Source organism: Sprattus sprattus (assembly GCF_963457725.1).
Source record: "Sprattus sprattus genome assembly, chromosome: 4".
In the NCBI taxonomy this organism is placed as follows: domain Eukaryota; kingdom Metazoa; phylum Chordata; class Actinopteri; order Clupeiformes; family Clupeidae; genus Sprattus; species Sprattus sprattus.
The window spans coordinates 25,512,595-25,576,919 of NC_137923.1; the positions used below are offsets into that span (position 1 = coordinate 25,512,595).

General features: G+C 42.8%; 3 protein-coding genes across 5 annotated transcripts in view; all 3 read right to left on the reverse strand.

Annotated features, from left to right (window-relative positions):
• pi4k2b (phosphatidylinositol 4-kinase type 2 beta) overlaps positions 1–6,667 on the reverse strand; it is a 14,816-nt gene extending 8,149 nt beyond the window's left edge. For both annotated transcript variants that reach the window (XM_080838117.1, XM_080838118.1), the window contains exon 1: positions 6,173–6,667. In XM_080838117.1, coding sequence (XP_080694243.1) covers positions 6,173–6,512 — 340 coding nt within the window. In that variant the 5' untranslated portion in view covers positions 6,513–6,667. The remainder of the gene's footprint in view (positions 1–6,172) is intronic.
• Positions 6,668–7,587: 920 nt separating this feature from the next.
• hgsnat (heparan-alpha-glucosaminide N-acetyltransferase) lies at positions 7,588–16,121 on the reverse strand. Its single transcript, XM_080836841.1, has 18 exons — positions 15,881–16,121; positions 14,936–15,051; positions 14,597–14,733; positions 13,685–13,803; positions 13,456–13,525; positions 13,260–13,329; positions 12,958–13,055; positions 12,721–12,797; positions 12,594–12,624; positions 12,227–12,387; positions 11,776–11,891; positions 11,537–11,658; positions 10,783–10,909; positions 10,539–10,625; positions 10,157–10,234; positions 9,242–9,312; positions 8,793–8,905; positions 7,588–8,469 (listed from the first exon to the last, which is right to left on the reverse strand). Exons 1-18 carry the CDS (start codon positions 16,104–16,106, stop codon positions 8,288–8,290), a joined length of 2,001 nt encoding a protein of 666 aa, XP_080692967.1. The 5' UTR covers positions 16,107–16,121; the 3' UTR covers positions 7,588–8,287.
• Positions 16,122–29,728: 13,607 nt separating this feature from the next.
• On the reverse strand, positions 29,729–55,099 carry pcdh7a (protocadherin 7a). Of its 2 annotated transcripts, none has more exons than XM_080836708.1 (4): positions 52,380–55,099; positions 49,835–50,584; positions 32,073–32,271; positions 29,729–30,563 (listed from the first exon to the last, which is right to left on the reverse strand). In XM_080836708.1, exons 1-4 carry the CDS (start codon positions 55,002–55,004, stop codon positions 30,019–30,021), a joined length of 4,119 nt encoding a protein of 1,372 aa, XP_080692834.1. In that variant the 5' UTR covers positions 55,005–55,099; the 3' UTR covers positions 29,729–30,018. The 2 variants fall into 2 exon arrangements, with proteins under 2 accessions (XP_080692834.1, XP_080692833.1); XM_080836707.1 differs by having other exon boundaries at positions 32,073–32,274.
• Between the last annotated feature and the right edge of the window lie 9,226 nt (positions 55,100–64,325).

The following is a 64,325-nucleotide window of genomic DNA, read 5'->3' on the forward strand; positions in this document are numbered from 1 at the left end:
CCCATGGGTCATCAATGTTGCACAGGGAGATTCTGTCCCCTCAGGTTCCCTCTCTTCCTTTCTTGCATGTTCAAAATCGCAAAACAAGACCTTGGGAGGGGGGTTGACCAAGGTTACTCAATGCTCCTGTTACCAATACATAACGTTACTCCATCACCTAGGCATAGAGTTCTCAACTAGCCTCCTCATATCCAATGACCTTGTTATTCTTCTCTCCACCGGAGGAGTATTAGAGTGTGTTCATAGGTGCCTGGTAGGCATTCATGGTTAGGCGTTTTAGAGACAACTAATGTGACCAATAACAAATAGCCTATGTGAAAAATACATGCCAAGGGAAATACAGAGGGCATGACAAACAAGCCATGATGCTCTCTCACATACACAGTCCAACTGGCCAGTCTGTCCACTGCCCCTTGTGAGCTGCAGTAAGTCCATTAGTCAAACAGAGAGCTGCTCAAATGGGTATTAAATATTCATTAGTGGGCTTATTTAGGCCAAGGCCACACTTTCTTTCTAATCCTCAGCACAGCACTGACTAGGCCTCAGTGATTTCCAGTTTATCTAGGCTTTCTGTAAAATGCCTACATCAACACCACCAGAGGCTGCAAGGTCTAGGCTATACGAGTAGCCTACTGTTGCCCAGACAACATCAGTGACATTCACTGTGCACATACGTATGCAGTGTTTATATTGTACCTGCCATAAATGCCCTGTGACCCTACAAAAAGCTAAGTATTACACTTCAACATTAACAAACAAAAAAGTCAGGCCCAAGTGGTAGAGTTCAACAAAGAACTCCCATCAGGGCTCTAATTCGAAGCACAAAAGTCTCAAGGGCACAATTTCCCCATGTGCTTAGGTTTAAAAAAAAGAAGAAAACACGTCTGATTTGCGCCTCATAAAGACAGTAGGCTATTGCCCTTCAGGTAGAGCTTACCCTAACCCTATACAGGATTTAAACACGTTTTGGTATGGCAACTACTCTTGGCCATCATTTTCAAAATGTAGGGTAGGCTACTTGGTCACGTGAAAGGGTCTGGGGAAGCCCTTAAATTGTGACTTCTGATTTTTTGGGGGAAACAAATGGACATATTGCATAGGTTTTGTTTTATATGTAATATACACAAATGGACATATTAACACTTAAAAATGACATGAGACTAACCTTCCACAAAATCAAGGCATCACATATTACTGCATTCGAGCATTAGCCTACATGCTCTTACGGATAAATGTCAAATGGCTGTAAAAAAATTAACTAAAGGACAGCGCAAATAAGCAATAGGTAATAACAGAAAATAGGCCTATATGTTTTGGGTGGAATAAATCTGACCTGTCGCAAAGCAAAGAAATACCAGAAAACAATCTCATCCTACAAAATAGGTCAAACAGTAGTCTCCCACACTCACTACAAGCTTCAAATTCAACTTTCAATTATATATAGACAATTAAACAAGCAAGATAAGTAGGTATATTATTGCTGAAGGTTAAAACAATCCCACACCTTGCTTTGCAAATACCCAACAGCTCAAAAGCAAAAACATGTTTAAATACTGCCAGAGGGCCTCAAAGACCAACTGACTCCGGGAGCAGAGGGAAATGTCAGGGGGCAGGGCTTTTGTACATTACACGAATTCTCTCCTGTTTTTTTGCAAATTGCTAAATAACGGTCAGACGTATATTATTGTTTTCTTTTGACACATCATATTTTAGTGCACGTTCCATGACCTTGATCATGTAATTAAGCTGGAGTGCTTTGATATCAAACATCAACTCATCTTCAATGCACTCCAAATGATCTTTTCTGAAGTTGCCCAGCATGTTGAAATAAACTGCTCGTTCCTACTGGTGCTCCATTACCGCAGCACAGAATTACCGCAGTACAATAATTATTGCAGTACAGTGTTATCAAACACTGTAATTTGCAGAAGCACCTTTAGCTGAAACTGGTCATACTTAAGGGTGGGGTAAGAATAACGTAGAGGTCGCTGCTAGGCTTACAAAGGTCATGGTTGATGTGTTTGACTGGTTAAACAAATGTTGTCTTCAGCTTTACAATTCCAAAACCGTTGCTATGTTTTTTTCCTAAAACCAGCAAGTCTCACACTGAACCCGATGTGTTTATTTCTGATCAAAGAATCAAGATTGTGAAGGAATACAAATATCTTGGTATCTTGATTGATAATCAGATTACTTTTAAGAAACGTGTAAGAAAAATATGCAAAAATTAAAAATTCACGTTGGCCACCTTTAGGCATCTTAGAAATCACATGTCCACTGAGGCTGCTAAAATGTTCTCATTGATTTTATCTCAGATTAACTACTGCTTACCCACCTGGTCTACTGCAAACTCCACTACTCTTAAACCAGTCATGTCTCTTTACAAGCAGGCTCTAAAAATACTTGATAAAAAACCTAATTCACACCATCACTGTCCAGTCCTCCATAAATACAGACTTTTAAGTTGGGACAATCTAATCACATTTAAGAACTGCTGTTTAATGTTTAAAATCCGGTTTAACCTGGCCACCCCACCACTATGCAGCCTAGTCAAGTTTAGAACAGCAGCAACCAGTGCTACTCGAGGGGCAGCAAGAGGAGACTGTGATATTTCTTTAAAAAAAAAAAGTGTATTTGGACAGTCGGTTTTCTCAGTTAGGTCAGCCTAAGAATGGAACCATCTCCCACAGAACATTTGAGAATCAACCTAATTTAACAGATTTAAAATATATCTTTAACCATGGTTAATAAATAACCAAAAATGTGAGCATTAGTGGGTCAGTAGGACTTATATATTGGGATTTTATTTTATTTTATGATGTTAATGCCTTTTTTAAGTTGTTTAGCCATTATCACTCTGGCAGGGGGACTGCCAATGGAAACTAGCCTTTTGGCTACAATTGGGTACATTTACATTCTAATGTTTATTAATGTACACTGTCCCTCTTCAACAAATAAACAAACTGAAACTTGTGAGTACTGGCACCTTACTTAACAGTGGTTGGTACCACGAAGGGGAGCTCCAGAGTCCATTGCGTGACTGATTGACAATCAGTCACAGAACAAATTCTGGGGTTCCTTATTTTAGTTACACTTATTTCAGAGGTGCAACTGATGACTTTTGTCAGGTATGCAGACGAGGGAAAGGTGGAAAACATGGTTTCTGGAAATGAAAATCACCACTACATTTCAATGCTTGGCCTGAGGCTACAACTGAATATTGCTCATATTTTGGAGAAATGTACTGTGTACACGACACACAGTCCGTGAAGGCTCTGTTAATTCAATATTTTATAGAGATTATTAAAGTTATTAATGAATCTACTTTTCTTATCAGTGTTTTGAGAAAGAGGCCATTGAATCCATCTGAAGCTCTCCACAGTAATATAGAGAGCATTAATCATCTACATGATTAAAAGGTTCAGTATCACTGCTTTGTGGGAATATTTCCATTTAGCCTATTTACATTCACATTTAGTCATTTAGAAGACGCTTTTGTCCAAAACGACGTACAAGGGAGAGAACAATCAAGCTAAGAGCATTAAAAACCTGGTGTAACAATAAATACTGTATATACAGTACTGTGCAAAAGTTTTAGGCATGTGTGAAAAAATGCTATGAACTAAGAATGCTTTGAAAAATGTAAACAATAAATGTTTATTTTTTATCCATTTACATGGTAAGACTGAGCACAGCAACAAGACACAACGTAGTTATACTGCATCAGCAGGGTCTCTCCCAGACAAAGATTTCAAAGCAGACAGGGGTTTCAAAATGTGCAGTTCAAGCTCTTTTGAAGAAGATGTTGAGGATCGTAGACGCAGTGGTCAGCCAAGGAAACTTAATGCAGCTGATGAAAAACCCATCAAGCTTATTTACCTTCGAAATCGGAAGATTTCAAGCAGTGGCATCAGCTCAGAACTGGCAGAAACCAGTGGTACCCAGGTACAGACATTTACTGTCCGGGGAAGTCTGGCCAGAAGCGGTCTTCATGGAAGAGTTGCAGCCAAAAAGCTCTACCCCGACAAGGAAACAAGGCCAAGTGACTGAACTAAGCACGAAAACATAGAAACTGGGGTGCAGAAACATGGCAGAAGGTGCTCTGGACTGATGAGTCAAAATTAGAAATATTTGGCTGTAGAAGAAGACAGTTTGTTCGCCGAAGGGCTGGAGAGAGGTACAATAATGAGAGTCTGCAGGCAACAATTAAGCATGGTAGAGGTTCCTTTCCAGTTTGGGGCTGCATTTCTGCAAGTGGAGTTGGAAATTTGGTCAGGATGAATGGAGTCTTCAATGCTGAGAAATACAGGCAGATACTAATCCATCATGCAATACCATCAGGGAGGCGTATGATTGGCACCAAATGTATTCTGCAGCAGGAACATAACCCCAAACATACAGCCAATGTCATTAACAACTATCTCCAGCTTAAAGAAGAACAGAAAGTCCTGCAAGTGATGGTATGACCCCCACAGAGCCCTGATCTCTACATCATCGAGTCTGTCTGGGTTTACATGAAGAGACAGAAGAATTTTAGGAAGCCTACATCCACAGAAGATCTGTGGTTAGTTCTCCAAGATGTTTGGAACAATTTACCAGCCGCGTTCCTTCAAAAACTGTGCGCAAGTGTATCTGGAAAATTGATGCTATTTTGAAGGCAAAGGGTGGTCACACCAAATTTTGATTTAATTTAGAATTTTCTTCTGTTCCTTCACTGCATTTTGTTAATTTATGAAGAATTGATGAAAATAAACTGTTAACACTTCCATTTTTGAAAGCATTCTTAGTTTACAGCATTTTTTCACACCTGCCTAAAACTTTTGAAAACGACATAGAAAGAATAAAAAGAAGTGCGGGCCTGTTACTGCTTAAGTGCAGGTTAAGCCAAGGTGCCAGTTAGGAAGGGAGGTGCTCTCTGAAGAGTTGGGTCTTCAAGAGCTTCTTAAAGGTAGAGAGGGACGCCCCTGCTCTGGTAGTGCTAGGCAGGTCGTTCCACCAACGTGGAACTACAACTGAGAATAGTCTAGATTGCCTTGCTTGCACCGGGGGCAGTGCCAGACGACGCTCACTGGATGAGCGCAGCGTCCTGGGTGTAACATTTGCCCTTACAAGAGCATTTAGGTAGGTGGGAGCAGACCCAGTAAGATGCGGTCATCCAAACAAACTGCAAATCAAACAGCCTGAAAAAAGAACATGTATTACTATGATGGCTAAAAATCTGGCTTGACAAGATTATAGACCTACTTCATCATCTGGTGGAATGATGCCTAATCAGAGTTTGACTCATTGCAAAGTCAAAGCTGAAATACCAATCACCACTCTTGATAGCCTATCGCCACAGAAACAAGTAAGCAGAACAGTTGAGCATCCGATGTACACCTATCTATTACAAGTCCAAAGACCAATTCTGTTGACATATCAAGGCATGTTTGCCTCTCTGGACCATGTTAATTTGGGCTGCACTTTCAACCTCAAGCAGGCTAGAACAAACATATAGGCCTAGCTTCTAGAAAGAGTTAATCTTTCTGCTTTGCCCACAGTGGGTTGTCGGAGGCTTGTTTGCTCTGGTTGAGTGAGTGAGTGAGTGCGTGCGCGCGCGCGCGCGCGAGAGTGTGTGTGTGAGTTTGTGTGTGTGTGTGTGTGGATAAGCTTATTGAAGATACATTTTGATTTCTGATCAAAACAGCTAATATACAAATATAAATAACATAAACCACTGTTAAGTGTTACAGGGATGGTCTTCCCCACACACAGCTCATTTTATAAGGTCAGACTATTTGCGGTTTCCATGGAAACGGCTCTATCTAACGTTACAAGATAGCAGGCTCTTCTTATTCCTATTAGCTAACGTGGCTCATTTACCATACCCCACAATCATTCTCCTAACGCCAACTTAAAACGGTAGGGGCGTCTCCGACAACCACCGCCATAGCATGGACGCAAACTAATATTTTAAAAGGGAGATATGACACAATTTGCCAATGCATGACTACGACATTACTGAGAAGACAACCTAAAATTCCACTGAGAAACAGGCTAGCGTTACTAGCTTCAAGACCAACCACAAGAATTGAACACACCTGGTGCTCATCGGCAAGTTAACCAATCAGCTGATCACTCCGGTTTTTAGTCTTGGAGGTTTAGATTTTATATTTCTCACGATTGACGTTACCTGGTGAAGCCAAATTTTCTTTATCAGAAGATGAGCTGTTCCTCTTCCGTCTTGTGCGTTTGTCTTTACCTCCTCGAGGTGATAGATTTCCGGCCGGACTGGGTAACAAAAGTGCCTCTTCGCCAGAGCCATCCGCCTCAAGCTCAGTTAAAACACTTTCACACGAGTCCGAAATCCGAACTGCGCCTCCTGGATTTAAAGTCAACCCCAGCGTTGATTCAGTCCGGTTCCTGTCAAACAATACCGACGACACCTCGGGCAAAGGAAAGTTGGGCTTTGGCTCTGATGCCTCCGCGCCGTCTAGCTCTTCGTTCTCATTTGGATCACATTCTGCCATCATTGTTGCTGACGATTTGGTTATAACCCAGTACCGTTACTACCTACGTTAACTTCTAATAAGAATATAATGCCCTTTTATCGCTCCATTGTCTGTAGCCTTGGGGTTACTTTGTTACCTGAACATTACACGCTCAGCTGCTTGGGTAGGTTTGCACCCGTTTCATGTCCACATCATCTGTCACCGAGCTAGCTTCCTCTATTTACTGCGTCTGCGCAGTTCTTTAGGCAGAATACCTGATAACATTTTAAAGAGACAGTCACTTCTCACAAAAGGCGTAGCCCTGCCACTGTCCCTTCTGAACGCTAGCGATTTCCAACGATCAGCGGTTAGACCTGTTTGTTCTAGTGTAACCTTTATGTTCTCGCCAAGGAAAATATACATAAGGGGGAAAACCTTATGCATTTCTAAGTTCCTCGAGGCAATATTAACACTGCCATACAGTGTTATTGTGCATGCCATACTTAAACAGATGGGTCGAAAAGGTTGTATGGAGTAGAAAAGTATTTTAATCCAGATATAAAATCATAGCCTAAGCGTGCCGAGCCAAACATTTGAAAAAAAAGTGGTCTGAGGGTATTAAGGGAAAAATTTAACGAAAATGCTACACGAGCAGATTCCTTCAATAGGCATATTGGTTGCACAATAACTAGATTTGTCCAAGTAATTACTGGTTTCCTAATTAGTCAAATAATACATGGTTTAAATAATTTTGGTATTTCAAGCTCCCCATAAATGTTCTATGAAGTTATTGCAGGACGTGGTCAACATAAACTGTTGTGCAGTGCATTCAGAAAGTATTAAGACCCCTTAACTTTTTCACATTTCGTTATGTTGCAGCATGAGCTCATGCCAAAATCGTTTAAATCATTTTTTCCCCTCTTCAATTGAAATAAACTGGAACTGAAGGAAAACATTCTACTTTCAAACTTTCTTTCACTAATGAAAAACAGATATAAAAAATGAGTATCATTTAAGATATTATTTCAACCATTTATTTTTTTATCTAAAAGTCTGAAAAGTATAAAAAAGTAGAAAGAAAAAAGTTTCTACTTGAATTGTGCCTTGTTGTCTGAGCTCTGTCGCACAAATATCCAGTCTTTATTTACAACCATGATACAGTACATCAAAACATGTAAAAAATAACAAATAAAAATATCCCCAGCACCCAACATTTTTTACTATTAATGATTGTGGAAAATAGAACACCTTAGTACATTTGGCACAATTGTGTGAGCAAGAAGTTTGTTCGAAGGCTGCTTCAACCTGACATCCCTTAACAGCAAACTTTTAAATTATTGATAATCCTCCATAGCAATAAAATACAACATTTAAAAGTCCTTCACTAACATAACAGGATTGTTATGCCACATAGCAGACAGGTCACTTTAATGTATTAGTTACATAGGTGAGTTAACTGTCTGCTATCTTGTTTATATTCATCTAGTCGTTTTTGGATCAGTAACAAAATAACAAAACCACAGGACAAAGCCCTTTGAAAATGTTTCCATGGAGATGTAGTGCTGACCAATACTCCACCCTACCACACAAAGACAAATGCTCATGTGAAATGAACCCAACGCAAGCTCCCTGTGCCTTTACGTAGTATTGGAAATAGAAAGCTAGGGGTTTGCTTTAATCCATGGTCTCTGTAGTATCCTCAGGGAACCAATGTAACACATACTGTGACAGTTCCCCTGAAAAGGCCCAAATAAGTGTTTCTCACTTTAAGTCTCCCTTCATTCAGGAACAAACCTGTTCCCTCACCCCGGATGCATTTAAATCTTCCAGAAAATCTTCTTCCTGTAGAGTACAAAGGAGATGAACACCCATATAGATGTGGCCACTAGGTTCTGGGCCAGGTGCTCTTCGTGCAACTGGCTGTTGGCCATCCGCCAGCGGAAGGGGAAGTACTCCTCAAAGACCTCATGTCCCACATACACCAAGATGGAGTTCATGCCTGATGGAATGGGATGGATATTCACAATCAGTGACGGAAATACAAGAATTGGAACAATTCCATATAGTGCCCTTGCTTATCACGCACACATGCACACACACAAGAACAAGGCCTGCTTGAGTTTGATTTCACAGAAGCAGGTGAATATATCATAACAGCAGAACACACACACACACACACACACACACACACACACACACACACACACACACTTTGGCCATTTCCTGCAAAGGCCAAATTGAGAAGTGGCTTAATGTGCTGATGTCTTTGAACATAGATGCACTACAAAGTGATAAAGACTTTAGAATAACCATGGTAATCACCTGGGTAGTAGAAAGGAGCACCTGACCACCATCTCTTGACATCAACTATGTAGTACACCACCCCCAGCAGAACAAAGGCAAAACAGCTGAGAGTGGTCACATAAGACAGAGACCTGCAATAGAGAGGAGGAGAGTATGTTCACTCTATGGTGCATGGAAATAAACCCATCTGTGATTTAAACACACACACACACACACACACACACACACACACACACACAAAGTACATTGGGCCGTACTGACTCAAAAATGTTTTGTTATATTTCACAAAGGTCTGACTTTTAAGCAACTATAAATATTGTGTAAAGCAATCAAGACGTGTTCAACCTTTCAATAAGGCCAAATGTCCATGAAAAGCTAAGTAAGGGGATATATTTGTTTGGCTGGCGGGTTTTAAAATACCCAACTTCATTAGACACCACTGACTTTACCTTCACATGGTTACTCACCATAGGTTTTTATTGATGGGGATGAAACCATGGTCTTTGGAACACTTGGTCAGGATAGCAGATAGTGCCCCCTGTAAGAGAAGAGCACAGAGTGAAGAAAGGCAAGGTAATGCTCAGAGGCACAGTATGTAGATTTATGGGGGGAAATAGAACTGCTCCTATATCACTAACTACAGCCGCGGACAAAATTAAGAGACCACTTTAAAAAAATCATCAGTTTTTCTTTTTTTTTTTTACTATTTATTGGTATGTGTTTGAGTAAACTACTGACAACATTTCTACTGAATTTCAAATAAAAATACTGTCATTTAGAGCATTATTTGCAGAAAAATGACAATTGGTCAAAATAACAAAAAAGATGCGGTGTTTCCAGATATTGATTTCTGATCTCTTCCTAAGTTAAAGCATTAGTATTGTGAAGTTTAAGAATGAATATGAACTTGTTTTCTTTGCATTATTCGAGATCTGAAAACATTCCATTTATTTTGCTATTTTGACCAATTGTCATTTTTCTGCAAATAAATGCTCTAAATGACAATATTTGTATTTGAAATTTGGTAGAAATGTTGTCAGTAATTTATAGAATAAAACTAAAATGTTAACTTTACTTTAACTCATACCAATAAATAGTAAAACCAGAGAAACTGATAATTTTGAAGTGGTCTCTTATTTTTTTCCGCGGCTGTATAATGCTGAAAATGTAGTATAAAAAGGTATATATATATATTTCAATATTCAGCAATTTTTTTTAACAACATCCAACTTTTTAGGGTATCAAATACAAACATTTCATCATAACCTTTAGATTTAAAGCATTATACATGAACGAACATCTTACTGACAGGGTAAGGTACACAAAACCTGTAAAACATTACTTTATGAATAAACTACCACCATTCGGAGAGTGAGACTTACCAGGATAAACCCCCATATGAGAAATCTGGAAATAATTTTTGAGTGAAGATCACTGTAGTGAAGAAGAATCTTTCCAGCCTAGAAAACGCAAACAAAGTAAAGGCCCAAATTGACCCACACAGCTTTTTTATTAGATCATTTAGCCTCTACAGAGGCCACAGTACAGAAATAGTCCACATAAGGTTAGTAATTAGACAAGCAGCGCAAACATACTAACTGACTGCATATAAAATGACCATTTTAATAATTCCTTTTATATTGGTTAATCATCTGAATTTAATGACAACTAATCAGGCTCAATGATAAGCTTGTGAGTGTTACTGTTAGGCAATATAGTTCAGCTGATTGAGGAGGAAGGCAAGATTTAAAAAATCTTCCTAACCTGAACACCAAGAAAAGCCATCAGAATGGAGTTGATGCTGCCCAACGTTCCCTCAGGGTCAAATGGAACTTTGGTCTGGAAAACAACCTGCGGAAAGGAGCATCCACACAAACACATGCACATATAAGGGACTTTAGACCTCACCTAAATATTGTGGTTGCTTAACTTAAGGCCATTCATTTATCTGGCTTGCCATATTAACCAGAACGTTTGGGACAGTTGTGTTTAGTGCTAATATGGTTACCCTTGATGATGGCGTCTGGTAAATGTGAGACTCTCCCAGAAGCCAACGGTCAATGAAACCTGCTGCTCCCCCTGTGCAGTTTGGGTACTGCCCAAAGTCCCCTATTCCACCAGGCCCCAAATACCCACTGTTAGAGATTGAGGCGAGAGAGGAGAGGAAGAAGTTAGGGACAGAGACACCGTGTGAAGGATACACAGCTAGTAGTATTAGTAGTAGTATACAGGTGGTACAGTAAAATAAGCTAATGAAAATGTACACTTTATTTGAGGGACTGATTAAAGCTCTTTGTACTCAAACAGTTTTAGCATGTAAACAAACAAAAGAAAAAGTAATCTGGCTGTTTTTCTAGCAGACAGGCTAGACCATCAACATAGGGCACAGAATGTAATTGAGGGACAGGGTGGTCACAAGTTCTCAGTGGATGCTGAAACAGCTTATTATTATTCAAATGTATTAATTTGCTTGGAGAACGCTAATAAATTCAATCTCCTAAAGTGAGAGTGACATGTGTGCTTTTGACAGCTAAGTTGAACAATACGTTTTTATGTAACTTTTTAGATGTGGTTGATTTGTTGTTAAACACTTTAAAAACCTTCATAATGAATAATGGCCACTAAAGAACATAATCTTACAATAGCTCAATCTTTAACTGGCAATGAGACGATTGCAATAATGTAAAGTGAAGTGAATTTGAAACTGCCCTTTGCAGCTCTTTTTGACAACACAAGTAATTAAAGAGGAGCTATGAACTTACTTTGGGCAGTCAGGGACTGGAAGGAGGAAGGTCAGATACAACCACAGCGCTTCCAGGAAAACCACACACAGCCAGGCAGGCCAGTAAAGGAGGCACTCACAAACTGGGTACCACCAGGCATCCTGGAACACAGGAAGTATCAGGCTACAAATCAGGCTACAAATGAACAACCAAGTGCAGTCAATGCAACTATAATGGAGAATGTATCAAAAGGACACTAGTTCAGGCAAACCTCTTACCATGGGCAAGTTATCAAGTCGAGCTCTGGCCACCAGAAGATCCAGAGAAGAAACAACTAGGTAGGAAAACGCCAGCCGCTGTAACACTCCAGGAATACGCAAGGAGCCCCAGGACACTGGAATAAATCAAACCCAGCCACACATCTGCACAATGCTGGAGCAAGCACTGGGACACCACAACAACAATTTGTTGGTTTCAGTTTGGAACCAGGTTCCAGGTCAAGAACCTGGTTCCAAACTGAAACCAACAAAATTGTACATTATATACACACACACACACAGATTTTGATTAAACACGTAGAAGTAAAAAAAAAATAAATAGGTAAAATAGATGACAGCAGGCTGTATGCTTGATTACTTGTTCAAATAATTTGCTCTTTTAATCTTAACAAATAATGCACAAGGAGCCTGAGGCCCATTAGTGCCAGGTCTTGCGGCTCATCCTACTTACGAGGCCCTTGACAGTAGTTTGGATTGATGACGATGAGGCCGATGAGGAAAAGCTGGATGCTCCTCCACAGGACCTTGCCCAGTAAGTGGGAGCGGAGGGCCCCTCTACGCAGTGAGCCGCTGATAGACAGAGCAATGGAGGTCCCCATGATGAAGACAAACCTAAAGGGACAGAGGAAGAGTTAGGGCCATGGGAGAGGTCTGCTACAAACATAACTTTTTGATCACTGTCAGATGCATGAACATCAGGCTCATGAAGTTGGCATGAGGTGTAGACATAGAGACAAAGACGGAATAGGCTCCAAGATATAGTGGCACGTGTAAACAGGTTCCTTGTGTATTGGGCATAATTTCATGATCACACTTACCATGGAAATACTAAATCTGCCACAGTGAGGCCTGTGTGGAGGGAGGAGAATAATCATAGTGAATAAACATTTCGGACGGAACAGAAAATACCAAATCAAGGTTTATCCCCCGCAATAAACTACTGACCATTCCAGCTCTCGTGCCTGAAGAACCAGTATCTCCCACCTCCGTAGTTTACAAAGACCATTATGACTAGGGAGAACCTGTAAGACACAAAGAAAAACAGAGTGTCAAAGGCTCGAAAACCAGGATAAAATAAAATAAACAAACAGCAGGCTTAACAACAAATGGTATCCATCTTTGTAAAAAAAAAACTTCACAGACACAGGAGAGGACACTCCTAAGCACACAGAGCAAGCCCACCCTCGGAATGTGTCCAGAGACCGAAGCCTCCTGCCAGCAGTGGCGGGCATGGCCGCTTCCACAGACGACTCCACCAAGCGACTAGATGGGCCAAGCTCCTATGGAAGACGGGGAAAGTGTGTGTGTTTTTAAGCTAGAGGGCGGTAATCAAAAGAAAACTGTCCCTGTCACGAACATTAGTAGGGTGTGACACACATACATACAGGAGCATATCAGTAATATTACACTGTAATACACTCATTCTTGAACAGTACCAACAGTGCATTCACAGGGCCATTTGCAGAAAGAAGGAAAGTCCTTACTGAGTTTATGAGTCTGTCTGTCTCCATAGCATTGCCCCAATGCAGAAGAAGATTCTTTACCACTTCCAGTCTGTAATGAACGGCAAAAGACGGATCAGAGAAGGGCAAGAAAAGTCTCAATCATAGGTCCACTGCTAGCAAAAGGTTATGTGATGTAATATGATGACATATTGTAAAACAGACATGTATTACCTACCGCATTATTGTACTCCCAATGGCAGCCAAGACAGCCAAGCCAGTGAAGCCGAGGAATGCAAACAAAATAGCTGGAGAGGCAGGAAGAGATTATGAAAATTAAAGTATACTAAAAAAATCTATACCCAAACTATTTAGCTGCTCAACTCTCACTACATACTAAACAGATGTAAAGCCACTGACCCAAACACATCCCGTACTTTAAGGCAAAGTGTCAAGACAACACTCACGCAAGTAGCTGTTGACAGGTTCTGTTTCAGTAACTAAGGAGCAGTTGACCTCTGACGGATCGTTGAGATTCTTGACCCACAGTGAGTATTTTCCATGCTCACCGAAATGAAAATGAAGCCTGAGGAAAGAAGATTGTGAGGGTAATGTCAGGTGGGTATCTCCACTCAAACTCCATCCCCACCAAAACATACAATAAAGAAATCAGACAACAAGCTAAAATATAAAGTTGAAGCAGCTATAAACTGGCATTGGTACATTTGAAATATCTAGAAATCAGTTTTGTGTCACTGCTTTGTGTTCAATGCTGACAATAAATCAGGGATATTTGTGCTTCTACATTGCCAGCTAAAACAGCTCTACCAAACAGCTAGCCTATATGACTTAACACCAACATGACAAATGGCCCAGAAAACAACTGTTAGACTACTGTATTTTCATCAAACTTGAAAACAGGAGAGACAGAAGTGGAAAGGAGCAGGAAGAGGAAATATATTGTTATTAATAAGAACATCTTCAAGGTCACAACTGTTGTCAAAACTCTGATAGCGGGTTAAGAAGTGGAGTCTAGAATAATTTATTTAAATCCAACAAACATATGAACAGCTACACAAACAAGAGCATAAGAAATATAAGTCCATGCTGTACTTGCACAAGGCAACCTCTCAAACAAAATCAATAACATCCGTCTCACCAACAGTAAATAGTCCTGCTAATTGGTACGCTCTCCAGTGAAATTCAATGACTTGCCACGTGTACACTACATGTCTTAGTAGATGAGCCGTCTACAATAATTGTTTTGCATTATGAACCTCACATGCTACAGCAGACCACCAAAGCCTTGTGACAGCAGTCCACCACGCTGCACCTCTGCTGTGTCTCATTACTTATCAACTTAAAGCTTAATAGCTGACCTGCACTGCTCTAGGTTGACAGGCGAGCTGTTGAGCTGAAGGGTGAGAGGGTGCTGTGTGCCTACTGTGAAGTCCACCACGCTGGGGATCCCAGGCTCCAGCGCTGCTGGTACTTCACCTAAGGGCTGGAACAAACACTGAGAAACACACACAGACACAGACACACACACACACACACACACACACACACACACACACACACACAGACACACATGTAGGATGAGAGTCACACAATTTCACATTATTATGGAACTGCTGGAAACCGGAACCTTTATAGATGTCAAAGGATTCCATTTCCCATGATAAATTAAAATATACTGGATGTTTTATCATTAGTACCTGGTAGCAATGGTCTGACAGCCAAGAGACAACCATGTCACTCTGTAGTTCATTGCTGACAGTTAGAATTGCTTCGTCCATCTTAAGCACGGAAGATTTGCGATGTGGATGTGAGGCTGGAACACGTACAACAAATTTGACATAAAATCCAGGGCAACAATATATATAATTGAAGCTTTACAGAACATACTTTGTACAAGACGGTCAGAATGAGTTCCTGCTCTCACGACAAGAAACGTTAACAGATGAAATGCACCCCGTCTGCATTTCATCCCAATTTAATGTTCCACTCACCACACGCAAGACTTGTGTTTTGAAGACAAGGCTGAGGTTGTAAAAGACTTGCTGCTCTCACTGTCAAGCTACCGTTAACTACTGTACAGACGAGTCAGCTGCTCTGTCACGACCGAGTCACACTAGCTGAATTTGCCCTATGCCTAAACTCGGCTAGGGAACTCTTGCCTTCATCATCCACCCATGTCACATGCCGTTCTAATCCGACTTGCCACAAGTCGTAAGTGTTTGTGGCTAAACCATACTAGTCGCGGATCTTTCAACGGGGGGAAGTTCAATTTGTGTAAACAGTAAACACTGGGTGCGTGAGGCCAGTGGCCTAACCATTTTACATCACTGTTTTGGTGATGTCAGGTTAATTCATTATTCAAATGTTGAGATGGTGTAGCAAGCTACCTAGGTAGCCTGTGGTAACCAAAATTAGAGGTTGGTTAACGTACACAAACGTGCACCTTCGAAACGGTACATAGAAGTAATGTTAATGCTAAAATGCTAACTGGTTAAGTTACTTCTGTCTTATTTGAACCCATGTTCAACCTTTCGGATTCACTTATCTTACTCTCAATTCAGCAGGGTGTTAAGGTAAATACTGCAAAATACCTCCGTGGCGAGCTGACGTTCACTTTAGATAAGTTTGTTTACGGTACTTACAAGGGGGCACTGCAGAAAGTGGCACCACGCGTATGGCACATATGAGCACAATCATTGCCAAGAGATATAATCCCTTGTCTCCCACTGTTTGTGCCATTTTAGGCCGTTTTTCTCCTGTCTCCCTCTTCCCTTCTCCCTGATACCCCGTATTTTTCTTAATGTTTTTTCTCCGTTCCATACCACTTCCGATACCCATGTAGTGGTAGTGCCGAGGGTCAAAGTACATTCCCAGAACGGGTCATTTCAACGTCAAAGACCATCTTAATTTAAGTAAGTAAATTGCCAATTCCTCTTGGAAATGCCAGGAACACTGCGTAAAATAACGTTAAAATAGAGTATCTATGGCAAGATCGTGAAATTAGGCTATGCTGCTTAAGGTTTCTTTCCGTTGCGGTAACCTACCGTGAAGGCACTATTTGTATCTCGTGACTAGCCGTAGCTGATGCAAGGAGAACTCCGCAGGGATTTCGTTGAAAACGATGCAGACGGACCGACAGGCAACCTTACGGTTTAAGATCATGTGTAATGTGTTGTTATTCTATTCATATTTGATTTCCTCCGCAGACCCCAAAAATCACATGTATAAGAATCATCTTTCGTATGTGTTATTAATTAATAAATCAATCGGGAGCACGGGGGAGGTGTGTAAATCAGAGACGTAAGGACTGTGTAGCCTACATGGTTTGAAAATTGATTGTAAGGCTATGTCAGTTTCCTTCTCATGAACCTAAAGAAACAGAAAACAATTAAAGTAAACTGTGTCGCATGTGTCCATGCCTAAACTTTTGAATAAACTATGATGTTGCCTACAGATAAAGTGCCAAATAAAGTACTACAAAAATGTTGTTTCAGTTTTTTTTTTAGAGGTAACCTAAACTGAAACCATGCTTCAGGATGTGACAGTAGCCTACTTTTAATTCTATATCTTTATGAATTCTCAACGTGGCTACCACATCACTTTGATTCTGGAATTGCTGCTGTGGTCATATCACAGAAGGTCTGGTACCCCCGTTTCCAGTAATGAGATAATATACAGAGCATCTGGATGACAGTGATATTTATGAGGACATTTATCAGAAAAAACACAATTCCGTAACACTTTCACTGTTGAAGATGTTGGTCAGTTTCAACATCTTCAACAGTGAAAGTGTTACGGAATGGCGAAACGCAGGCCATAAATACTGATCAAGCCTTAAGGCATTTGAATATTAGGCCTACTTGAATTCTCACTACACTGCACAGTCCATATAGCCTGTTTCAGCTTACCAGGCAAGACACATTTTCCAAGTCATCGTACCTCCATATTTCTCCTTATGTCCTTACAATTAAATTTGTTTTATATACATTTGCCTCAGTGGGGTCCAAATCAGAATTGATGTTTATGCTGAGTACAACAATTCACTCCACGGTCCGTTAGCCTACATGAGGAAAAGGACAAAAGCCATCGATGTCTTAAAGGTTGCCATACCGTATGTAGGCTATAGAGAGTTTCTTACCTATTTGGAGTGATATCCCAACAACAAGATAGCAAAGCTGATCATATCTGTGCAATAAAATGACCACGACACCCGTATAGGATTTTTTTCTAATTATTGTCAATAAGGTATTCTTGTTTTTTTAAGGACAAATAGGCTAGTCTCCCTAGTTTCCTGTGGTATTTATATGAATACCACAGGAAAATAAGCAAGGACGCCAGGAGCATGTGGAGAGGCATCAAAACCCTAACTGACTACAAACACAAGAACACACTGGTTAGCAAGGACAAGGACCTCCCAGACACCCTAAACCGCTTTTTTGCCCGCTTTGACAAGCAGCACAGTGGGGTAACAGTGGAGCATCAGATGTCAGGGTCAGAGGAGGAGCAGACTCTCACTCTTCAACACCACCAAGTGAGGTCCACCTTGAGTAGAATTGACACCAGCAAGGCCATTGGCCCTGATGGGGTGTCGGGACGTATACTTAGATCATGTGCCGACCAGTTAGCAGGAGTTTTTACAGACATTTTTAACCTCTCCCTGCAACAAGCCGTAGTCCCCACCTGCCTCAAGACCACTACCATCGTCCCTATCCCCAAAAAATCTGCCATTACCTGCCTCAATGACTACCGCCCAGTCGCCCTCACCCCAGTAATCATGAAGTGTTTTGAGCGGATGATACTGGCGCACATCAGACACCACATCCCTGTGGACCTGGACAGCCACCAGTTTGCCTATAAGGCAAACAGATCCACAGAGGACGCTGTCTCCATCGCACTCCACACAGCCCTTTCCCACCTGGAACACCCAAACACATATGTAAGAATGCTCTTTGTGGACTTCAGCTCTGCGTTTAATACAATAATCCCCCATAAGCTGGTACTCAAACTCATTAATCTTGGTCTCCCTACCTCACTGTGCTCATGGATCCTGGACTTTCTCTCAAACAGACCACAGAATGTCAGAATAGGGCATATGACATCCTCAACTGTAACCTTGAACACAGGTGCGCCCCAGGTAGGCCGTAAGGTGAACACGGTTTTCGTTTCAGCCCGTTCCACTCACTGGCATCTACACAATCTTTAGCTTATAAAAAAGAACGAGTCGTGGTTAGTTACCAAAAAAAAGTTCGTCGCTGATTTTCCAGTCGATTGTCTATATGGCTTTGTTTCATGCAGAACTAGAGACTTCAGAGCGTAATAAGATTTTTGTCGGGAGCCGTGCCACGGTTCGACACGTGATCATGCTACACCAATGAGAAGGCTGCATTTGTCAACAGAATGGAAAAATGGCGGCTCCCGTGTGGTTAGAAACATCGTTAAAGATAGAGGAAAACATCCGAACATCCTCAAAAGTGGGCTAAATTAATTATAATTAGTGCTGTATAGATAGCCGCGTCCAAGAATAACAATGAGGCAAATATAAGTCATTGACATCAAGTTTAACATACATGGGAATGCCCATTACTGTGGATCTTACATGGACTGTGAACACCCACCGAAGAAATCAAGGCAAAGACTGTACTTCCTACATCAGCTGAGGAAGTTCAGCACCATCAGCTGTGTGTCCTGACAGCATCACTTGGTATGGGAACTGTACAGCCTGTGACTGCAGCACCGAATCATCAGAGCATCTCTCCATATTCTGCAGGAGACCTACAAGAAAAGACCTACCTACCAGCGCCCAAGGTATTGTAAAGGATTCCTAACATCCTGACCATGGACTTTTCAAAACACTGAGGTCAGGCAAACGTCTCTGCTGCTACAAGACCAGAACAGAGAGACTGAGGAGGAGCTTCTTTCCTCAAGCATTCCTTATCCTGAACACACACAATGACTATAAAACATCAATTACACCTTTTTTCACACACTGCTCTTTAAACTCCCTCTTGCTATTTATGAAAAATATTTCTTGATCTTTCTTTCTTCACACTCGCACAGAAAAAACAGTAGTATTTTTATGTATGTGACAAATAAACCTCCATGTATCAATAAAAGGCAGTAATTGTAAATACCAATGACCATCTGTTTGTTCATTCATTCATTCATTCTTCCACAAATGAAAACAACACTAATGAACCATAAAAACACTCTTTATGAAACATGAAATATGATATATAAAACTGTACAAAACTGAATAAGAAATAACAGACTAGAAAATGCATTTCCTGAAGGAAATACCAGTGCATGAAATGCAAAGGTTAAGAAAGGAAGAAGAAAAGAAAGAAGAGTGAAAGAAGGAAAGAAGAGTGAAAGAAGGAAAGAAGAGTGTAAGAAGGAAAGAAGAGTGAAGAAAGGAAAGAAAAGTGGAAGAAGGAAAGAAGAGTGGATGAAGGAAAAAAGAAAGGCAAGAAGAGTGGAAGAAGGAAAGACAAAAGGAAAGAAGAGTGAAGAAAGGAGAGAAGAGTGGAAGAGGGAAAGAAGAAAGGAAAGAAGAGTGAAAGAAGGAAAGAAGAAAAGAAAGAAGAGTGAAGAAAGGAAAGAAGAGTGGAAGAAGGAAAGAAGAAAAGAAAGAAGAGTGAAATAATGAAAGAAGAAAGGAAAGAAGAGTGAAGGAAGGAAAGAAGAGTGGAAGAAGGAAATAAGGAAAGAAAGAAGAGTGAAAGAAGGAAAGAAGAGTGTAAGAAGGAAAGAAGAGTGAAGAAAGGAAAGAAAAGTGGAAGAAGGAAAGAAGAGTGGATGAAGGAAAAAAGAAAGGCAAGAAGAGTGGAAGAAGGAAAGAAAAATGGAAGAAGAAAATAAGAAAGGAAAGAAGAGTGGAAGAAGGAAAGAAGAGTGAACAAGAGTGGCTCTGGATGAAGAGATAAAGAGAGAGTGAAAATATTGAAAAAAGGAGATAAAAATGGAGTGAAGAAGAGAGATTGAGTGTGAGAGAAAGTTGACAGAGAGAAAGATGGAGAGATGGAGAGAAAAAAAATAGAGAATGGATGGTGTCTTAATGTTCCTAGTTACAGTTAAATTGAGAGGGACAGAGAGAGAAGAGGTTCTTTGGATTTGGCACAGGTGTCAGTGAAGCATACTAAGGCAGAAGGCAGTAACTTCTATGTTAAAGCTCAGTGGTATGATAACAATGGAATAATGACCCTATTAATTAATCAGTAGTAATACTATTTCATTTATCACAATTACCAATACAATGATTATCACACACACACACACACACACACACACACACACACACACACACCATTGAATTATCACATTAAGCACATAAAACAATGAACTTGAATTGTCACATGAAACACATAAAACATCTATGTCAGTCCATTGGGGTGTGTGTGTGTGTGTGTGTGTGTGTGTGTGTGTGTGTGTGTGTGTGTGTGTGAGAGAGAGAGAGAGAGAGAGAGAGAGAGAGAGAGAGAGAACGATAGAGAATGAGGCCCATTTTCCCCCTCCACATGCCCCCGCTCGCCAAGCGAAGTTACCCGATTTAGATGCACCTTTTTCGGACTAGCCACAGGCACTGGGTGGGGGAATAGCCCGATAGCTTAGCATATCTGCCATGCAATTCTAATGGTAATGCTACCTAGCTTGGTATGCTAACTGTCGGTAGCCTATACATCGTGAAATCAACCAAAATACTGATGTCACTGGCTTTAATTTGATAATGGCATGTTAGTAGTACATTTAATATCAGTACATTTGTTTAATTACTGCTGATATTTTACAAATACGTCAAAAACTCATTTTTGACCAAACTTGAAGTTACGGTCTTTTGCCTTAGCACGGCAGAGTAAAGCACAGGTGCAAGCCAGTTTAAAGACCCTATTATGATGTCATAATGGCCCAATGTAAGTCAATGGGAGAAATTTATATTCGTTTTTCTTTAATATCTTAAAAAGTATAAAGTTTAGAAAAGTGAAAAATACATAGCATAAGTGTCGTTTACAAGACCTACGCGACACAGTTTGAATGAAGTTTCTACGTTAAGTGGTTCGGGCTGAATTAATCGCAGAAAAAGGTAACAAGAATAAGAAGAAGAAGAAGAAGAAGAAGAAGAAGCCTAGGAATAACAATACAGGGCATTTCATGCACTGTAATTAGGGACACTCAGTCCTCACTGTTAGTGTCAGTGTCAGGACAGTTATCTTCCAGTTCCTACAGCAACGACATAGGTCAACTATGCAACACAATCCTGCAGAAAAACATCTGTCTGTCTCACAGGCACCTTTGCAGCCACAGTGTATCACATGCAAAACACTGTCAGGGGCCGGATTTCTAGTCATCCAGGTGACGTGCAAGTTCCCATTCTCTATTTGCCAACCATATCCAGCAGGTGATGGAGCACTTATATTATGTTTGAGACAGGACCTCATTATTGCAGCCTGGTAGTTTGCCCTTTTGCAGTGCTGATGGAGGGCATCAGTGGTAGGGGGAATGGATAATTCTGGCAAGGCTGATGATGTCATACAGAAAGCCTTGAACCTAGCTTTATTTACATTATCAGCTGCCGACTGATCATATAAGTGGCATACATACTGGCAAAGAAATGCAAATGTTGACTGCTCCAAGTTTAAGTTAGTACCTAAACTTTTAAAAGCCTTTAGGTACTCATCTTTCTCACATGCAACAGAAAATGTCTTTTTTTTCTCCTTTGCCATTAAAGGCACTTGTGGAGTCACACCCAGAAAATGTTTGAATTCCGATCAAGGCTGAAAACACACTGGTTCCAAGAGCTGATGACACCTTGGTAATGTCAATGATACATGTCCTGTTGCCAGTCCCTGTAATAAAACATATAAAGTGCATGGCAAATCTGTCTGCACACTTACAGCAATGACTGAAACGGAAACAGGGTTCACCTTACAGCCTATATGAGGATGTGCATGTGTGTGAGTGTGAGTGTGCACACACTGGGCACCTTCACGAGGCTTCTCTCCAGTCTTCTCTTCCACACACACACACACACACAAACAGAGTTGAAGACCTTGTAAATGTTTTCCCACATAGTATGTTTTTGCATATGAAAATGCCAGTGAAAATGCCTTTACATATTGTAAACATATAAAAGGTCAGGCACATTTATGTGGACCTTCCCTGCCATGTACTATCAGGTGATGTTTTAAAGACCCAGCTTGTTTAGAAGTTTTTCCACATTGGCATGAGTATCAACATATGCATTTGAGAAGGGCAAACTTCAAACTTCAGAATTCAAGCATTTACATGGCTTTTCTTCACTGTGCAACCGCTGATGGCATTTCAGACTTGATGTCCTAGTGTAGTGTTTCTCAACCACTGGGCCGTTGCACTTATCCTTATTACTACTGTATTTTGTGCTGTGTCTTACTGATATAATGTATTTAACCCTTATTTAATGTTAATCACAATTACAAACGAGGGTCTGACAGGGCTTACAATTAGGTGTGAGTGCTCCAGATCAATGAGGAAAAGTCAACCCCCTCCCTGGATTTCTAAAGTTGGGATGATTATTGTATTTCTGTGATGACTTCTTACAATGTTGCATGGAATTGTTTGTGTATCATCTAAGCCTATGATTTCTCATAGTTAAGATCACCTTAGCTGACGTAGGAAGTACAGTCTTTGCCTTGATTTCTTCGGTGTGCTGGGTGTTCACAGTCCATGTAAGATCGTCAGTAATGTGTATGCCCATGTATGTCAAACTTGATCTAAATGACTTAACATAAAAATAACATCATCGTATATTTGCCTCATTGTTCTTCTTGGACGCGGCTATGTATACAGCACTAATTAGAATTCATTTAGCCCAATTTTGAGGATGTTCAAGTGTTTTCCTCTATCTTTAACGATGTTTCTAACCGCACGGGAGCCGCCATTTTTCCATTCTGTTGTCAAAAAGCAGCCTTCTCATTGGTGTAGCATGATCACGTGTCGAACCGTGGCACGGCTCCCGACAAAAATCTTATTACGCTCTGAAGTCTCTAGTTCTGCATAAAACAAAGCCATATAGACAATCGACTGGAAAATCAGCGACGAACTTTTTTTTGGTAACTAACCACGACTCGTTCTTTTTTATAAGCTAAAGATTGTGTAGATGCCAGTGAGTGGAACGGGATTCATTTTCTAAAGCACTTTTCGTGCTTCACCTTGCGGCCTAAGGGGTGTGTACTCAGCCCAGCCCTCTACACGCTCTTCACCCATGACTGCGTGCCTATACACTCATCCAACACCATAATCAAGTTCGCCGATGACACCACTGTGGTGGGGCTCATTAGTAACAACAACGAGTGCCATTATAGGCAGGAGATCGAACACATGGCAGAGTGGTGTGTGGACAACAATCTGGTCCTAAACACAGAAAAAACAAATGAGCTCATTGTGGACTTTAGGAGGCCCAAGAGGACCACGCAGACCCCACTTACCATCAACGGGGAAGAAGTGGAGAGGGTGGACTCTGTTAAATTCCTAGGGACGTACATCACCAAGGACCTAACATGGGCAACTAACGTCTCCAATCTGGTAAAGAGGCTCTTCTTTCTACGGAAGTTGAAACGGGCTGGCTTATCCACACACCTGCTCACACACTTTTATAGGAGCACAATTGAGAGCATCCTCTGCCAGGGCTGCAGTGTGTGGTATTCAGGCTGCACAGTGGAGAGCAGGAGGGACCTGGCCAGGGTGATTAGGTCAGCAAAAAAGATCATAGGAGCTGAGCTCCCAGATCTGGAATCTGTGTGTAATGACTGCCTGAAGAGGAAGGCAAGGTCAATAAGTACGGACAAAACACACCCTGGACACACCTTGTTTGTTTCCCTACCATCAGGGAAAAGGTACCGCACACTGCGGGCCCGCACCACAAGACTGAGGAACAGTTTTTTCCCAAGAGCTGTAGCCTCCATCACCCCCTCAACCCTCGCCCCTACCTGACCCCCTAACAAAGCACTAAAGACTTGATGGGCACAATATGTACATGGTGATGTGTGTGGGTGTGTGAGTGAGCGAGTGAGTGAATGTGTTTCTGTGCATGGTGTGTAATGATATCTTTGCACTTCACAACTGCCTTCCATTTTTTTAAGTATTTATATATATTTTAATAATTTCTGTAATTTGGTCTTTGTCCTTGAATTGTCATATTTGTCATGCTCTTATTGTGTCTTTGTGTGTTGATGTCAATTTTATATATCTAAACAAACTGCTGCTGGAGAGCGCCAAACTGTTTTTCCTTTGTGTACTACAATGACAATTAAACTCCTTGAATCCTTGAATTCTTGAATTTCAATAAAAACGTTCACAAATTAGTTTTTTAGACAGTTTCTCAAAAAAAACCGAAATCTTAAATAAACATCCAAGTGTTTTGGTTCACTTGATTTTTTAATGAGGGCTGGCTAATCAATATAAATTCCGTTGTGGTCTGATTTCACTCTTTGTGTCAACTGGTAGGAATTAGAGAAATAAGATGTCCTTCATGACGTCTTGATGGTGATTTCTGGGCCACGAGCTGGAGCGTGCAAATGACGTCATGAAATGTAGGCTACCATTAGTCAGTGTAACATCAACATGTTTTTCAAGCTGAAATTTGAAGGCAAAATTACTACATACTGGTATTTTTAGAGTTAGACTTAGTAGAGCGTCTTTCCCTGATAACAAAAACAAGAATGTTTACAAACTGTTCAAATAATGATTTTAATTTTAATATTGATCTTAACTAATACATTTTTTTTAAATCTCTTAAAACCCAGCCTGCATACATGCAGCTCCACTAAACCTACCAGTTTTTTTCCAACAGTGTAAAAAAAAAAATACCCTTAATCTATGTATTTCCTAGAACAAGACCATTATCTCTTGAAGCAAATGTTTTTCACCTTGTCATAGTCACATACATAACCACATTCCTTAACGCCAAGCTCCAAGTACCTTAAAGCCAAATTTAGATTTAGAAAAAGTTGTCAAGTAGGAAACTCACACTCTCTTTATTTCTAGCAACTTCCTGGTCCAGAGGTTTAACATAACAAGGATATCAGACAGTGACAGTATCAAACACATTGTAGATATGCAATTTGATTCAATTTGATTCAGGAAGGAAGACGACACAGTATATCAGCCTGATGTTAAGCATTAAAAGTACTGGCTGGCAACTATCCTCCATTCTCCAGAGGATGAACCCAAGGGAATAAGGAGTCAGAGTTCCTTTAGCATGAGTATAGCACATATAACATGCAAGCTACCCAGAAAAGTAATAGCCTGTATCATCTCGCTTTTTGGAAATTTTGGAAAAGCAGTGAAATTCCCATTTGTAATCATAATATGTAACTATATGATGAGTGCTGAACTGAAACGGCATACAGCTATTGGACTGGTTGATGGGGACAATCTGACTATAGTAAAGGGAGACGGTGGTCATTTCACCCGGACTCAAACACAGGTTTTTAGAGTGCCAAACATGTGCTTTGACCGCCACACCAAAGAGCCCGGCTCGAAGGCATGGCAGCCAGAGCACATATTCATCTATAGTGCCCTCACCTTTGGGAAGCGCACCGATGCACTTCACGCACACAGGCATCCCTCACACATACACCAACCATGCTTCTCCCATCCAGAGCACCCTCTCACACAAGTGCTTCACCTAACCATGTCCTTCACACAGGGTCCAAATTGCTGGGGGTCCCTCAGACTATGTTCACGGGTGCGCCTCCAAAGACCTCACAGCAGGGCATCCCACTTCTGACACCATGTGTAGCGGAGGGAGAGTGTGGTCACTCCACTCTGACTCGAACCCAGGTTTTTAGAGTGCCAAACATGTGCTCTGACGCAACACCAAAGAGCCCAGCTCGATGGCATGGCAGCCAGAGCACATATTCACATCGTCACACAGACAGTTAGCAAAAAGAACAATATAAACACAGCAACAGAATACAGAATACAGAAATGTAACCAGTCAGTACCTACTGTATGAAGAACTGTTTCAATGAAATATAAATGCCTATGCAGTATATCTTTACATTGAAAAATCTCGGTTATAAGTGGGTAGTATAATGGTAATGAGTGGATAGTGTCATCTAAAGTCATTGGAACAACGCATAACAACCCACATATCACTCAATAGAAGTTGTTTCTAAACAATCAAACCAAATGTGTTAACAAGTCCGTTACAAAATGGCAATATTGTGTAGTTAACATCTAATTATTTAACAATTACTTATCCACTTGGTTTTTAAATCATACTACCCACTGCCTGTAATTAGTCTGTAAAGTACTTCCAATAATTCTCACATTATGCAACACCTAATTTCACACTAAAACAATATGCTTGACTGCTAAAAGGATTTTCAATGTAACACCTGGTTTTAGTCAATTAGCTGTCTGCCAAATGACAATCAGGAAATATTCAAGAAATATAAATGAATAAGGAAGTAAGCAGATCAAGTTGATCAGGACAGGGGAGGCTCTATGGACATCAGCAGCACACAACTAAAAGGCCCTACAGTGCATAACAACCACAACTCTAAACTCAACATGCCTATGTGTTTAAACGATCAATGTTATAGAATAAATTATTCCATTCAAGCACAAAATTGATGAGGTTATTTATAACATAAAGAACATGTAGTGAGGCAACATGTTCAGTGAATGCATACAATAACTGAATGTGACCCATCTTCCGAGAAAGAAATCGGTAGCTTTCATGTTGTGACTCAAGTACAATAGACTATAGACAATAGACTATAGACAGTTCGTGCTTGGGTAACATTTTTTAGAAATTGTTGTGCTTAGTGTATATTTCATAATATAAAACCCCAGATGTGGAAGATGTTAAACATGAAGAGCTCTGACCTGATAAAGTGAGAGGAAAGAAACTGAAAGCCAAAGAGGTTTGCAGGAGTTTTAATGTCAAAGTCAAACTTGTACAGGTAACATACCAAACCTTTCATTACCCTCTTCTTTCCCTCATATCAAATGCGATTTGTCTCATAATTACACTAAGAGAGTAACAAAGTCTCTCACATGAGCATAAAAACTGAAAAAAGGAAAAAAAAATATTAATTATTATAAGTGCAGGACTGAAGACCTTTTTAGCATGCCTTTCTGGTTAAAGTTTTCATCTCTCTACAAGGTAGTTCTAATATGGCAGGTGAGGATAAATGGGAGGAGTGGGCAGAAAAAGGTATGACTTTGCCGTACAAAAATGTGTGATTGTGTGTGCGTCTGTGTGTGTGTGTGTGTGTATGTGTGTGTGTGTGTGTGTGTGTGTGTGTGTGTGTGTGTGTGTGTGTGTGTGTGTGTGAAGAGAGAGAGTTTGTGTGTATGTGTGTGTGTGTGTGTGTAAATGAAAATTGGTTGTCAGCCCTTTTCTAACCCTCCTCCAAACATCGGAATGGGAACTGGTATATGTGTGGAAATTGTTGGTATAGCATGCAGTAGAAAAAAAGTAGAGTCTCGTGTTCATTCGCACACATAAGCACACATTGATGCCTCCTTGTGTTCACAGTTCAGAGCCTCCCTCCCTCGCAAAATGTACAGTAATACTTACAGACTGCATTAAAACAGCAGTTATTATATAGCCAAAGAATCTGCTGTTTACCAAAAACAGACAAAATATGCAGGGCAGAACGGGAGCAGGTCTCTCCACGGAAAAAAATGTCAGGTTCAGTTCATGCGGAATTTAATTCCTATCGAGACTGCATCATTATTAGAGCGGTGTTCTTTTTTTTTTTAAAAAGAATACTACATCAATCAGTTTTTCTTGTTTTGTTCTTATTGTTGTTGTTGTTGTTGTTGTTGTTGTTGTTGATGTGTCCAGGCACTGAAGCACCAGAGCTCCTGAATGAGTCTGTGGGTCCTTAAGTTTGCAGGGGAGCTGGAAGAGCCGGTGGGGGTTTGGCATGGCTGGACTGGAGTCCCCAGCCTCAGGAAGGAAGGCTGCTCCGTGAAGACAGTACGATGGTGCAGGTTTCGATTCACAAAGGGTTTTAGCATGGATTTCAATAAAAAAGAAAAAAACAAACAGAGACTCTCTTCTCCATGTAAGAACTGTACAACAAAGAGTCAAGATAGTGTGCAAGTATTGGTGTTTAGGTAGATGAAAAGGAAATGAACAAAAACTGAAAAGAAAACAAAAACATGCTAAAATCTTTGGTGAATCTGGATCCGATTTCATTCACATTACAGCGCGGGAGGGTTTAAAGATCTGGCTAGCTAGAGGGGGAGGACGAGGAAGAGGGGAAGCTTGGGTGAGAGTGGGGAAGAGTGAGGAAAAGAGTGTCAGAAAGGGCACCCTCTGCTGGCCAGGAAGTTACCCATGGACAGGGAGGGAGAGCAACCTCCCTTGTGGCATTAAGAGCACATGGGAGAAGTGGGTCACCACTGACAAAACTCACAAACAGACTCGTGATACCTGAGAGTTGTAGATAAGGTCTGAGCAGTGTCGGCCATTTAAACCATTGTCGTGCGTTGAATGCAGCAATTTAATCCTTGAAAGCTGCCTAGGCTCTTTACATGGGTTGATCCAGCATTCGCCTCAAGATCAAAGGTTGCTCTCCGCCACTCTCTGTCCAGTTTGTGAAGGAGATTTTACACGCCACCATCCCTTGGCTCATAATTCAGTGCCACACACACACAGACATAAAGAGAGGCTTAGTCCCCCCACCCCCACCCCTCACAAAAATCTTTAGTTTTTTCCTTAACCAAATAAGCATTTGCTTATTATCATGCAGTGTATATTGTACAGATTTGGTTTATCTATGGTCTCTACTAGAAAGGAATGCTGTTGGTTCCTTGTATACATTATAGTATAGATGTACCTACAAAGTCATCTGAATGCCTTTCCAGGAGTACTGTTAGAATGATTAGGTATTCAAATATGTTTAAATGTTTTACATATTTTTATATATAAACTGGTCGAGTTAAAGCAGGCAAAATGCTATAGCTACAGTACTGATCTTAAAAGCAATGTTGGACGGCATTGGCTTGAGCCCACAGGAACATACACCCTACACACAAAGAGCTGTGTGTGTGTTTGTACATGTCTGCACGATGAGGTTATGACCATTAACATGCATCTATTTGTTCACATATAAGAAATGTGTGCGTGTGTGTGTGTGTGTGCATGTGTGGAGTGTGTTGGAGTAAGAAGAATAAGACACATGAAAGAAACTATACAAGCTTGAATACGCCTCACTGCATTGAGTTTAAAGGGGGGAAAAAAGTGTAGGACAACTGTCACCATTTCTAGGAAACTTTCTTATCTGAAAGAACATAGTGTCTGCTCAGAGGTGAACCCCCCCCCCCCCCCCCCATTTTAGAGACAGGTTAGGTCTTTCAGGTGGCATTTTATAATGCCGTTCCAATAACACATGGCCCCTAGGGGGCTGGACAAGCAGGGGTTTGGGATCAGCGCATTTGTTAAGGGGTGGACGGAGCAGTACATTATCCTCACGACACACAGTTGGGGGTTACAGACAGGATTCCCCAGTCTATTTAATTCACTAAACAACTGCATTCAGACAGTGAAAATGGATGGTTTTCTAAGTTTTCATTTCAGTTACTATTTATTTGGCTTAAGGGCTATGTCTGTTTTGACAGGTGTGTCACCCGTTTGGATTTTTTTTTAGGGTCCTACATATGTGAAGAAAATCAATGTTAGTGGACCTTCTCTCTCTCTCTACCATTCCATTTTTGTGTTTTTCATTGTCTCTCTCCCACTCTCTCTATCTCTGCTTTCCATTCTTTCTCTGTTGCTCTCGTGGGCTCACAGGTACACCTCTCTGCGCGAGAGAGTGAGACAGGAGGTGGTCTTGTAGTCACCGCCGGTCCGAGTGAGTGGGATGACCTCTGGGGTGCGCTGCTCCTCCTCCTCCAGCCGGCTGCGCCCGAACCCGGCACTGCTGAACGTGTCGTAGGAGGCCGAGGTCATCTTGCGGTTAAGCAGGTTGCGGTTGTGGTCGCCGACGTTGCTGTTGCGGTCTCCCAGTGGGTCTCCATTGGCCAGAGAGTCCCGGACGTGCCTGCGCTGGCCTTGCCTCCTCCCCCTCGAACTTCCTCGCTCGGAGCCCTCTCCGTCTTCGTCGTCCGCGTCTGGTTCGCTATCTTCGTTGTCTTCGTTGTTGTTGTTGCTGTCACCACCGACCCCCATGCCAGCAGGCGAGGCAAAGGTAGACAGGCAGTGCGGCTCGTTACCAGGATGCCTCCGAGGTGAGACCTGCACGGGCATCCAGCAGGTGTCGGAGTGGCCAAACTCGTCACACTCTCGCGTGCACTTCCCTGTCAGAGCCACGTCGGGCAGCTGTCTCGGGTCTGTGAAGGGAGAGGTGGGTGTTAGTTTTTGTGTCAAGCTGCTTCTGTTGGTAACCATGGCCTCGGTCGATAAGTGGCAATGAAAATTGAAAGTCCACGGTAAATAGACGTGAACACTGACGACTAATCCAATATGTATATCCAATAATACAACATTTACAATGACTGAGGGCTTTTTCACCACTGCTTCCTAACACTTAATCTCAGTATTATAATCTATCTCTCAAAGGTTATTTACAAATGTGTTAATGAGAACTAATCACTTGACAACCAATGAGTAAGACTCATTCAAAAGCTCAGTTCTCACAGTTCCCATACTTCACTGCATAAAAACTGTACAGAAGTACAGGTGGAGGAAGGTAACCCTTATAATGTTGAATACGGATGAATGCAGCATTTTCAAATTTAAACGAGCAATACATTGTGGAAGAAGACTGATCTCCCTTGACACTTAACATCCACCAACATTCTCATGAGCACACAAACACGCAAAACTATTTCAAACGCAATATAAGTTCCACTGTGTAAGTGTTTGTGGGGAGTCTATTTTTGGCATGCTTAATTCAAGGACACAGCCCACAATTTGAAGATTTTTCTGAAGCCTCTATAGAGTTGTGGGCCTCTGATAATAAAATGAGGAGATAAAAAGCATACCCTAGCTTGTGGTTGAAGGCTGTGGATTCTCAGATTTAGAGAGAGACAACTGAAAAGCTTGTTGTTTTGCACTGAGCTGACCTTTATAAACACATTTTTCTCTATAATAAAAATTATAAATGCCTGACAATAAATGTATGAACATTGAAAAGGAGTTTGTGGATTTTCAGTCATTAATTCTCACTTGCTTGTCAAAGCCATTTAGAGTTTACAGAGGCAAGTTGGGAACCAGCACGTCCAAATTCTCCCATGACAGACACTAGTTTTGTAAAGTAACTGCAGACAAACTCAAATTGGTTTGAAAAATGCCAGGTCAGGAGTGGAAATACAGGCCATCAGTGCTTTTGAGCTGCAATCGGCACATGATTTGATAGGCACATTTTTTTTTCAAAAGGCTACAGCCCTACAATATAACAATCTACAAAGCTTTAGGTTATATATGTAAACTATTTCAAGCAATGGTGTTCTGTAATGTATCTTTCAGATTCATTTAGGTGCTTCGAGCATAGTTCCCATCTTTTGCACATAAATAATTATCAACATGGCTGCTCTACAATGCACAAATGAGCTCAAAAACACTCAAAAACAAAAATCGTTGGCACTCCTTTGATATTCTAAATTAAGCATTCCTTTATTTTCCCTTGGTTTATTTATCAGGGTACCCATCCTTGTTCTTCCACGAGGGCATAGCTCCACTTAGCCCTCCACAAGAAAATGTTTTCAGATAATTATGACACAAATCCCTTCGACTGAAACTGAATGAGAAGGCCTCATTAAAGATCAGCCCTTCTGCTTTGTGGAAGTTATCTTGTGTGAGTGGGTGTTGTGCTCGCGGGGCTCTTGGCTGGCACTCACCATTCTCCACATGCTCCTCCTCACCCACGCTGCCCTCCGGAGTGGTCCTCTCGTAGCCGTCCTCTGGCAGGGGCAGCGCCCCGAGCCGCGGGCCCGACGAGCTCTTGCTGCTGGGCGTCTCCGAGTCCTCTAGGCCACTGTCGTAGCAGCCCGGGTCCTGGGGCTGGCTCACCACCGAGAAGGTAACACGCCGCAGTGTCTGCTGGGAGAAGGGACAGAAATGTCACATGAGGATTATAGAGGGACTACCATCTGCTTGTGCTTAGAGAAATATCTTTATAGTCTCAGTTTGGCAATAAAGACATCATCTGAGACCATCATGCTGCAGTTGTTTCCTTGGGAACCATTTCAATAATTATAATCAGTGGTTATTCTGTCTTAACGTCTTCACTGCTGGTTTTGAGTACACAACTACAAATAATTAAATAATGCAGAACATAGAATCAATAACTGAAATGTACAGCTGTCAATAATATTAAATTGGGCATGCACATTTTTGAACAAACTAATAATAAAAGTCACAAAAAGTATACGCACACACATATTCACATACACCCTGTGGCAGTGGCTCACAGAGAACGACGCAAAGAGGGAGGAGGACTATGTCTCTTTGGTGGAACATTAGAAATTACACGCTGAAACTGGAGCATGTGTTTTATTACTGAAACAAAGGGCCCTGAAGGAAAATATGTCCCCTTTCATGAATCCATACATCCATGCACATTCACTCTCACACACACACACACACACACACACACACACACACACACACACACACACACAAATTATATAACCAAATTGAGTTTCCATTAAGATAGAGTCCCACTAGAGGGAGAACTGAGCTATTACAGATTTAGGGTGACTGGATACAGTAGGTCTCCAGTGACTGTGAGGAACTGATGGGCAGCTGCTCATTGCACAGTAACCACATGAACACGCCCCACTGTCAGGCTTAATCAAGGTGATAAGGAAGGTACATGAAAGGGAGGGAGAGATGGAGGGAGAGTGAATTAGAAGGATATAATAGAGAGAGAGAGAGAGAGAGAGAGAGAGAGAGAGAGAGAGAGAGAGAGAGAGAGAGAGAGAGAGGTACAAGAGAAAAGAGGATGGGGAAATAAAGTAATGAATGTGGAAGATTAATTGAACTTTAATTTGACACTGGGGCGACATCAAAAGCTGAAGCCATGAGCCTCGTGAACCCCTGATCTCATAGTCAAAATGAAACAAACTCTTAAAATAGATTAGAGACTTGAATGTAGGTCTGTCTGCTCATTTTGACTTGATTCTGCACATTAAAATCCTGAAATAATCAGTATCAGTAGCTACTGCAGTGTAGACACACTAGAAAGCATACGCACAGTGATGTGCTTTGACTGCTACATGTCACTGCAAACTCAATAGCATTTACAGGATGGAATACTGGGTTGACTCTTGTCGGACTTGTTTCCAGTTACATCAAAATGTATGCTGCTTACAGTAAACAAGCCAATGACAGCAAAGAGCAGGTGAGGTCATTACAAACATAAGTCAGCAAGCCGATATACTGCCCATCTCTGATTAGTTAGCTTACTGTGCGCCATTACAAGAAAATAACCTCTGAAGCTAAGTGATGACTGCAGACAGTGGCACCCTCTGAGTTGTCGTACATGGTGCATACATGCAATCAAGTAAGTCATGTCTACATAGTGTGCCACGCTCAAGGGACATCAGCTGATTTTCAGTAAATGTAGAGAAACCATTTACTTACGCAAACAGAAGTGAATAAGAGCGCCTGGAGCATGGGACAGTGAAGACTACAATGACAAACAAGACACGTTTGAGAAGAAATAGGCTGATTGGAACATTATATAGCTTAGCCTACTGTATGGTAGTTTAAAGGAATGCCTCAGACATCATGATTTGGTTTAGTTTGCTGTAGTTTTAGCCGTCATCTTGGTTCCTCTAGCCATAATTAGGATTTCCTTTTGCAGCTCAAGGTGTTCCCTTAAAAGGCGCTTTTATGGGCTTGTTTAGTTTGCTTTGATTGTGAGCACGTCAAGGTTTTTGTTCTTAAAATATAAAAGTCTATATAGTATAGTAATTTCAATGAATTTTAATGATGATCACGTGAGTTTTTTGCCTGCAAAAGTTGGTTCCAGGTCAATGTCAACAAATAGCCGACAAAATGTGTCAAAAATGTGACACGCTCTTATTTTCATGCTTCAGGTCAAAGCTTTTGTTTAAGTTTCAATGGAAAACAAAGGACAAAATAAGGGGACAACTGGCAAATCTTTCTTGCTTCAAATTACTAGACAAATCTTGGTTGCTAGCTCATTATATGCATCAAAAGTAACCAACCCTGGTTTTACACGCTCTTGTTTAAAAAAATTAACTCAGCCTTCCTTACAATGAAACTGCCTCTCCCGGCCCCTGTTGTGTCAAACTCACTGTGTCCCCGCATTGTATACAATTAATCAAAACAAAACTCTCAGCCCTCCCTGTGGCCCTACTAGGGTACACAGTGTGCATATTTTGCGTACAGGTGGGGGAGCCACTGACTACGACATGTGCAAAATGTATGACGAAGTGAATTAAGTGATGAAGCAGTTAAGTAAATGCATAATGTGCTGTATATATGTATGTGTATGTGTACAGTTTTCCTTACACTCTACACACCTGTCTGTTAGGTGCATCTCAATAAAATCAGAGATTTCTATCTCTTTAAACCTCTGCTGCACTCTATTGCCCCCCCCCCCCCACACCCACCCTCTTTCTCTCTGAAAATTACACACACACACACACACAAACACACACACACACACACACACACACACACACACACACAGCTCGACAGGCCGGTTTATGATGTGCCCAATCAATGCCTTGCCCTTGACCTGCTTATGAGTCCCACTGGTGTGCTTCCCATAAGGACGATTTATTGACCCATAATTTCACTGTCTCCCACTTTCTCTCTCTTTCTTCCAAACTAACACACTTTGTGCTGCAAGGCTATACATCCTGTGCTGTTGACCTTATAGCATCTAACAAATCGCAGAGGTACTCGAGGTCGGTGTTTGTCATGAGTCTATACAAGCCAGGGGATTTATCTAGGCAACCTAAACACAAAAAAGAGCGGTGCCAGTGTATAATCACATCGAATAGGAAAAGTGATTGATTTCTGTCCTTGGTTCAGGCCTGACACAAGGAAGACTGGCAACAGCTAAGGCATACTGTCATTTGAACACTAATATTTAATAGACTAGAAAAAAGAAAACAATTCCTGTCAAATATGTAAAATAAAAAAATATGCACAAAAAAAACGATGAAATGTCTACAACAAAATGTTTCGAAGAAGATAATGTTTATCTTTGGCCAGGTCATTTGCATCACCTGGAACTACTAAATATGTCAGAAATGTTCTCAGAGAGTGGTCAGAGAGACAATTAGTTCTGTTGACAGTTTATGTATTTTAGGAGATACAAGACCGATCAATCTTGTACAAATTCAGAAGAAGCAATCGCATTTAATTGTGAATCCAATAGAACTCATAGGCAAGCCACACCTTAAACTAACAAGTTAGTTATAAGAGTTATAAGCCTTAATATGTAAAACTAATGATTTCGCATTATCAGTTACAGTAAGCAACAGTGCTTAACTTTATCTCAAGGACAAAGTTGGATTTCAAATGGCTTCAGCAAAACGTTCCTCGTTCACTCATTAGGGTTCTAACAAGAGGCAGCTTTAGCCAACAACTCAAGACTGAACAACTAAATTTCATCCGAATCCTGATTGAAGAGCTCTTTACACAGCGTAGGGTATAGGGTTAACTACAAACAGTGCTGCCCGGGTTCTCACCAAGACACGGAGATCCGAGCACATCACCCCAGTCCTCCACTCCCTCCACTGGCTTCCAATCAACCAGAGAATAAACTTCAAAGTCCTACTTCTAGTTCACAAGGCCGTAAACACCACTGGTCCGGCCTATCTCCAGGATCTCCTCACCCCTCATCTCACACCAAGGACTCTTAGGTCCGGACAAGCAAACCTTCTTGCAGTTCCCCGGACAAATATGTCCAGAATGGGAGATCGTGCCTTCTCCTCGCTGGGGCCACGACTCTGGAACAAGCTCCCGGAGAACATTAGGGCTTTGGACTCCATCACCACTTTTAAATCCCACCTCAAAACCCATCTTTTTATATCTGCCTTCTCCTAAAGTCCTGGTTTCTGTTTTTTTTAATTTTTTTTTATTTTAATTTCTTTTTTGTATTGTTTTTGAATGCACTGTTTTAAATTGCTATTGTGACCCTGTTAAGCACCTTGAGACATCTTTGTATGTGAAAGTGTGCTATACAAATAAAGTGCATTATTATTATTATTATTATTATTACATTAGGCCAGCACTATGGTCAAATATCAATACCACTACTTAAGAAGCATCTGGTTCAGTAATCTCAAAATTGTGAAATTCTGATTTGGTGTGGCTCTCTGGGTAAAACGGGTTTACATTAAAGTTGCTGAAATTTGGAACTGTATATTTCAGTCAGCTGACATTATAGTATGATAGGTATCAGGAATAAATGCTCAAAGATGCTCAAGCTGTAAGATCTCTCCTGGGCTCCTGGGTAATCAGTAATTTCACTTTCGAAATGCTTTGACAGCATTTACTGATCAGAACACTTTAAAAGTTATTCCTGCCTGTGAGTTGTTGTGTACAATGCACACTGAAGGGGTGGAGTAGGGTGGTCTGTACACTGAAGGGGTGGAGTAGGGTGGTCTGTACAGTGTCTATCAAGTCTGACAGAGGTAAATGTTTACAAGTGGGAATGACCGTATTTAACGTGATAATTCACCAATCACACCACAACAGGACTCAGGGAGAGCCATGAAAGTTTGGAAACTCAGGGTAAAGTGGATATTTACGTCTTCGTGACATGCTGTAGTATTAAATGTGACTAGTTTAGGCAGTCTTTCCTGGTTGTGTATAATGAATCTTAACTTCAGGAGACGTCTCTAAAACCTCAAGTACCTTTTGTGTCTGTCCTCCGTGCGTGTGTGTGATTGTGATGTTTGTGAGTGTGTGCAAGTTAGCACAAAAGACAGTGACTTTTGGATTGGTTTACATGTCTGAATGGCTCCAGCGCTCTCTCCTGGCCCTGCAGGGGGAGAGGTTATACGCTTGGATGCAGGCCAGCGCTCCTCCGACGGCACTCTTACTGCTAGAATGTTAATGGTGTGTGACAGCAAACACAAAAAGCCTCCTCCTCATCTGACATAGCCCATTTCCCCACACACTACGTATGTGTGTACGCAGGACTGTTTACCAAGGGCCATTTAGGTGTGTATGTTAGTACATATTACAATGTTGTATGCAAGTTTTCTAAAAGAGGAATATGTAAAAGAAACCATGCATGCATGTTTATGAGAGTACAACTACCGGTCTTGTAGGTTGCCTTGGTTTGTATCTGACCACCATGTGGGTTATGCAGTTATTCCCTACACTCTTCTTTTGTGTGTGTGTGTGTGTGTGTGTGTGTGTGTGTGTGTGTGTGTGTGTGTGTGTGTGCGTGTGTGTGTGTGTGCACAAAGTTCAACTTACCCACAACACTAATTAGGACTTAACATTCATACCTAATGCTTCAAAGGAAATTAACAGCCCCTGATTAATTAGTCTTGGTAGCTCCTCTCCTTGTTACATGACTTTGCATATTCAAGAGACAGAACACTGATAATGAATAAAGGATGGAGTCAGTCGTACATAGCACAAGGGCACTCAATTAATCTGTGTGAGGATCAGTTGATTTAGCAACTAAAACAACAAAGTGCAAAACATATTTTTGATATTTCTGACAAAAACATGACTGCCCATGCGGTTACCACACAAATACACAGGCCACATCAGGTTACATTTACAGAACCTTAGTTCTTAACCTTAGTTCTTAACACAGATAATTTGACAAAGTAGACTTAACTACACAGCCTTGACATAACGAGACATACAAACACAGAGACACAATCCTCCAGATACATGCATTACAATAAAAACACATACTTAACACAATCACACAATAACACTTACATCTCAAAAACGCACATCATAGCTACTCAGGCATACAAGCATATTCACACACAGACACACTAACAGAAAGGGGTCACACAAGCGTAGGAATGTCTCACCGCCATCCAAACACCTCTTAAAAAAATCCTCCCAGACCACTGAGGCGATACCTGACTTCATAAGTAGATTCATTTGACAGGCTGATATGCTTCAGCACATGGATGACTGAGCATGTGTGAAAGCTGAATGGGCAATGTTGTCCTATTTAATGCAAGTGTTTCTGACACTCCACACACAGCCTTCTTTTTCATCGCAGCAGAAAGGTCACTGGCGTATCAGCATGCCTTTGAGTGTGTGTGTGGGTAAGTGAGGGTTTGTATGTGTGTGTGTGCCTGTGTGTGTGTGGTAGTGTGCATGTGTATGTGTGTGTGCGTGTGTGTGTGTGTGTGTGTGTGTGTGTGTGTGTGTGTGTGTGTGTGTGTGTGTGTGTGTGTGTGTGTGTGTGTGTGTGTGTGTGTGTGTGTGTGTGTGTGTATGTGTGAGAGTGAAGCTACTGCTCTGCCGCATGAAAATGACTGTCTAACCTGTAAGCCTGTCTTGCACCATGCTTCATTGCTAAAGAAAAAAGATGCCCTTCTCTCCTTTCTCTCATTCCCTCTCTCCTGCTCTTTCTCTTCCTCCTTTGTGCTCTGTCTCCTCTCCTCCTCCTCTCTCTTTTGCTAACCCTTCCATCATTTTTCTCTCTATTACCCCTTTCCTTCCATACCCTAGTTTGATGTCATCCTCCTTTCTCCTCTACTGTCTGCCCTTCTCTACCTCCCTCTCTGCCTCTCTCCTCCCCCACCTCCCTCTCTGCCTTTCTCCGTGGTGGGCTGGATTCCAGGTGATTTAGATGGGGGCTCAGCAGTATCTGACTATCAGCACCGGGGCTGTGCAAGGAATAATAATCACCATGCAGAGAAAGAAGCACTGCAGAGAGAGAGCAAGAGAGTGAGAGAGAGAGCGAGTGAGAGAGAGAGAAGTGAGAGAGAGAGAGTGAGAGAGAGAGAGAGAGAGAGGGGAGAAGAGAGGAATGAGGGATTGGGTGGACAGAATATTAGAGGGAGCATAAAGGAGGGTGAGAATGAATGGCAAGAAGGAGGACCGATTCAGACACACACATACACGTACACAAAAATACCTGTGACACACATACACACATACACAAAAGGATTCATGTACACACACACACACACACACACACAGAGAGGCATGGATTAGCGCACATTAACTGCAGCCTGGGAGTCATCTGATCGCCGCAAAGCAGTCAAAAAGCACAGCGCGCACGAGAGAGAGCGCCCCTAGTGGTGTAACTGTGGAATATGCTGACTTGTCATTGCCATTAAAGCCACGACCCTCCAAACAAAGGCACTGTGAGATGTGAGTGCAGGGTATCGTGTCGTATACTGCTCAGTGCAACAAATTAACTTCTGTCATTACTCAGTCTTTGAATCCTGACACAACATGTGTGCTTAATGGCTCATGATGAATGACTATCCTTTTTTCTCACTCACGTTCATCTCATTGTCTGAAATTACTGTAATAACCTGTCTGTTTATAGTGCTTAACTATGTCTCACAACCTGAATTTAAAAAACTCCCTTCTCTTGAAGCACATTTTTTATGCCAACTCAGTACATTACATTATGGCCATAATGTGAATTCAACCAATGTCACTGTTCTTTTAAAACCCATTCAGCTGTATGCCTTTGTCACAGTCAACCAACAATCAACAATGAACGTGAGTGTCTATATGTGTATGTGTGTTTGCATCTCTCTCTCTCTCTCTCTTTCTCTCTTTCACACTCTGTACGTCTGTGTGTGTGCATGTGTGTGTGTGTTTATTACACACAAGGGGAAATAGATGTTCATAAATTCTCTCTGTATGTATTTATGACTTTGGCCATGACTCACTCAGCTCAATACACAACTGCTGCTATTGTGTGTGCTGAAATTAACAGGATACCCCAAGTACAATCTCGCTTTGTGCACATGTGTGTTTATGTGTGCCTGTAACCATTCCTGTTTGTTTGTATACTAATACTATAGAGACATCCACAGAGGTGTTAATGCACACACACACACACACACACACACACACACACACCAACACACTCACACACACACACACACACACACACACACACACACACACACACACACACACACACTCAAAAAAAAAAAAAAAAAAACACACACACATTTGCCCGCACAACAAAAGTTCCTCAAACCCTAAGAAAGAGAACAGAAACCTTTTCCATCACAAGTGTACTACACTACCAGAAGACTACACTAGGGGGCAGTCAAAGGTCTATTTTATAACACTCCTCTCATTTGCAGCAACTTTCATACTCAAGAAGACAGTTTCTATGGAGGAGCCAGGTGAGAACTAACTAATTTTACTCAGCGACAGAAGCATCATGGAGTTTAACCAGATATCCTGCTCACCTGCTCACTATAACATGCTCATTAGGCATTTTTATACAAGTTTTATACAATTTAGACTGTGCAGCTACCGCTTCAAATTAAACACGGGAGTGCAGTAATATGATTCATTAATTTAACGTAGACATGATATAAATACCTTCTCTGAGAAAGTTGAGCTGAGGTAATTATTTATTTCATGCATGAATAGACTGGAATAGACACTGTTTTGGAGATCACGCGTCACAGGGAGAAATGGGCCAATTTACTCCCAACAGAAAACATCAGTGACAGTCAATATCTTGTCCACTAAGTAATTAATGCTGTTGAAGGCATTCACTGATGTCTGTTAAATAGGGCACTGCATTCTGTTATTTCCTTTCAAGATCCAGTCATATGTACTTTTAACTAAAAAAAACAATCAAAACCAGTCCATTGAAATATTGGCCATTTAAAAAAAAAAATGTCTTTGTGGTCAGACAACAAACTAGAACACTGTATTTTAGTGTTTAATAGTTCATGGCTGTTTTACCCAGTGACAGAAGAGTAAAACATTGAAGTATCCTAAATGTCATACATTTACATGCTAATGTATGTACATTTGTGACTCAATGTCTTAACAACAGCTCTCTGTTGTTTGCAGGATCCTATGTGCGTAACTGTGTGTGTGTGCGTGTGTGTGTGTGTGTGTGTGTGCATTTGTCTCTATGTGGAGGTTACCAGTGAAATAAATACCCCATGGTGCTGACAGGGATACTCCCACTCACATACGCTATCTCCTATTGTCCATGAACTCTGCCCATCCGGACACTACAATGCCTATGCTGTGACTGACCACATGTGTGAATAATGCAATTGTGTGTGTGTGTGTGTGTGTGTGTGTGTGTGTGTGTGTGTGTGTGTGTGTGTGTGTGTGTGTGTGTGTGTGTGTGTGTGTGTGTGTGTGTGTGTGTGTGTGTGTGTGTGTGTGTGTGTGTGTGTGTGTGTGTGTGTGTGTAAACGCACAGAATAATGAACTGAATAAGGATGTCCAGTCTTGAATTAGCGACACTCCTACACTGGAATAAGACTCAATAGAAAAACCAGGCACCACATAATACCCCTCCCTCAGTCCATAAAACAATGTGTGGGAACAGACACAATAGGTGATCGGGGTTTAAACACACACAGGCGCGCACACACACACACGCACACACACACCACGCACACATACACACCTAAAAATATACACACGCACACACTCACACACAGACAAACAAAAAAACACACACTCACACACCACACACACACCCAAATAGCCTACACTGCATGATCCTAACCTCCCAGTTGTTTACTGTTGGAGCCCACTGGCCCTCTAGACACACACTAAGCCTTAAGCCTCTGCCTTTTCAGGGTCCTGCTGGAGACCATGCTTGCAACCATCCACGCACCTCCCACACACGACCTCACACAGGGTGAAGGCACAACACGGCAATGGACAAAGAGCCCAGACATTTGTCACAGCAGGCTGTGGTCGCCTTGACAATAGCACCAGTGTCCATGCATATATGTGTGTGCCTGTGTGAGTGCCTGTGTTTGCGTGTTTGTGTGTGTGTGTGTATGTGTGTGAGAGAGAGCGCAAGAGAGCGTGACAGAGGGAAAGAGAGAGCGATAGAGAGAGTAAGAACGTGAAAAAGAGAGACTGAGGAAAGACACTGCTGTCTTTATCCCATGCCTCAGTCTGTATTGTTCTCCTGATGCAATGCCTCATATTTTTATATGCATGACGATACCACTTTTGATGCCCTTTGAGACAAAACTCCTTTCAAGTGAGGCAAATTACTTGAAAGAATCTCACGACTTATCCAGTTTCTACCAAACAGAATCTACGTGCTTACAGTAATCTAATATTCTCAAATTGGGGGTAGGGGGTTTCAGGGGACAACAAGAGACAATTTTATTGTTTTGCCGCTATATAAATAAAATAAAATAAAATTGAATCGAAGTGAAATGAATGAACAAAACAAAGAGAAAATAGGTTTTCTCTTACAACTAAGAAAATACTCGATATGAATTAGAAAGAGTTAGAGAGAGAGAGAGAGAGAGAGAGAGAGAAATAGAGTGTGTGAGAGGTATACTGTATAGAGAGTGTGTGTGTGTGCGAGAGAAAGACAGAGAGAGAGAGAGAGAGAGAGAGAGGGAGAGAGAATGCTTTGTGCTTAACGAGCAGCTTGGCTGAAGACGCATAGCTGAAACGTAGCCAGTCTTGACAGACATGGCACTGGCGTGACCACCGCACACTTGCGCTCCTTCTGCCGCCAAGGCCGGGTGAGAAGCCAGTGACCGAATCGTGACGTGCTGCGGCGGAACGGAGAGCAGGGCCACAGAGAGCAGTGGTGGGTGTGAGTGAGAGTGAGTCAAATGCAGGGTGTCAGTACTTTTCTCCGCAAATATCCTTCTCTCTCACACCAAAAGTGATCAAACGACATTTGAGTGAGTGAACAGCAACGCTTGGACATCACGTCCACTGTGATTAGCGTAAGCCTCCAGCATGTTTTCAAACGGCTAAAAATAATGATTCCTTAGCAATAATAGTGCACAAATAATCTTTGTAAGCCATTCCCATGGCTCAACACATGTTATCTACTGTTTGTTATTCGTCTCACATTATTTTTTTCTCGACTCCTTGATTCTTCTTCCGGTCCCTCTTTAGATGTGCGCCCTCCTTCACTGCACCAATCAGGAGCCAGCACTTAATCTCCCAGGGAACATGTTTGTGGCCTTAATTGGGCATTTGATTTGCATGGCTTTGATTTAATTTTGAAGGAGTGAGGATTTTTTGCGGATGGTAGAAGGGGTGGGGGCCAGCTGTGGTTCATCTCCCTGAGGCGTGTGTGTGTGTGTGTGTGTGTGTGTGTGTGTGTGTGTGTGTGTGTGTGTGTGTGTGTGTGTGTGTGTGTGTGTGTGTGTGAATGTATGACAGATGAACAGACAAAAATAGATAGATAGATAGATAGATAAGATGGATAGATAGATAGATAGATAGTTAGATAGATAGATAGATAGATAGATAGATAGATAGATAGATAGATAATAAAGCGATGACTGAGTTATGTCGAGCAATGACTCCTATCTGACTTTCATGAAGGCAGATGTGCATCCCTTGCATGCTTCAGAGCACTGCAGGATGGAGCCTGCTGCAGTATTCAGGTTAGACACTGCGTGGGCTGGCCCCTCTCATCTCTGAGGTCTTTCCTGTAGACTAATGTGAGCAGGTGGGACGCAATCTGACACTCACACTAATACTAGACATAGGCCTGAAAACAAACCCACAAACCCTAAGTACCCAACAGGCCCACTCATTTATGTAAGTCATACACACACACACACACACACACACACACACACACACACACACACACACACACACACACACACACACACACACACACACACACACACACACACACACAACACACAAACACACACACACGCACACAGACGGATGAACAGAGTATCAAAGGTCTGAGTCTATGCTTAGACTTGCCTTAAGGATGGAGTTTGAAGGTGGATAGCAAGCATCATTGCTGATCTCCCAACGCTCTATCCCTTCCAATCCTTTCAATACTCATCCTCACGCACACACTCCTCCACACCAGAGGATTGGAAAGAAGGAGGCATCCTAACCCTGGACAAGTACCACCTATTTTAGTATTTTTACACTTTTATTTTAAAAACGTCTTATCGTCATGTTCCTCGCTCTCTCTCTTTTGCTCTCTCTCCCTCTATCTCTCTCTCCCTCTATCTCTCTCTCTCTCTCTCTCTCTCGCTCTCTCTCTCTATATATATATAATATATATATATATATATATATAAAGATTCAATATGCTTGCACTCTCTGTCCTGGCTAAATCATATTGAATTTTTAATACCCCATCGCACTCACTTTTGCTGTGGCCATCACTTGCTTTTTCTGTCAATCATTCAATCACACACACACACATACACACACACACACACCAACCATTTCCACTGAAGTGTGGCCTTGCCTGACAGTACTTTCAGTGGCAATGAGGGGAGTGAGGAATGATTAGAAAGCCCCTGATCTAAGAGCAGCAGTGGCGTCGGCAGCAGCCTTCTCAGAGAGCTCCCGCTCTCCCAGGACCCAACAAGAATCATTAGCATTCCGTTTGTGATGCCACACTCAACTTTGGACAGGGTAAGAGGAAGGAGACAATATCGCTGTTCTAATGCTCCAGCCAAGGCTCGAGGAAGCCATCCCTTAAGTCTCGTCGAATTGCTCCCTCGTACTCAGGCCCCTGCAGCTCTTTGTCGCTTATCGTGCTCCACCACAAAACTTCTATCCTTTCCCCCCTCATAATTCACTTTGAATCATCGCCACGGTCGCCGTTTCTCCCGCCTGTCACTGCGCACATACGCGCTGTCGGTTAGTCACGCACCAAACCTCCTCCGCCGTGATGACCAGCCTGAGATAAAGCCTCACTCACACCCACCTCCGCCTGCCTCGCCACCCCACCAATCAAATGTTCTCTTTGTCTCTCCCAAACCCCTCTGTTGACTCATGTGGACTGTGTGCCGATGGCTCAATCGTACTGTCTGAGTGGTTAAAGAGCTGCACTGGCAGACGGTAAAGGCTTGACTACCTAAATAAAAAATGATGGTGGAGTCATTGTAATGACAGCAGGGGTAACCCTCCACTGTAATGTAAAACTAAACTGTCTCTGCCCTGGTTACAGTACTCGAGACTGGAAAAACAAAGGTCTCCGAGCTGAGGGATCGCTTCCTGTCATGGGCTTGGCTGCTGTGTCTGCTTTCTGTCTTCTCCACAACAGACATGAATCTGACTCTATCATGGAACCTTAAATCTTGCTGCGAGTTAGCAGATGCACGAGAGAATACTGTGATGAACAGTAATTATGCACGTGAGGCGGTTGTTGATATCACCTGTCACGAGCAGTTAAATTGTTTTATGAGTTCGGCTTTGTACAGATGTTTCGAATCTTGCCTGTAAAAACTGGCTCCACTGACATATGTGAGGGCTAAATCAATGCATGAGGCACGCAGCAGTGAATTATACCAACTGCAGAGAAAACAATGACATTACAATATTTTTCTAATTTGATTTAGGAGGGTGGTTACGAGAAAATGTTGGTCTGTTGGAATGAAACAGTGTTTCCCTGATGAGTTTTTTTTCCCCCCAATCCGGGGCCCATTTTCCTGTTCAACTGCCAACATCTATTGACACACATTTGACCTGTTCTGTGTTAGGACGAGCCAGCGAGCAGCGGCCTCGCTAAGAATAGTCTACTGTGAATGTTGGGTAAGTGGAGCTGGCAACCAAGTCATTTTGAACGACATTCAAAGGCAGTAATTGAAATTTATAAATGGGTGCAGTTCTGCAGAACATCATCTAAAGCTGTTTGCAGAAAGAGGACAGATAAACACACAAACACACACGCACCCCCCCCCCCCCCCCCTTAAAGTGTGTCTTTATCCTAATTCTGCATGTCTGGGTGAATGTGGGTACAGCATGCCCTACATTCCGAACATGTCCTGCTCTCAGGCTGGGATACACACAAACCAACCAGTAGACCTTGTAAGCATAAACTCCATCTGAATTTAAACACTACTCTTTCTGCTGCACTGTGTATTACTGGTAGAATATTGAATTTCAGAAGCAGACCACACACATACAAACACACACACACACAAACATTCACTTCAACCACTCTTTCTTATCCTCTATCACAGTTGCATACACATGCACAGATTGAGACAGGCAATGGCAATGCATTTGTGTGTGTGTGTTTATGTGTGTGTGTGTGTGTGTGTGTGTGTGTGTGTGTGTGTGTGTGTGTGTGTGTGTGTGTGTGTGTGTGTGTGTGCGCGTGTGTGTGTGTTTTCGAGTGAGTGACTGAGCGAGAGAGAGAGAGAGAAAGAGAGGCAGACAGAGAGGGATCCCTGATACCTATTGGAGAGCATGTAAAAGCTCTCACAGTGGCATCCCACAGAAAATCAATATGATAATGTACACACATACACACACACACACACACACACACACACACACACACACACACACTCACACTAAGCATTTACACAGGCTCTGACCCACAACCTCTTTATCTTTACATAGATGCAGGCATGCACACACACCCACACACAACACACACACACACACACACACACACACACACACACACACACACACACACACACACACACACACACACACACACACACACACACTCACACATAAATGCTTACACAAAACACAGCAGATGTACAAGAGCAGAGTGTAAGATGAATAACTGTTGTGCATGTGTGTGTTGAGTGTGGGGTGCCCAAGGTGAAACAGTCAGATGTATCCCCTTTCTCTCTGACCTGTTGCCTGCACCAGCTTGTGTGTTGGGTTTCTTCACCTATAGGCCACCTGTCTGCCTGGCAGCCCTGAGTGTGTCTGTATGAGTGTGTGTGTTTGTGTGTATGTGTGTGTGTGTGTGTGTGTGTGTGTGTGTACGTGTGTGTGTTTTTTCCATATTTTGCAGCATGCTCTAGTGTAAACAGTATCAATAAATGGCCCACGGCCCACTTTGTTTTTCAATGCTGGGGATGGTGTTGGCTATGACATATGCCCCTGGTCGATTCTTGACTCCACACTTTAGTTGGGGGATGAGGAGAGGTAGGAATGGGGGATGGGGGTGGAAGGGTTGTCAGCCTGCAAGGGAGAACTGCACCATAAAGAAAAAAGTAAAGGAGCTTCACTCAGGAAAAAAAGTGCAGAGTAGGGCATTCACAGAGGCCAGGATGGGAGGGGGTCTGGAGGGATCTGTACGCTTGCCAAGAACCGAGAAAGATAGAAAGAGAGGGGGGAGTAGATATGGGTAAAGGGTATGGTGGAGACAGAGAGGAACAGAGGTGAGAAGAGATGGAAAGGAAAAGAGAGAGAGAGAGAGATGGGGAGGAGATATCGGTCAGCAGGATCTCTTCTGTGCATCAATGATACATGACTGATCACAGTCACATGCAAGTTTTTGAATATGGAGCGTGTTTTTCCCATGCCAGATATATGCACACACACTCACACACCCACATGTACACACACACTCTCACACATACAGACATATGCTCTTTGACCAGATGGATCCATCAATTACAAAGAAAATTATGTTAGAGTTTTATTGCACAAACACACCTGCATCTCGCACATACAGACACACACCACCTCCTATGCGCAACCACGCACACACACCGACATGTGAGCATGGGAGGGGGAGCTGAACTGACGTTAGGGTAGGTCACACACACTGTGCAGTGGTACAGGAGTTAATTACAGTCTAATCAATAATTCATTAGGCCGTCAGGAGTTAGCCCCGCAAACTCCCAACTAAGCACTTTTTTCTCCTCATTTTTTCCCTTGGAAAGGCAGATTAAAGAGGATTGACTCAGTAATGGATTAACCTTCCTGACGCTCGTCAGGATCACACGAGCATGTATGAATTGATTAAGGGGCGCAGGGGGGAGGCACGTCTGCTTACAACCACGTCAGCACTTTCTGCAAATATACAGTAAATATATATATTTATATATATTTCATTAGCTTCACTTAATTTCTTTCACTTGAGCAGTTTTTTTCTTTCGGTTACTGTATAGCTAAAGCCCTGCCTGTCTTCTAGCTAAGCAGACCCATGTCGTTAGGCAACAAAAGGGTCCTGTCCATCAAATGTCACTCTGACTCCCGAGCAGGGAACAGCCACTGGATCCGATCCTGAAAAGCTTAACTTATCTCTCCAAATCCACACCTTTGCTTTTTTCAGCACCTAACCACAGAACTGACAATTTAAGACAATTATAAATTCATGTAGCAGGCCTTGGGGATGTTCTGTTTTTTTCTGTACAAGTGTCACAAGTACTGACAAGATGATAACAAGCACACTTTGGCAGAAGCGGAAGTAAGGGCATTGACACTCACATTATCATACACACACACACACACACACACACACACACACACACACACACACACACACACACACACACACAAACCCACACACACACACACACACACACACACACACACACACACACACACACGGACGCACACACTTTCTAATCCCAGCACTAAAACCTGGTTTGCATAATTGTGAGCATGAGCGGTCGGTCACATTCCTGACATGATTCCATCACCCCTGTCCATTGTGCCCACTCTCTGAATTCTGATCATTAACTACCATAAATATGCATGTATAATCTCATGACCAAACCAATATAAATGTGTCCAGGCCAACAAAGTGAAGTACTAAAAAGGGGAGGTATGGATAAATTAATGGAATTACCCATGTGATAGTAAGAAGAAAGAAGATGAAAATGATTTTCCAGCACACAAATCTCTTTCAAAGCATACAAACATACTGCTATAAAAAAAACATCTCACAATCTCAACTTTGTCCTATTGACTCTCATATGTACTCTTACCATGCCACTCAAATACAACATCAGTGGCATATTGTAAAGCTGACAGAGGAAAACCTTGAAACGGGTTCAGTTCAGATTCAATTCACAGCCATTACTGCTTCCACCCACAATATCCAACAGCATGTTGCAGGCAGAGAGAGAGAGAGAGTGAGAGAGCGAGAGAGAGAGAGAGAAAGGAGAGAGAGAGAGAGAAAGACAGACAGACAGATAGACTGACAGACAGAGAGACAGAGAGAGAGAGAGAGAGAGAGAGAGAGAGAGTACACTGATTGACTTCCACATGTGATGGGCTTCAGGGCAACCTTTCACTCATCTGCTAATTACGACCTTGTCAACCAGTTGAAAGCTCCATCAAGTGAGAATACACTCCCTTTAGTGCATCAATTTACTGCTGAGAACCAACACAAACCTGGCCTTAAAAACCTGGGAGTATAGACTCCCCCACATTGGTGACAGCACTACTGGATCTGCTTAGTACAAGCAAAAATACAACTCATTAGTCAACTGTTCACGGCAAAGTAATTACCCATCAGCATTTACCACTGGAATTGTGCTTCAGTTCCAGCAATCTCATCTCCAGGCAACAACTTACTTCTGGTATTTATATTCACTCCCTGTCTCAGGGTCTCAGGAGAGATTATAACTGTCTTGAAATGTTGTCTTTCATGTTCAATCTCTGTGTGTTCGCATGGAAACCTTTGAATGTTTTTCATGCAAAAAACTCAGTCTTCTCAATGAGCTGGAGTTTGTAACAGACACACATTGTGAAGACATACTTTAGCATCTCTTACCTGTTTGCCATACTTGTTGGTGGTCTGGCAGCCGTAGTCAGAGCACTGGTCCGAGCCCAGCGACATGGCGTCTGCGTTGGCGCTGCAAGAACTGGCCCCGTTGCTGCCCGTGAAGGTGTTGGTGGGCGGCAGCTCCTGAACGGCTTGGTGCTTCTTGCCCTCTGCAGGGGGTGAGTGTGGATGCAGGTGGACGGCGGGCAGCGGGGAGCTGGACTTGTAGTGGCGTGCCAGGTCTGGGCTGGACTGGTGGTGGTGTCGGCGGGCCGTGCCCAGCCGCGGGCTGCTGGGGTCTCCATCTGCAGCACAGTAGCGCGCCGCGATGCGCTCGCTGGCGCTGGTGCTGTCCTCCTCCTCATCCTCGTCATTGTGCCGGCCTCCGCCACTGCAACCGTTAACCGTGACGATGCCGCTGTAGAGCGAGCGCTCGGACTTGACAGAGGTGCCGGTGGAGCGCTTGTCGCGCCGGGGCTTGCGGCCACGCTCCCCTGTACCATTCCGCTTGTCTGCCTGTGACTGGGCTGAGGCAGGCGGGCTGAAGAGGTCCTCCTCTGGCTTGCCGGCTTCGTAGCCGTTCTTGCCCTGGGCGCCACACTGGCGCGCCGTCACCACCAGCAGGATGACCAGGATGACGGCGGCCGCCCCCGCCAGCACACCGATGGCCACACTCAAGCGCTGCTTGCCCAGGGCCCGCTCACTGTCCGGGTCACCGGCGATGTCCAAAGACAAAGGTGCTGCCAGGCTGCGAGCCACCTACACCGAGAGTGGGAGATTAAAGGAGGAGAGAGAACATTATATTCAGAGCAAAGGCACAATGTAAACAGGATAAAAACAACAATGAAAAGATGAAAAGTTGAGAGGCACAGTGGGATATTCCAGGAAAAAGATGGTCCAAAAAGCAAATGGAGGGACAGAAAGAGACATGACCCAAATTAAGAACAATTAAATGAGCAGAGGAAGTTGAAAGAAGAGATTTAAGTGAGAGAGAGAGAAAGAAGCGAGAGAGAGAGAAGCGCGAGAGAGAGAGAGAGAGAGAGAGAGAGAAGAGAGTCATGGACATCCTGTCTCCTGTCTAAAATATTCATTGTGAACCGTATGTTCACTTTATAACTCATACAGGGTCTTTGATGGGCCATTTAAGCCTTTCTTCGCCTGCTGTTATACCCAGACTTTCAATTATCATGTCACAGCTTCTACCTTCAATCTGGACGTGGTATCCTTTCAGGGAGAGTGTGTGTGTGTGTGTATGTGTGTGTGTTTGTGTGTGTGTGTGTGTGTGTGTGTGTGTGTGTGTGTGTGTGTGTGTGTGTGTGTGTCTGTGTGTGTAGTCTATGCATGCATACTATATGTGTATGTGTGTGTGTGTGTGTGTGTATGTGTGTTTGTGAGTAAGTGTGTGTGTGATTGTGATCTGCTTTAATGAGCTTCTGTGGCTTCAAGGGACAGCTCACTGTATCTTTACATATTGCTTTGTCTGCACTCTTGATCTTACTTCCTGTAACATATTGAGACCTTTATCTTGTGCACTTAAATTGCTGGGCTCTATGATGTAAGTATCATGGTGGCCTTGCACACTAACCATATGGTTTTCAATTTAGAAGATACATGTATGGACTTCTTTTGGAAACCTGAAATTCAACAAATCAAAAACAATTGAATAGTTAATAGATTCTGGTTAATAGAATGTTGCCTCCGAGCAAATTAACATTACAAGGTTTCTTTTGACATCTAGCAGAGTAGTCACTGCCTGTCAGATCAGCTTTTCTGATTGTGTTTAATCAGAGACACTGATGCAGTCTCTTGTTCTACAACACAGGATTCTGTTATTGCCCTGTGTGCTGCTATTCACGGCCCTGTGCCTATCTAGGGTTTCACCTCCTTTTAGTTTGGGCTGTGAATGAATGTTTGGATTTGTGTTACTACCCCTACTATGTGATCCTGCCATTGTTCTGACTTGAAAACCACAGCTGTTTTACTGTAAATGCACCACGTTGCAAAGCAATTGAGTTCACTGGCTGTGGGGTAAACACAACAGAGGCACAAGATCCTTGACCTCTGAGGAAATTGTATAGGAGAGACTTCTGTATGACTACTACCTTGTAAGAGAAATGTTTGTTGTGGTATTTTAAAAAATCATACTGCTGTCAAGGTCACATACAGCAACGTTTAAACCTTCCCTACAATAGTCGTGAAATTTCAGTAGTGGATTGTGAAGTGTGTTTTGAAGTTTTGTTCTGTTCTGTCAAGGTTGTCTGAGATAAAATCACCTTTAGACTTCTCTGCACAATGTGTATGACAATTTTAAGAACTAGCTTGATGTTTAATGTTTTCAGTATTTTGAGTTTTCAGTATTTTGTTTACTTCTCAATGTGCTGCAGTCCTTTCACTGTGTTTTTTCAATAGCAAAATTCTTTTCTGGCATTTCAAAAAAAAAACCTTCCTACCCTAACCCCAGATCTTATAAAGGTATATAGTGTACCCACACATCAACACAGGCACTAGAATCTCAAAGCTATGGTTCTGTGTAAGACATATGACTTTGACTCACCTGGGCATCCACCACAGTGGCATTTGCCAGGCTCTCGTTGATGAAGACATGCACCAGTGCAGTAGTGCAAAGAGAAGGCACGCCACTGTCGTTAACCCGCACCACCAGCCGGTGCAGGCCACGGTGCCTCCTCTCCAGGGGCTCCGTCAGGGTGATCACCCCGCTGGTGGGGCCAATCTCGAACAAGCGGAAAGGGTTGCCCCCGACCAGGGCGAAGCGGAGGTCAGCGTTTGAGCCTGTGTCCCTGTCAGAGGCATCCACAGTGCGCACAACAGTCCTGGAACTGCTGGCAGGGGACAGGAGGGCATAGGACTCATTGGACGGCGCAGTGATGGAGGGGGGGTTGTCGTTTTCATCTGTAACAAAGAGGGACACGGTGGCAGTAGCTGAGAGAGGGGGATCCCCACCGTCGACAGCACGCACCCGAAAGGTGTAGGAATTGCGGCGCTCGCGGTCAAACGAGGCGGAGGAGAAGATAGTGCCTGTGTTGTTCTCAATGGAGAACACCTCATCCCTCCGCCCACTGGCTTCACTGTCCTCGGCCTCGGCCTCATCGTCCTCCACAAACAGGCTCAGCTCAGCGTTCTCACCCTCATCAGCATCTGTGACCGTCACCATGCCAACGGGGCTGTTTGCCAGAAGGTTCTCCTTGACGTAAAAGGTGAAGACCTCCTGAACGAACTTAGGTGGGTTGTCATTTCGATCAGTCACTTGCACCACCACAGTAGCTGAGCCCTGCAAAGATGGGGCCCCTTTGTCCCGCGCGATCACCCGGAACTCAAAACGCTCCCTCACCTCACGGTCTAGTGCCGCCGTGGCACGGATGTCCCCATTATCTGCATCGATGTAGAACGCTCCATTAACCGAAGGGTCCAGGGAGTATGCAATCTCAGCGTTTTTGCCGCTGTCCTCATCTGCTGCCACTACAGTGACCACCCTCTCACCCGGGGCGTTGTTCTCTGCAAAGTGCACCTCAATCAGGCTCTGGGCAAAGGTGGGTGCGTGATCATTGATGTCCACCACTCGCACCATCAGTGAGCTGTTGCTGGAGAGACTGGGGCTCCCAGAATCCACTGCAACAATGGTCACACTGTACTCGCGTGTTGTTTCATAGTCTAGCAGAGCAGATGTGTGTAGGAAGTACTTCTTACGGTTCCTGTCAAAAGCCTCATCTGTGGCTGGTGGAGGGGCCAGGGCTGTCTCGCCCGCTGGTTTGAGGGTGAAAGGCACATCTCCCACTACAGTGCAGGTCACTGCTCCATTTTCCCCTTGGTCCCGGTCAGACACCTGCACCAAGGCAACAGGTGTGTCCACCAGGACATTTTCGGGGACCAATGCAGACCCATCCCGCACTGGGATGCGCCCAATCTTGCGGATCTCGACCACAGGCACATTGTCGTTCTCGTCGCGGACATTGAGCAACACAGAGGTGCGGTCGGTGCGAGGTGGCTGACCGCGGTCCCGGGCTGTGACTGTGAAACGCAGCTGGGCCACATCTTCACGGTCGATTCGGTGGAGGACGCTGAGCCAACCGGTGGCTTCATCCAGGCGCAGCAGACGCCTCACAGACTCAGTGGCTGCACCAAACACATACTCCACCTGGCCATTGACGCCCACGTCACGATCTGTGGCACGCACCTGTAGCACAGGTGTGCCAGGTGGGGTGTTCTCTGCCATCTCGGCCTCATACACAGCCCTGTCAAAGCGTGGGCTGTTGTCATTGACATCAGTGATGGCCACACGGAGAAGAGCCTGTGAGGAGCGGGGTGGGTTGCCTCCGTCCCGTACGCGTAGCACCAGCTCGTAGGAGTCACGAGCCTCGCGGTCCAGCGGGCCTTTGACAATGAGCTGAGGCTGCTTCTCGCCATCAGGTGTGTCAGCCACCTGCAACTCAAATACGCTGCTTCTTCCACCACTTCCTCCACCTGCCACTTGTCCTGCCATCATGGGATCAGGTCCTCCTCTTCTACGGTCTCCACTGTCTGCTCGTGCCATAGGCCCACCTCCTCCAGGGCGCCGCAGGGAAGAAGAGGTAGACGGAGCTGAGGATCCCGCACCATCCTGGATGAGCTCATAGCGGTCAATGCCGTTGCGTCCAAAGTCACGGTCTGTGGCGGTGGGCAGGAGGTACAGAGTGCCGATCGGCCGGTTCTCCTCCACCGAGAGGGTAAGGACAGGGGAAGGAAAGGAGGGGGTGTTGTCATTGATGTCAGTGATTACTACACGACCCTCGAACAGGTCCACCCAGCTCTGCAATGGCCCAATGACGGAGACTTCAAAATCCAAGAAGCACTCATTCTCATCAAAAATCATTTGACACTGTGGCAGGCGCTCACGGTCGATCCGGCGAACTGTAGTTGATAGCTCCCCAGTCACATTGTCAATTTTGAAGTACTCTGAGCCTGACTCCAGCGCAAAGGTCACGTCTCCGGTACCGATGCCAGATGAGGATAACCCCAGGTCTGCTGCAACGTTTCCAATCCGCACATCAGCGGGCCCCTCTTCTGCCACGCGGTATCGCAGCGCTGAGTTGGCTCGCGGTAGCTGAGTCAGCAGCTGCAGGAGGAGCACGAGGTAGCAGCAGCAGCGCGCGGAGAGCACTGCGCCAAGGCTCCTGCTCCTCATGGCTCTCTCTATCCCTCTGTTACTGTCTCTCCCGCTGCAGTTTCCGCTTGCCCGGAATGGATGCTGTCTACTCGCACACCACCGATAATAACTGAAGCTGCGAACAATCTTTTAGTAATCTTTCCGACTGTTTTCCTTTGTTGGCTTTCACAGTTCTTTAGTTTCCCAGTCACGTTCGCAATGTAATGAAATTAAAATTCCTTTTAAGGAGAGGTCCATCCATTTACCTGTAATAAATCCACTTGATTATTTCAGTCCAGCGAAATGTACAGTAATTTTAGAAGACCCAGGCAAATACAATCATAAAATGCACTTCTCCTTACTTATTTGTATTCGACTGATGCCAGTTTGTCTTTCGTTTTCAGTCTTTCAAACTGCAATGCAGCAGAACACAAAAGAGAACTGTCCGCGACTTCAGCTTCGGGACACCGAAGTGGGCTATCTAGCGAATTTCCTCATTTCCTTAAAATTAGGATATATTAAGGATGGTTATAATGCTTCCATGGTAGGTTGCCCGCTTACCTTTCAAACCAGCGGAAGGGATATGTCAAAGCTTTCCCGCAGTCAAGTAGTGCCAAGCGGGTAGATTCCCTCACGGTTAAGTTGAATAACAGTGCTTTTCCAAGGGAGTTCTCAGGGCAGAAAAATACAAACGCCTTGTGGTTTGTTTGAGTTCAGGATCACGAATAACAAACAAACTAAATTAATTCCGGCAGAGCCTGTGTATACATGAGCGAAGTGTTCCGAGATAAATGCGTCTTTTCCAAGTCCCGCATTCTCAGTCCACGCGCCTCCTCCTCCCCTCACCTGCACGTTCTACTGCACTGCATGTGAGCGTCCCTCAAATGATGCTGCAGTCTCTCTCTCTATCTCACACACACACACACTGCCTCTCTTTCTCTCTCTCTCTCTCTCACTCTCTCACACACATACACAAACGCACACACTACCCGCTCTCTCTTCTTTCAGCCCCCTCCGTTCACTGCAACATTTCCCTGACCACGTAACTTGATCGTTCAGCTGAAACGGAAGAAACGGGAGGCAGTAGGCTATATGCCCGCGCATGTTTGTGTGTTGATGTATATACATACTCTGTAGTAGAGGCAATATTTCTCCTACGCTAGTTCTCCTACGCTACGCTGTTGAATGGGTGTAATATTCAGCTGTTATATTCATACAATTATGGTTTATTTGGACAAAAATGATAACATGATAAGCTTATTAAACAACTCTTAGACAGTATGTGTTTGAATCGAACAGCCTGGTTAGGCACGATGCGTGAGAAAGTGTGCCAGTGACTTTTCCCCAGGACTTCAAAAGGAAACCCAACTTATATTTACTTCAGAGGCATACTTATTCTCCACTACTGCCCTATATTGGCTACGACCCCATGTCGGCATACAGAAGGTTAACTAATGCAAAGTCTGTAGTCCATGCCATTGTTTGCCCCTGTCCTCTGTATGCCCCTGTCTCTCAGCTAGAGGTCACTTTTATGACTGTCGAATGTAATTATATTGTAAATATCTTTTTTAACCAATGTTACTGTGACACAGTAACCCCATGCGAAAACAATTAGTATATTTTCACAATACTGTTATGGTTTTATCTTATTCATCACCGTTCTGACTGCTGTGTTGTATATTGGAAGTGCTGCACTTTATGTTTGAGAAAATATATAGGCTATTTGAAGACCACATACAGTTTCCTCTGATTGTTTAAACCAAATGCGGCACTACAAGACCACATACACTTATGGGTCGTCCCTGTCTCTCAAAAAATGGATATACTCGTCCCTGTCTCTCAAAAAATGGATATACATCTCTCTTTCTTTCTCTCTCGCTCTCTCTCTCTCTCTCTCTCTCTCTCTCTCTCTCTCTCTCTCACTCACTCATCCTCTCTCTCCTCCCCCCTCTCTCTACGGGCTGCCCCGTAGCCACGCACAACCAGAGAGCGCAATGCAGCACTGACACAGCGCTCGCAACAAAAGGCAACGCGGAACTACCTTTTCTCTACCCTATGTTAGTGTCTGACAAGTCCACCCTGTTTCTCATATGACCAGGGTAATATGTGGGTGCTTGTCCATCGGCTTTGGTTCCGTTATAGTTGTATGGGAACCCACAATAGTTAAGCGCAAGGGCTATACACTGGCAACAAACAGCAAAAGGAAGCAAGTGGGGCTAAGAAACACGGAGATGCCATGCTGCCGGTCGCCTCTGCTGTGCTGCACCGGTCTGGTTAGCATTCTGTCGGCGTAGCAACGCGTCTGCAAGGCAGGAGCCGTGGAGCTCTGCGCCCTCTGTTGTTCAATTGCACTCGTTTAGATTTCCTGCAATCAAATAGTGAGTGCGAGGTGGGTGGGACGGTGCAGCATTGCGTGTCCCATGTTTGTCATTTTGTTGACTGATTGAGTGAATTTATGAATTCATTATATATAAATCGTGATATTAATACGTTTTGGGATGAATGAATATATGAAAGAGGGACACCACGTTGAGAGTAATACATTCATTCATACATTCAATGCTATGCAGTATAGGTTAAAAATATACATGGGCATTTCTTTTTCCTCAGAAACAACACTGACCATACTGACCCAAAACATAAGAGCCAATACATTGCATTGCCCAAATGCAAAATGGTGAATGGTAATGTTTATTGAAAATGTTCTTGTCCCAGTATATAATTCCCCATTAGGCATATTGGCATTAGGACTTTCAGTGCAGTAGGCCTCCCTCTTCCAGAAATCACTGATAGCATGCCAACACACACACACACACACACACACACACACACACACACACACACACACTAACGTACATACATTTAGTACTTAAAACATACATATGCACATATACCCATTTAAGACAGATATCAAACATATGTCTGTCACCACGCACACACACACACACACACACACACACACCGAGCACACACACACACACACACACACACACACACACATACACATGCATGTGTATCTATAGTTCTGATGTAAGGTGTTGTGATTTATCCTATGGGACCTGGAATTACTACATGTGGTATCATATCAAAAGTTAACTGACAGACACTAGATAGAAGGTGCATTGAAATCAGGCAAGGGAAGCTATATTACTTAATTAAATTGTATTAATTAACTGAGTGACTTTAATAAATGAGTTCATTCAATTTGTGCTGATGCACATCAGCGGATGTCTTTGTACACAGCAGGCTGTTATGAAATCAAGCACAGTAACCCTGACAGCTAGATGTAAGGAGAAAGCATTGTATGGTGTGTGTGTGTGTGTGTGTGTGTGTGTGTGTGTGTGTGTGTGTGTGTGTGTGTGTGTGTGTGTGTGTGTGTGTGTGTGTGTGTGTGTGTGTGTGTGTGTGTGTGTCTGTGTGTGTGTGTGTGTGTTTGTGTGTATGTGACAGAGAGAAAGAAAGATAGCGAAAGAGAGAGAAAAGCACTTTGGAGGGAAGAGGAAGACAAGGAAAGATGATGAGGATAGACACTGTGGAATGCATGAGTGAAGAAAGGATGCCTTTTCTCTGATGAAGTCCCGTCATTACAGGCTAGACAGCTCCCTTGCCACATAATGCTATTCCAAAAGTCACATGTTAATCTCTTCCAAGCATGCACAGGGGAAGAAATAGAGTGACTGTGTCTAAGCAAGAGAGACACAGAGAGAGGACTGAGAGAGAAAGAGGGAATTAAATCACAAGGATGGGAAGACAAAGGAGAGTGAGGGGATAGAAAGTATGAGAAAGCGATAGATAGAGAAGAACCAAGAGAAGAGCAGTAGCTACTTTAGAAAATATGAGAAAGAGAGGGAAAAGGAGAGAAACGTGACGGATAGAGATGCGAAAAGGGCAAATCTCTTGCTCTTCCTTTCTTTCCCTCTATGCCTTTTTTATCGAGTCACCTGTCAGCATTGGAATGAAGGTATGAGACTTCATGCAGCCCTGACAATGAAGCAGGCTGGCTCAGGGCTTCCTGTCGAGCGTGCTCTTTAATGAAGCCTCACACCACCGCGGCTCTCGTCCCATCCAGCCTGCCCATTTATTGAGACATCCCATCACCCCACCAACACCCCCCACTCCTAACTCCCGTTGCCACCATTACCTCCCCAGTCTTCAAATGGAGAGGAAACATATTTTGTTTAGCTGAGCCAGTATTAAACGCTTTCCTGTTGGTCACAGATTGTGAAGCTGTTGAAGCTATTACCAGGCAAAAGATAGTACTTTTCACACTGTGCAAGCAAGTGTTTCTAGAATGTCAGACAGTCTTCTTGTACTCTTCTTTCCCTTCCAAACCTGTGGTTTCAGAATGACCCAGGGTGTTGGTATACAGCCCCTACTGTCAGTCCAACACAGAATCTGTCCCCATTGCAAAAGAATCGATGAATTCAGGGACAAAATGCTGCATTATAATCACATGAGGCTGGTTTTCTGAATCATGCCAATGACTAATATGTTAATGAAGTCCTGGAATGTGAGCTAGTTACTTCATTTTCCATTATTGAGATCCACTGTTGCTTGGATTATGGAGTGTAATTTCAATTTTGGGTATAATTATTTTCATATTATGTCAGAAAAAGAGATACATACATACAGTACAATACATCTATTATGTGTGTACACACACACACACACACACACACACACACACACACACACACACACACACACACACACACACACACACACACACACACACACACACACACACACAATCACACCCAAACACAGCTATCATTAGGATAGTATTACTGCCTTTTTTTATTAATCTATTTTCTAATGTCTGTTTTTTTCAATGTTTTGTCAGTGACTTTGGTCAAAAGCGTCTGCTAAATACTGTAACCATAAACTACATGTTGTTAAAACAACCTATTTCTCCTAACTACATATACTTTTGGAACCATGCCCAGTGTGAAAATCCTTAGCATGTGCCTCTAACAAAACCAGTCTTATTTTACCCCCAACGCATATCCCTTTTAAGGGTGTACTTCATATTGAATGATTATTACTCCTGAGTGGAGAGGTAAGGTAGAGTAGAAGTTTAGTTTAAATTAGTGGGCTTTGCTGCTAAACATATTAGCATTATGTCATTTGGTATGAAGTATGAGTTCATGCCGTGATGCAGTTTTTGTTTACAGTTTTCTGAGGAGGGGTTTCAGGGAATTAATTCATTACAGATAGTGCCTATTTTTCATGTTCACAACTGTGATGATGGCAAATGTAATCTAGCTATGCATATTTTAATACAGCATTAAAGTTCCTGAATGTCAAAGAGGCTAATTTTAGCATGCACAATAGGTGTTATTTTATCATGCGTGCCATGGTGAAAGTAATCTATTTTATCCTGTTCTGTCTCACTGAAAGGGGTCGTAGTGTGTGGGTGCTGGCTCTTTGTCCTCCAAGTACACAGGCATGTGCTCTCTTCCTTTCTCTATCTCTCTCTCACACATACACACACACACAAAGACACACACACACACACACAGGTGATGGATGGTGTTATTACCCTGAGTTCTTTAAGGGCAGAGAAAGCCTTTTGTGGGGGTAAACACATAAACACATATTCTATCATTAATATTTAAAGCAACACAGACACAGCCACACACACAGACACACAGACACACACACACACACACAGACACACAGACATACACACACACACACACACACACACACACACACACACACACATAAATACAGACAGATAGAGAGGGAGTAAGAAAGAGAGGGTGGAGGGAGAAAAAGCCAATACGATCAACATCAAGATTTTTTTACCTCCATTTAAAGGGAGAGAGAAACACAAGTGAATTGTAATTATAAGATTTATCATGCTGGAGGGTGTGGAAATAAATCTATGATAGCGGTGATATTCACAAATGACTGCATGCTCTCCTTCCCTGTGACTGCAGAAGCCTGACTGTGCTTTACTGATTGTTTGGCGCAATTAATATTTCATGTTATGTCTCCGTTTGGTTGGCATAGGGGGATCAAATTATGCCTTCACAGCTGCATCAGTGTCTACCCCCTGTCTCTGTAATTTGCCCTCCCTCAACTCTGTTCCATGCTCTTCCTTTCACTGTCTGCCTATCTGTTCACCTTCACTTTCTTTTTCTTTGTCTCGTTTTCCTGATGTGCTGTCTTTGAGGTCTTATTGTGTTGATTTGCCACACACACACAGACACACACACACACACACACACACACACACACACACACACACACACACACACACACACACACACACACACACACACACACACACACACACACACACACACACACACACACATTTTTACCACAATGAAATACAGAGAGAGAGAGAGAATCAGACCTCTCTGGTATCCTCCTGTCTGTATCTCCCTCTTAGTCTTTTATTGTTTGATCTGCTTTAACCTACCTCATACTTTTCCTCCTTCAGCCATAGATTAGGCCTGTGATTCACTGATACATTTATCACATGTCATGAAGCAGTGGTGGCAGCAGCCGAGAATGAAACAGTGCAGAAGTTAAAGCCTTTTAAATGCTTTCAGTGGTGGGCCTTTTTAAAGGTCAGCCTCTCTCTTAATATAAAACGCAAGGAGCTTTCATGGGCCTCCTGATGCATGGACTGCTCTATAAGAGCCGGCATACATGGCATAACATCAGGGATTAAGTCACGCTCCAACAGTACTCCTATCATTATTGCCATGTCCATACAGAGAAAAACTCCGGAATTTGTTATATTCCACTGCTCCAGGATTGCTCTCCCATGGAAGACAAAACAAAACTGCCTTTTACTCCTACTCCACCATTTCTTCTTCAGACATTTGGGATAGAGGTGCTTTCTTACTTAATGATAGCCCTACTCAAAGGTGTTAACATGGTAACATATTCATAGGGTCAAACACATCAATACATATAAGTATAAATAGTGCCTCTAATAAAGCTTCAGAATGAGCATAACATGATGGTTAACAATGATTATCTTTTTTTAAATCGCTTCTACCTTTTCCTGTCACATCACGCACTCCACTCCACTCTTCAGCCTCCCGTATGCTTCTCCATCTTTTCCTTCCATTTGATGCATTGTCAAGCATTGTTTACCTACTTTTACCATAGGGAGTGCTCACACTAATCGTTAGCTAGATCCTTGCTAGGCATTTCAGGACCCCGGTCAGTTACCAGGACACATAAGCCTATCCATGCCTCATATAAAGTACGGGGTTGAGATGGGCAAACTAGGGACAATGCAATAAAGGGTATACAGCCAAACTTACAAGACAAGAGTCATGGCAAACATCTCTGCATCCTCACAGACAATATCACAAAGCCGTAAGAGCATAAGGGCAGAACATTTAGATCAGCAAACAAGACATATCTGAGCAATGTACCAGTTAAAAGAAGGATTTGGTCTGTAACAGAGTAAAAGGGCATCGTGTGGTATATTTATAGGAGAATTAAACCAAAGGGGAAAGGTTACATTCTTCTCTGGGCATAAAAGGCCTGTAAGAGTTATGAACCAGCAGGGTTGCCTCTTTAGTCTAGTTTTGTGTTTCCAGACTTGGAAACGTTTGAACCGTGAGCCACTGGGGCTGGGCCATGACTGGTTATTTGCAGTGTCTGGCAGGTACAGTATGGACTGGGGTGCGTAGGGAGTGTTGGAACTGAACAGCTACTTTGAATTATCATGGTGATGGTGGGGGGCAAATACCACAGGCCTAGATTAATTTAGGAACAACACATTGTCAATGCCAATCACACGAAGAACCTATAGCACAGGATGGCTGCTTTTAATTTGCCACTGAGCAAACCTACACCTGTTAAACACAGTAAACTGTAAAACACTAAGCCTAGGCTAAGATTGCAAAATCAGAGTGCCCTGGCAGCATTTGACACAGTGGATGTAGCTGTGGTGCTCTACCCTCCCCATACACAGTGCCCCATTCCTGCATTGATTCTGTTCCCTTCTGTCACTTCTGTATTGGACACTGCAGTGACAGTCATTAAAGAGCTGTGAGTTGCTGACTGATTTGAAGCCTGTCATTGTGTGCTAAATGTTACAAACCTCCCTCTGTTGTGAAGGCCACACACTCAGATACACCCTCGGTCAAAAACAGAGATCCCTGCCTCACTTTAAATGTATCACAGGGATGTCATTACTGATAGATACAGAAGGTACATTTATATGAATTGTATATTTCAGTAGGCTTTGGTGATAGGGGTGCAATTCAAAATTCAGTTCTGGAGCAGATGTGAACATTTTTTTTTTTTTCAGGTTTTTCAGAAATCACAGAAAAGGTAACCAAAAATTAACTATATGATATTTATTGATAATTTCACTCAAAAAGTTTATGACAAAAGATGACTTTTGACATACTAATAACAATGTATGTGAATTATGTAACACAAGTGGAATACATTAGGTAGGCACATTTTGTGTACATGCCTTTGTGACCTGTAACCTTCAACTCTTGTAATATTGCCTTTTGACTTAGGCAAAATAAAACTACCTAAGTCACGCTCTTGACATAGGCCATTGTACTAACTGAAATTGTAGGCGATTTTACCAGAGGTGGCCAGCATCATGCAGAGATGATTTAGGCAAATTTTGGTCAAAAACGTTACAAAATTGAATACAATTATTTTAGGAAAGTGACTATATGGTGAAGATAAGGTGTTCAGGTGTCTGTTCCCTTCTGTCACTTCTGTATTGGACACTGCAGTGACAGTCATTAAAGAGCTGTGAGTTGCTGACTGATTTGAAGCCTGTCATTGTGTGCTAAATGTTACAAACCTCCCTCTGTTGTGAAGGCCACACACTCAGATACACCCTCGGTCAAAAACAGAGATCCCTGCCTCACTTTAAATGTATCACAGGGATGTCATTACTGATAGATACAGAAGGTACATTTATATGAATTGTATATTTCAGTAGGCTTTGGTGATAGGGGTGCAATTCAAAATTCAGTTCTGGAGCAGATGTGAACATTTTTTTTTTTTTCAGGTTTTTCAGAAATCACAGAAAAGGTAACCAAAAATTAACTATATGATATTTATTGATAATTTCACTCAAAAAGTTTATGACAAAAGATGACTTTTGACATACTAATAACAATGTATGTGAATTATGTAACACAAGTGGAATACATTAGGTAGGCACATTTTGTGTACATGCCTTTGTGACCTGTAACCTTCAACTCTTGTAATATTGCCTTTTGACTTAGGCAAAATAAAACTACCTAAGTCACGCTCTTGACATAGGCCATTGTACTAACTGAAATTGTAGGCGATTTTACCAGAGGTGGCCAGCATCATGCAGAGATGATTTAGGCAAATTTTGGTCAA

Bases quoted from the DNA above. Each gene is read 5' to 3' on its own strand.
- hgsnat (XM_080836841.1), bottom strand. From the start codon at position 16,106: ATGTACTTTGACCCTCGGCACTACCACTACATGGGTATCGGAAGTGGT. The intron at 14,734-14,935 runs GTACTAATGATA...TGTGTTTCTCAG, and splicing joins TGTCAGACCATTGCTACCAG to TGTTTGTTCCAGCCCTTAGG. The intron at 10,235-10,538 runs GTTAGGAAGATT...TGCGTTTTCTAG, and splicing joins TGGCTTTTCTTGGTGTTCAG to GCTGGAAAGATTCTTCTTCA.
- pcdh7a (XM_080836707.1), bottom strand. From the start codon at position 55,004: ATGAGGAGCAGGAGCCTTGGCGCAGTGCTCTCCGCGCGCTGCTGCTGC. The intron at 32,275-49,834 runs GTAAGAGATGCT...CCCTTCTCCCAG, and splicing joins CCAACAAGTATGGCAAACAG to CAGACACTGCGGCGTGTTAC. The intron at 30,564-32,072 runs GTGAGTGCCAGC...CTCCCTTCACAG, and splicing joins GGAGGAGCATGTGGAGAATG to ACCCGAGACAGCTGCCCGAC.